This window comes from Glycine soja, chromosome 3, assembly GCF_004193775.1.
Source record: "Glycine soja cultivar W05 chromosome 3, ASM419377v2, whole genome shotgun sequence".
In the NCBI taxonomy this organism is placed as follows: Eukaryota; Viridiplantae; Streptophyta; class Magnoliopsida; order Fabales; family Fabaceae; genus Glycine; species Glycine soja.
In genome coordinates, this window is record NC_041004.1 from 10,296,717 (window position 1) to 10,368,805 (window position 72,089).

At 38.0% G+C, this 72,089-nt stretch overlaps 5 protein-coding genes and 2 long non-coding RNA genes across 7 annotated transcripts; 3 read left to right on the forward strand and 4 right to left on the reverse strand.

Annotated features, from left to right (window-relative positions):
* Nucleotides 1-379: 379 nt before the first annotated feature.
* On the reverse strand, nt 380-1,531 carry LOC114404940. Its single transcript, XM_028367657.1, has one exon. It carries the CDS (start codon nt 1,529-1,531, stop codon nt 380-382), a length of 1,152 nt encoding a protein of 383 aa, XP_028223458.1.
* A 19,179-nt stretch (nt 1,532-20,710) lies between these two features.
* LOC114404941 (E3 ubiquitin-protein ligase PUB23-like) lies at nt 20,711-21,238 on the reverse strand. The gene has a single exon (XM_028367658.1). The coding sequence runs from the start codon at nt 21,236-21,238 to the stop codon at nt 20,711-20,713; it is 528 nt and encodes a 175-aa protein (XP_028223459.1).
* A 1,096-nt stretch (nt 21,239-22,334) lies between these two features.
* Nucleotides 22,335-23,248, forward strand: LOC114405417. Its single transcript, XR_003665206.1, has 3 exons — nt 22,335-22,501; nt 22,657-22,758; nt 23,179-23,248. It is a non-coding gene; the product is annotated as an uncharacterized LOC114405417 (long non-coding RNA).
* An 8,320-nt stretch (nt 23,249-31,568) lies between these two features.
* LOC114405589 lies at nt 31,569-33,398 on the reverse strand. The gene is made up of 3 exons (XR_003665274.1): nt 33,352-33,398; nt 32,931-33,013; nt 31,569-31,617 (listed from the first exon to the last, which is right to left on the reverse strand). It is a non-coding gene; the product is annotated as an uncharacterized LOC114405589 (long non-coding RNA).
* Nucleotides 33,399-38,223: 4,825 nt separating this feature from the next.
* On the reverse strand, nt 38,224-42,915 carry LOC114406163. The gene is made up of 6 exons (XM_028368761.1): nt 42,593-42,915; nt 41,682-41,730; nt 41,435-41,595; nt 40,995-41,349; nt 40,022-40,599; nt 38,224-38,783 (listed from the first exon to the last, which is right to left on the reverse strand). Exons 1-6 carry the CDS (start codon nt 42,803-42,805, stop codon nt 38,556-38,558), a joined length of 1,584 nt encoding a protein of 527 aa, XP_028224562.1. The 5' UTR covers nt 42,806-42,915; the 3' UTR covers nt 38,224-38,555.
* A 5,766-nt stretch (nt 42,916-48,681) lies between these two features.
* On the forward strand, nt 48,682-50,560 carry LOC114404943 (pumilio homolog 24-like). The gene is made up of 7 exons (XM_028367659.1): nt 48,682-48,870; nt 49,032-49,085; nt 49,206-49,267; nt 49,389-49,449; nt 49,532-49,642; nt 50,135-50,200; nt 50,525-50,560. Exons 1-7 carry the CDS (start codon nt 48,682-48,684, stop codon nt 50,558-50,560), a joined length of 579 nt encoding a protein of 192 aa, XP_028223460.1.
* A 472-nt stretch (nt 50,561-51,032) lies between these two features.
* On the forward strand, nt 51,033-53,130 carry LOC114404944 (probable trehalose-phosphate phosphatase J). The gene is made up of 9 exons (XM_028367660.1): nt 51,033-51,240; nt 51,335-51,408; nt 51,527-51,592; nt 51,686-51,751; nt 51,875-51,976; nt 52,104-52,251; nt 52,383-52,451; nt 52,588-52,675; nt 53,085-53,130. The coding sequence occupies exons 1-9, from the start codon at nt 51,033-51,035 to the stop codon at nt 53,128-53,130; spliced, it is 867 nt and encodes a 288-aa protein (XP_028223461.1).
* Nucleotides 53,131-72,089: the final 18,959 nt, after the last annotated feature.

A 72,089-nucleotide genomic window follows, 5' to 3' on the forward strand; every position in this document is an offset into this window, starting at 1 on the left:
ACCAATAGTTGTAGGGTTGGGCAAAGCCTTTCTCCAGCTGTCTTCTCCGCAAATTCCCTTTAGTTGGGATTCTATCTTTGATCAATCGCCAAGCAAATGTTGTTGGTTTTAAAGGGATTTTGAGCTGTCATAGGTCCTCTAAAGCCTCACCCACAGTCTGATCTGCTGCTCCTTCTAGTAGCATATAGTATGCGCTCCTTGTAGAAAACTGGCCATTAGGTTCTGGTTTCCAAACCCAGCAGTCTGATGTCCAACGATCAATATGACCCTGCGAGATATCATCCAAGAAACTGGCTGCCGCTTGCACCTCATTGTCAAAAAGGTGTCTTCTCCATTCAAGCTTCCATTCCCAAACATTTGCAGAGTGACATCCCATATCCTAAATAAGCTTCTGCTGTTGACAGGATATGTTATACAATCTGGGATATTTCACCCTTAAAGGTTCCTGTTCCATGAGCCAGCAGTCCTCCCAAAACCTGATTTGGTCCCCACACCCCACTTTCCAATCTATTGCAGATTGAAACAGACCATGCACAGCTTGTTCATGGATTACTGACCTTAAATCCTGCCACCATATGGATTCATTGGTGACTGATGTTCCCTCCTCTAGAGCCCTCCAACCTCCATACTTCGAGATGAGAATCTTAACCCAAAGATCATCATGCTGCTGCATCAGGTTCCATCTCCATTTACCCAACAGAGCTCTATTAAAAGTTCTGATATCCTTTATCCCCAGGCCACCCTTATCCTTTGGAAGGCAGATAGTATCCCATTTAACCCATGCAATTTTCTTCTGATCAAGGCCACCACCCCATAGGAACCTCCTCTGGATTTGGGTTAGTTTTTCCGCTACCCTGTTAGGAATTATGAAAAAAGAGAGATAGAAAATAGGAATAGAGGTTAGAGTTGCTTTTATGAGGGTCACTCTTCCCCCATAAGATAGATGTCTCTGCTTCCACCTATACAATTTAGATTCAGTCTTTCTTAGGATTGGATCCCATAACCCATAACGCCTTGGATTAGCCCCGATTGGTATTCCCAAATAAGAGAAAGGAAGAGGCATGATTCTGCAATTCAGATAACTGGCAGCCTGCAATTTCCATTGTTCAGATTGGCCCAACACCCCAAAGCTGCTCTTCCCAGAATTTATTTTAAGTCCTGATGACAATTCAAAAGCCCTCAAAATCGATTTGATAGTCTTGACATTTTTCATAGTAGCCTCCCCAAAGAACATAGTTTCTTGAAAAGAGGTGCCATTTAAAATTGATCTGTTGCTCATAGTTTCTTGAAATCTCTGCTGGAAAAAGCTACAAACTTCCTCTTTTACTCTAGATGGATTATCAACCCAGGATCCATTAATATTAACACCATTTAGAGCATTAGACCTTTGATGGGAGTTAATCACCAGGTGAAAATATTGAGAATTGCAGTCCCCCTCCTTAATCCAACGCGATCTCGCCTTCTGCCTCATTAAAGACTCGTGAGCTTGGGCTGCTAACCAAAGATCTTGCTGCAGCTTCTTCCTTTTCATATTTTCTTGGGAAGTCAGCTGCCTATGTTCAGCTTAAGATTCAAGCTTGTTAAGCTCAGCTTTTAACTTCTGGACCCTTTTAACAGTGCATCGCTTCGTGTGCATCTTCAACTCACACAGAAACACACACACACACACACATACACAGCCACACAGCAACACACACACACATCCACACACACACACACACACACACACACACACACACACACAGACACAGACACAGACACACACCCACACACACATAGACACACACAGACACAGAAACACACACACACACACAGAAACACACACACACATAGAAACACACAAACACACAGAAACACACACACACACACACAGAAACACACAGACACACACACACACACACACACACACACACACACACACACACACACACACACACACACACAAAAACACACAGACACACACACACACACACACACACACACACACACGCACACACACACACACATAGAAACACACACACACACAGAAACACACACAGACACACACACACACAGAAACACACACACACCCACACTGGGTTTCTGTGTGATAGAAGCATTAGAAATTAACTCCTCGTGATAGAAGCATTACAATCAACTCCTCATGATAGAAGCATTACAAATTAGAGATCACATTACTCGTACATAACTAAATATTATAAACTGCTCAATTTAAGCTTTGATAGGAACCCAAGAAACAATTCTGGAAATCGAGTGTTATTCCACTATGAGGAGCTCATACCTCTTACAAGGAAAAAAGCTGACACCAGTCCTGAGCCTAGCTCTCTATACACACTCAACAATTTTCTGCCTACTCTCCACACTAGTCTCAATATTAGAGCTCACAAATCTATCAGATCTTCAGTGCTCAAAGAGAAAGTACAAAACTGATAGAAACTGTATCAGAATTACAGAAAGAAAAATGATTACCATGCAGAACTTCGAGGATCTGCATCTCCCAATGCCCTAAGGCCACATTCCTTTAACAAATGATGAGATGATTTGTCTCTTCCCTTCCCTCTTATTTATAGGCAACATGCTTTATTTCTCTAAATCATCCCAACCCCCAACTAACTAACTACTCACTCTTTAATCATTCTACTAACTAACTAAGGGAGTTACTTATAAAAAATTTGTACAAACATGATAATCACCCAACCATTGTATTTAGAGACCAGAATCCTGTTCCAGAGTTGATTAGATTGGTGGAACAACATCCATTTCCATTTGAATAAAAGGGCCTTATTGAGGGTTTGAATGTCTTTAATCCCCAGGCCTCCCTTATCTTTAGGAGTGCAGCAAAGACTCCAACATATCCAAGCAATCTTCCTCCCTTCTGGTTTACCTCCCCAAAGGAATTGCCTTTGGATGGCAGAGATCCTATTAATGACAGCTGAGGGGACCCTGAAAAAAGACATATAAAATAAAGGTAATGCTGTTAAAACAACATTAATAAGAGTGGTTCTACCAGCCATGGAGATATTTCTCTGGTTCCATTTGCTTAGCTTAGCCTCAAACTTGCTTATAATTGGATCCCAGACCACCCTTCTTCTTGGATTAACACCAATTGGAATTCCTAAGTAACAGAAAGGAAGCTGTAACAGTGCACAGTTAAGGTAGACAACAGCAGAATTGCACCATTCCTCAGGTTGACCTATAGCGCCAAACTGACTCTTTGCAAAATTAATTCTTAATCCAGAGACCATCTCAAAGCTTCTGAGAATGACCTTCACAACTCTGAAATTCTCCATGGAAGCTTCTCCAAAGAACACAACATCATCAGCATACTGCAGAACATCCACAGGAACCTTGTTCTTCCCCACCAGGAGGCTTCTGAAGCAGTTTTGAGATACTGCTTCCCTTATTAGCCCTGTCAGTCCTTCAGCCACTAAGTCAAAGATTAATGGAGCCAAAGGGTCTCCTTGTCTCAACCCTCATGATACACACAGACCCTCATGATACACACACACACATATACCCAACTACAATAATAAAGCATAAGCACCCTTGAAACCCAACATTTGAAATTAGTTACATAAACAACTGCTAATGTCTATATTTGTCTGTAATTGAATTTGACCTTTTGTATGTGATCAGTTTAATTTGCTATATAAACAACTGTTGTTCATGGTGAGTGAACCTTAGATTCCCGTTTGAGACTGAATGCAATGATTCTTGCGGACAGTTTGCATTAGTCATTGTATTTAGTCTTGAATTGTCCGTTTGGATAGTTTGGGGAGACTAGTATTTTTATGTTACATTCATTCGTGATGGTTATTATTATTTTCATTAATTTGATTAAATTTCGGTTCAATGCATTTCAAGTTGTTCTCCGAGTGCATACTTGATTATCGGGAAATTCATTTGACCGATGTCATGTCGTGTACTTGGAGACCAATGCGAAATGCTGCCGAAATTTAGTCAAATTTTTGTAAATAATGGTAACCCTGACATTTGAAGCTAACATAAAAAGACAGTTTTTTTAAATGGGATAGGGCCACACCTATAAATAAAAAAGTGAGATTTTCATGCATGGAATTGCTTAGATGGATCGAAGTTGGATGAATGAAAGTCGCATGAGCCCAAAATATGAGGATGGCGTCGAACAGTTCTTGCAATTTGCGTCAGAAAGAGGTCGACCAAATGAAGAAGGAAAATATTATTGTCCTTGCATCAACTATTTGAATGGAAGACAGCAATTACTCGATGACATACGGGACCATCTATTGTGTGAAGGGATTAAGAAGAATTACATGACGTGGATATGGCATGGTGAAGTCACAGACACTTTGAGTGGGTCCCAATCTGAATCGTTTGATGTAGAAATGGGAGATCGGTTAGAGAACATGATTCGTGACCTTGGACAAGAGTCTTTCCAGCAAGCACACGCCCCTGCGTATGAAGGATTGCAGAGTGATTCTAAGAAGACTTTGTATGCAGGGTGCAAGAATTCCTTAACCCTGTTGTCTGCTGTGTTAAGTCTGGTTAATGTAAAGGCCATGTATGGGTGGAGTGACAAAAGTTTCACCTCACTGCTTGAGGTAGTGCACAATCTGCTTCCAGAGGACAACACATTGCCTAAAAGTTACTATAAGGCAAAAAAGATATTGTGTCTGATGGGTATGGAGTATCAGAAGATTCATGCTTGCCCCAATGATTGCATACTGTACAGGCATGAATTCCAAGAAATGTCGAAATGCCCTATCTGTGGGACTTCACGGTACAAAGTGAAGGATGAAGAAGAAAACATTTCTGATGAAAACTCGAACAAGGGCCCCCCAGCGAAGGTTTTGTGGTATCTTCCAATCATTCCAAGGTTTAAGCGTCCTTTTTCTAATGAGGATGACGCAAAAGACCTTACATGGCATGCAAATGGAAGGGTTTATGATGGAATGGTCCGTCATCCGGCTGATTGCTCGCAGTGAAGGAAGATTGATGGTTTGTATCCAAATTTTGGGAAAGAGCCAAGAAATCTTAGACTTGGACTAGCCAGTGATGGAATGAATCCATATGGCCCTTTAAGCACTCAACACAGTTCATGGCCAGTTCTGCTTGTAATTTACAATTTGCCTCCTTGGTTATGCATGAAGCGAAAATACATGATGTTGTCTATGATGATATCGGGCCCAAGATAGCCAGGAAATGACATTGATGTTTATCTAAGTCCGTTGGTTGAAGATCTGAGAAAGTTGTGGGACGAGGGGATTGTAGTGTTTGATGCGTTTCGCAAGGAGACCTTTGAAATGCGTGCAATGCTTTTTTGTACCATTAATGACTTTCCAGCATATGGGAATCTCAGCGGTTACAGTGTTAAGGGTCATCATGCATGCCCCATCTGTGAAGAAAACACAAGTTACATACAACTTAAACATGGCAGAAAAATAGTCTACAGTAGGCATCCCCACTTTCTAACACCCAATCATCCTTACAGATGACTGAAAAAAGCTTTTAATGGAAGTCAAGAGCATGATATTGCGCCGATACCATTGACTGGTGAGCAGGTATATCAGCGGGTTCGACATCTGAATACTGTATTTGGGAAGACCCAAAAGAAGGATAAAAGTCAGAGTTGCATATGGAAGAAGAGGTCCATTTTCTTTGATCTTCCGTACTGGTGTGATCTTGACGTTAGACATTGTATTGATGTTATGCATGTGGAGAAAAATGTTTGTGACAGTGTGATTGGGACACTCCTTAACATTCAAGGCAAGACGAAGGATGGCTTGAATACCCGTCAAGATCTAGCTGATAAGGGTATACGATCACAGTTGCATCCAAGGTTTGATGGGAAGAAAATTTACCTGCCCCCAGCCTGCCATACTTTGTCCAAGAAGGAGAAGATAAGTTTTTGTCAGTGTCTTCGTCGGGTGAAGGTTCCACAAGGATACTCTTCAAATATTAAGAGCCTTGTGCAGTTGAAGGAGCTTAAGCTGGTAGGGTTAAAGTCTCACGATTGTCACGTGCTCATGCAACAATTGTTAGGCGTGGCTGTACGAGACATCTTGCCAAACAAAGTCAGGTTAGCAATAACTCGCCTGTGCTTTTTCTTCCATGCTATATGTAGAAAAGTCATTGATCCAGTCAAGTTTGATGAGTTGGAAAATGAGGCCGCAATTATACTGTGCCAGTTGGAGATGTATTTTCCCCCTGCTTTCTTTGACATCATGATTCACTTGATTGTGCTTCTGGTTAGAGAAATCAAATGTTGTGGTCCTATTTATCTACGGTGGATGTACCCGATTGAGCGATACATGAAGATCTTAAAAGGGTATACAAAGAATCTATATCGTCCAAAAGCATCTATTGTTGAGAGGTACATTGCAGAAGAAGCCATTGAATTTTGTTCAGAATACTTAGAGAAGGCTAAACCTGTTGGGCTTCCTGAGTCTCGGCATGATGACAGAGTGGGTGGTAAGGGTTCAAGAGGACTTCATGTGATCACTCCAAGTGTAGAAGATTTGTTACAAGCTCACTTGTATGTCTTGAACAACAGTAATGAAGTTTTGCCATACATAGTTATGCATGAAGCTTTAGTCAAATAGAATAATCCGAAAATGTCAAAGAATTGGGTGTTGAAAAAGCATAACAAGACTTTCTGTGATTGGTTTAAAGATACAATCTTTGCAGATGAGAATGCTTCAGAAACATTAAGAAAGCTAGCAGATGGGCCTAAAAGAAATGTTATAACCTGGCAAGGATACGACATAAACAGGTATTCATTTTACACAAAAGCACAAGATGACAAAAGTACAATGCAGAACAGCGGGGTCACCCTAAGGGCTAAATCTCAACAATTTGCAAATGTCAATGACGCCAATCCCTGTGTAGCTTTCATCCCTTACTTTGGGTTCATTGATGAAATTTGGGAGCTTAACTATGTGAAATTTACGGTATGTGTTTTCAAATGTAAATGGATTGACAGCAACACCAGTGTGCGCATTGACACTCTCCACCCTCTTTGAATTTTCCAGTGATCACCAAAGGCTTCTGCATCAGCATTGACATTCTCCACCCTCTTTGGTTTATGCTTCTGTGCTGCATTTCGTGCTTCCTCCTTATAAATCTCAGATTTATTAGAGGTTGCACTAGAACGATCAACACCAATTTGTGCTTTTTTTCCTCGTCTACCAGCTCAATATCTTTCCTTTCAACTTTTATTTTGTAAATTACAGTGTAGTTTACAAAAGTAAAGGTGAAACGAAAGATATTGAGCTGGTAGAGGTGGAACATGCACGGATTGGTGCTGATCCTTCTAGTGAGACCTCCAATAAATCTGAGAATTATAAGGAGGAAGCACGGAATGCAACACAGAAGCATAAACCAAAGAAGGTAGAGAGTGTCAACGCTAATGCAGAAGCCTTTGGTGATCACTGGAAAATTTCGATTGCTCTATGCATTCTAAAGCTGAACCACTAGAACATACGAAGAAAAGAGATACAGGCCATCAAAGTGTGTCATTGGAGAATAAGACAGGAGATTCAACTGTGCTGAAGATAGGAAATTCGGGTAAAGTTGTGAAAAAACAAGACATGAAGGGAAGAACGCATAAATATGGGTTTAACAACAACAAACGTGAGAAGGTAGAGAAGAAAAATGTGGTGGATGATGAAACAGGTAACAAACATCAGCTGGATGAAGTCCTAAGGATGCCATGTACATGTGTATTTCTGAAGATATAGTATTTATATTCCATCAAGCATACCGTAGGTGACTGTTCATTACATGTAATAGACTTTTTATAACATGGTTGTCCCAAATCACAATTAAAAAGCACAACTACCAATCTTTCGGAGTCCTTTGGTTAATTTGTCTTGTCTCCTTCTGTGGTAGGGTTTTGTTTAATAATATTATACTTTTGCCTTCCAAAAAAAACTTATGACTGATCCTCTTTTCATTAATCCTATTTTGTATGTTGTTGTATGTTATTGTATAAAAGATCATGGGTTCTCCACCTGCCTCCACTCCTCCTCCTCCTCCTCCTCCTCCTCCTCCTCCTCCTTCTCCTCTTTCTCCTCCTCCTCCTTCGGATGCATCGGCTTCGCCGTCTGCCGTGAAGCGGACACACAAAGCCTCACGTCTACGATCGTTGTCCACTAGACCACCTGGTGCTGAGAGACCAGTGGTGCATGTTGATCCTGCTATCGGGAAGGCCGACGGTCCCCACAGGAAGAAATTAAGAACATATTTGGGGATTGTGGCGCGTGATAAGGTGGACGTCACCTACGAGAACTGGAAGGAGGTCCCTACTGCTCAGAAGGACCTGATTTGGGAGGATATTCAAGTATTTCTCTTTTCTTATTTGATTTTGTTTAATTAATAGCCAAAAAATACATTATTGTAACAAATAAACTTTATTTGATGTTGTCAGGCGGAATTTCATATCCCAGAGGCTTTTGACAGTAGGACGAAAAGGAAGTTACTACAGACCATGGGGGAGAGATGGAGGCAGTTTAAATCAGACCTCACGAGGAAATGGGTCCTTGCAGGTGATCAGGACGGTGTCAAGGACACTGTCTGTGAGAAATACGGCATCTGCAAGGAAAAGTGGGCCCAGTTTTGCCAGACTCGCAGAGACCCTTCTTGGGAGGTATGTTCCTTGCCATTTAAGTTGTTTTTCATATTAAACATGATGTTGTTATACTTCATTCTACCCATTTCAAACATTATTGTTTAATTTTTTCAGGATGTGTGCAAAAAGGCACAGGCCATCCAGAAGCAGAATACTGCCCCTCACGTTTTGTCTCGTGGGGGTTATGATTATTTGGAGCAGAAGCTCCTGGCTGAGAAGACGAAGAAAAAGCTGGAGGAAGCTGCATAGTCAGGAAGCGTTGATGGCGTCATCGACCCTCCATCCCTGGTCAGACGCCACGTGAAGTGGAAGATGGCCCGCACGAAGAAAACAGGGGAGATGACGACTGAGGCCGCAAAGGAAATCGTTGAGAAGATTGTAAGTCATTTTCAACTAACCATTACAATTATGTTTCAATATTTTGAGAATGCCATGTACCACTGTGTGTTTTCTGTGCAGGATTCATTTGAGGAGCAGGCCACACAGGGATCGTTCGTCCCCCATGGACGTCAGGATGTTCTCGCCGTTGCTATTGGATGTCCAGAGCACCCTGGACGTGTCCGTGCTGCTGGAGCTGGTGTCACCATCAAGCAATACTTTGGATCGGCTCCACGGATGTCCCGTAATGCTTCCTCCCTACCTCCTGACAAATTACAGCAGCTGACCCAGTAGATCAGGGACCAGCTAGAGGAGTCCATCACAGAGAAAGTGACGAGGCAGGTCATGGCATCCTTTAGCCACATGTAGTCCCAGCTTTAGTCGCAGATACAATCTCAGGGAATTGTAGTGCCTCCTGAGCCTCTGGTTTGTCCCTCCGGTCCTCGAGTGAGCACAAAGGGGAGTTGTGTTGATCCCTCAGGAAACGATCTTGAGATCGGTGACTCTGACAGGTACGACTTGTACCTAGAAGCAGATCCTGCCCGCTTGGTTGCCATGGGGAGAGTTTATGAGGGATCCATTGTTGTTCATAACACTCCTTTGATGCCTGGCCAAGTAAAGGTGAGTGTGGAGGAGGTTACAGATGCAGATGCTCCAATTCCTGTATCCACTGATGAGGTTTCCTTTGTGGGGCAGGCACTTCACACCTTCCTTGCTTGGCCGACACATCTGGTCAACTCTTTATCACAGCAGGTACTTATTGTCCTTACTATATGTTTCTTCTTTTTAAATTAATTCATTAAGTGTGCCTCAAATTAGGCTATTTAACTTTGTTTCATGAACAGGTAGTTGTGTCTCCGGCAAAACCACCTCCAAAGCCCGATCCGGAGGTCGATGATCTGTTTTATCTGATGACATTGACCATCCCAGAGCTTTTCTTGAGGCCTTATCAGGTTAGATGGGATGCCACCGTGTTCGGGGTCTTTAATCCAGATTTCCCCCTCTACATAAAGCACGAAGACCTCTCCGAAATCGCACACAGTGGTCAATGTCTCAGCATATCAGTGTTACAGTTGTGGATTTTGTAAGTCATTTTATATTACTTTTAATTACCTAAGTTATTGCTTTCAATTCATAAATATTTAACTTTGACTTAACATAAACAGACATCTCACTGAAACATGTATGCGAATGGGGAATTCTGATATCTATGGATTCCTCGAGCCACAGTCCATTCAGAGGTCTGGGCAATCGCAATTTGAGTCTGAAAGTTACATAAAGAGTTGGATGCAGAGTTCACAACGTGATGTCTATCTTGGAGCCTACCTAGATGGGTAAGTCACAAAATAACTAAATTTAATTAATGTTTACTAATGTACTAACCCATTTTAGGTTCCACTGCAGCGGACACTGGCAGATGGTGGTCATCCTGCCCAAGGAACACCTAGTTGTCTGGTTTTGTTCATTGCATAACATGTCAGACAACTACCTTAAGGGGATTATTAATAGGTTAGTGTTCTTTTCAATACATTTGCATTGTAATACCTCATCGTAAAACACCAGTTGTTAATTGTTACTCATCTGGAACAGTGCGTTAAAAGGTCTTGACGATGCTCCACGGCCTAAATCAAAGGCTTCTGCTAGGTGGATTGTCGTCAAGGTACGTCATTTACATAAAAATTCCACTTATATATATATTTCTTTATGTGTCTGTACACTAGTTGTTTAATTAATATCCAAATTTCATTATGTATTTAGTGTAATAGACAAAAAAGAAGTACTAAGTGCGGCTACTATGTGATGCACTGGATGTCCACCATCATTTTAAGAACTTTTAGGAATAATTGGGAAGCGGTAAGTTTATTTCAAACAAAATCGATTTATTTATAATTTGTATTACATTATTAACTTATTATGAACTATGTGATGCATGATAAAATAAATGATAATAAGTTATTAAAAGTAATATAAAATGACTTACAAAATCCACAACTGTAACACTGATATGCTGAGACATTGACCACCGTGTGCGATTTCGGAGAGGTCTTCATGCTTTATGTAGAGGGGGAAATCTGGATTAAAGACCCCGAACACGGTGGCATCCCATCTAACCTGATAAGGCCTCAAGAAAAGCTCTGGGATGGTCAATGTCATCAAATAAAACGGATCATCGACCTCCAGATCGGGCTTTGGAGGTGGTTTTGCCGGAGACACAACTACCTGTTCATGAAACAAAGTTAAATAGCCTAATTTGAGGCACGCTTAATGAATTAATTTAAAAATAAGAAACATATAGTAAGGACAATAAGTACCTGCTGTGATAAAGAGTTGACCAGATGTGTCGGCCAAGCAAGGAAGGTGTGAAGTGCCTGCCCCACAAAGGAAACCTCATCAGTGGATACAGGAACTGGAGCATCTACATCTGTAACCTCCTCCATACTCACCTTTACTTGGCCATACAACAAAGGGGTGTTATGAACAACAGTGGATCCCTCATAAACTCTCCCTATGGCAACCAAGCGGGCAGGATCTGCTTCTAGGTACAAGCCGCACCTGTCAGAGTCACCGATCTCAAGATCGTTTCCTGAGGGATCAACACAACTCCCCTTTGTGCTCACTCGAGGACTGGAGGGACAAACCAGAGGCTCAGGAGGCACTACAAGTCCCTGAGATTGCATCTGCGACTGAAGCTGGGACTACATGTGGCTGAAGGATGCCATGACCTGCCTCGTCACTTTCTCTGTGATGGACTCCTCTAGCTGGTCCCTGATCTACTGGGTCAGCTGCTGTAATTTGTCAGGAGGCAGGGAGGAAGCATTGCGGGACATCCGTGGAGCCGATCCAAAGTATTGCTTGATGGTGACACCGGCTCCAGCAGCACGGACACGTCCAGGGTGCTCTGGACGTCCAATAGCAACGGCGAGAACATCCTGACGTCCATGGGGGACGAACGATCCCTGTGTGGCCTGCTCCTCAAATGAATCCTACACAGAAAACACACAGTAGTACATGGCATTCACAAAATATTGAAATATAATTGTAATGGTTAGTTGAAAATGACTTACAATATTCTCAACGATTTCCTTTGCGGCCTCAGTCGTCATCTCCCCTGTCTTCTTCGTGCGGGCCATCTTCCACTTCACGTGGCGTCTGACCGGGGATGGAAGGTCGATGATGCCATCAACGCTTCCTAACTGTGCAGCTTCCTCTAGCTTCTTCTTTGTCTTCTCAGCCAGGAGCTTCTGCTCCAAATAATCATAACCCCCACGAGACAAAATGTGGGGGGCAGTATTCTGCTTCTGGATGGCAAGGAACATCATGTTATTTGAAAAACAACTTAAATGACAAGGAACATACCTCCCAAGAAAGGTCTCTGCGAGTCTGGCAAAACTGGGCCCACTTTTCCTTGCTGATGTCATATTTCTCACAGACAGTGTCCTCGACACCGTCCTGATCGGCTGCAAGGGCCCATTTCCTCGTGAGGTCTGATTGAAACTGCCTCTATGTCTCCCCCACGGTCTGTAGTAACTTCCTTTTCGTCCTACTGTCAGAAGCCTCTGGGATATCAAATTCCGCCTGACAACATGAAATAAATTTTATTTGTTACAATAATGTATTTTTTGGCTATGAATTAATCAAAATCAAATAAGCAAAGAAAAATACCTGAATATCCTCCCAAATCAGGTACTTCTGAGCAGTAGGGACCTCCTTCCAGTTCTCGTAGGTGACGTCCACCTTATCACGCGCCACAATCCCCAAATATGTTCTTAATTTCTTCCTGTGGGGATTGTTGGCCTTCCCGGTAGCAGGATCTACATGCACCACTGGTCTCTTAGCACCAGGTGGTCTAGTGGACAGGAGGAGGAGGAGGAGGAGGAGGAGGAGGAGGAGGAGTGGAGGCAGGTGGAGAGCCCATGATCTTTTATACAATAACATACAACAACATACAAAATAGGATTAATGAAAAGAGGATCAGTCATAAGTTTTTTTTTTGTAAGGCAAAAGTATAATATTATTAATAAAACATACAAGACACCCAAGGTGCCACCTTCCAAAAACAAAAAACCCAACAAAAGGGGTGCCCTGAAAGTGATTTATTTGTGCTTTTTAATTGTGATTTGGGGCAACCATGTTAATAAAAGTGTATTACATGTAATGAACAACCAATGTGTGCTTGATGAAATGTAAATACTATATCTTAAGAAATACACATGTACATGGCATCCTTAGGACGTCATCCAGCTGATGTTTGTCGCCAGTTTCATCATCCACACGGTAGACGAGGAAGAAGCACAGATTGGTGCTGATCGTTCTAGTGCAACCTCTAATAAATCTGAGATTTATAAGGAGGAAGCACGGAATGCAGCACAGAAGCATAAACCAAAGAGGGTGGAGAGTGTCAATGCTGATGCAGAAGCCTTTGGTGATCACTGGAAAATTCAGATTGCCTTATGCATTCTGAAGCTGAAGCGCTAGAACATACGAAGAAAAGAGATACAAGACATCAAAGTGTGTCATTGGAGAATAAGACAGGAGATTCAACTGTGTTGAAGATAGGAGATTCGGCTAAAGTTATGATAAAACAAGAAATGAAGGGAATAAAGCATAAATATGGGTTTAACAACAATAAACGAGAGAAGACAGAGAAGAAAAGGGTGGTGGATGATGAAACTAGCGACAAACATGAGCTGTATGAAAACCTAAGGATACCATCTAAAAGAAAATATCGATGCCTCAATCAGAGAAAAAAGTAGCTGTGACTTACTTGCTTTGGTGACCTCTGTCTCTGCAGAAAATTACATTAGACGATGTTAATCAATTCTCCTTCATCATGATCATTTCGATTAGCATGAACGTCGTCAGCTTCTTCTTCTCCGACAATGTTAGGAGTGATTTAAGCTGTCAAAGGACTGACATAGGTGTCCATGTATGAATCATCATCTTCTACATTAACACCAATTGTTTTGCCCTGCAGAACCACGCACCACCTTTCATCACAATGGTGTTGCACTTAAAATACCTGTCTAGCTTTTTCTGCCATGATGAAAGGGTCATTGTGGTAACCAAGTTTCTTTAGGTCTACCAACGTAAATCCTATATCATCGGTGCACACACTGATGTTGCTGTCAACCCATTTACATTTGAAAACACATACCGTAAATTTCACATAGTTAAGCTCCCAAATTTCATCAATGAACCCAAAGTAAGGGATGGAAGCTACACAGGGATTGGCGTCATTGACACTTGCAAAGTGTTGAGATTCAGCCCTTAGGGTGACCCCGCTGTTCTGCATTGTACTTTTGTCATCTTGTGCTTTTGTGTAAAATGAATACCTGTTTATGTCGTATCCTTGCCAGGTTATAACATTTCTTTTAGGCCCATCTGCTAGCTTTCTTAATGTTTCTGAAGCATTCTCATATGCAAAGATTGTATCTTTAAACCAATCTCAAAAAGTCTTGTTATGCTTTTTCAACACCCAATTCTTTGACATTTTCGGATTATTCTGTTTGACTAAAGCTTCATGCATAACTATGTATGGCAAAACTTCATTACTGTTGTTTAAGACATACAAGTGAGCTTGTAACAAATTTTCTACACTTGGAGTGATCACATGAAGTCCTCTTGAACCCTTACCACCCACTCTGTCATCATGCCTAGACTCAGGAAGCCCAATAGGTTTAGCCATCTCTAAGTATTCTAAACAAAATTCAATGGCTTCTTCTGCAATGTACCTCTCAACAATAGATGCTTCTGGACGATATAGATTCTTTGTATACCCTTTTAAGATCTTCATGTATCGCTCAACCGGGTACATCCACCGTAGATAAACAGGACCACGGCATTTGATTTCTCTGACCAGATGCACAATCAAGTGAATCATGATGTCAAAGAAAGCGGGGGGAAAATACATCTCCAACTGGCACAGTATAATTGCGGCTTCATTTTCCAACTCATCAAACTTGACTGGATCAATGACTTTGCTACATATAGCATGGAAGAAAAAGCACAGGCGAGTTATCGCTAATCGGACTTTGTTTGGCAAGATATCTCGTATAGCCACGACTAACAATTGTTGCATGAGCACGTGACAATCGTGAGACTTTAACCCTACAAGCTTAAGCTCCTTCAACTGCACAAGGCTCTTAATATTTGAAGAGCATCCTTGTGGAACCTTCACCCGACGAAGACACTGAAAAAAACTTATCTTCTCCTTCTTGGACAAAGTATGGCAGGCTGGGGGCAAGTAAATTTTCTTCCCATCAGACCTTGGATGCAACTGTGATCGTATACCCATATCAGCTAGATCTTGATGGGTATTCAAGCCATCCTTCGTCTTGCCTTGAATGTTAAGGAGCGTCCCAATAACACTGTCACAAACATTTTTCTCCACATGCATAACATCAATACAATGTCTAACGTCAAGATCACACCAGTACGGAAGATCAAAGAAAATGAACCTCTTATTCCATATGCAACTCTGACTTTTATCCTTCTTTTAGGTCTTCCCAAATACAGTATTCAGGTGTTGAACCCCCTGATATACCTGCTCACTAGTCAATGGTATCAGCGCAATATCATGCTCTTGACTTCCATTAAAAGCTTTTTTCAGTCGTCTGTAAGGATGATTGGGTGTTAGAAAGTGGTGATGCCTACTGTACACAGTTTTTCTCCCATGTTTAAGTTGTTTGTAACTTGTATTTTCTTCACAGATGGGGCATGCATGATGTCCCTTAACACTGTAACCGCTGAGATTCCCATATGCTGGAAAGTCATTAATGGTACAAAAAAGCATTGCACGCATTTCAAAGGTCTCCTTGCGAAACGCATCAAACACTACAACCCCCTTGTCCCACAACTTTCTCAGATCTTCAACCAACGGACTTAGATAAACATCAATGTCATTTCCTGGCTGTCTTGGGCCCGATATCATCATATTCAATGTCATGTGTTTTCGCTTCATGCACAACCAAGGAGGCAAATTGTAAATTACTAGCAGAGCTGGCCATGAACTGTGTTGAGTGCTTAAGGTGCCATATGGATTCATTCCATCACTGCTAGACCAAGTCTAAGATTTCTTGGCTCTTTCCCGAAATTTGGATACAAACCATCAATCTTCTTCCACTGTGAGCAATCAGCCGGATGACGGACTAGTCCATCAGAAAGCCTTCCATTTGCATGCCATGTAAGGTCTTTTGCATCGTCCTCGTTAGCAAAAAGACGCTTAAACCTTGGAATGATAGGCAGATACCACAAAACCTTTGCTGGCGGGCCCTTCTGTGACTTTTCATCATAATTGCTTTCCTCGTCATCCTTCACTTTGTACCGTGAAGTCCCACACATAGGGCATTTGGACATTTCTTGGAATTCATGCATGTAGAGTATGCAATCATTGGGGCAAGCATGAATCTTCTGATACTCTATACCCATGGGACACAGTATCTTCTTCATCTTATAGTAACTTTTAGGCAGCGTGTTGTCCTCTGGAAGCAGATTGTGCACTACCTCAAGCAGTGAGGTGAAACTTTTGTCACTCCACCCATACCTGGCCTTCACATTAACCAGACTTAACACCGCAGACAACAAGGTTAAGGAATTCTTGCACCCCGTATACAAAGGCTTCTTTGAATCACTCTGCAATCCTTTATACACAGGGGCGTGTACTTCTTGAAAAGACTCTTGTCCAAGGTCATGAATCATGTCCTCCAAGCGATCTCCCATTTCTACATCAAACGGTTCAGATTGGGACCCACTCTACATGTCAGTCACTTCACCATGCCATATCCATGTCATGTAATTCTTCTTCATCCCATCACACAATAGATGGTCCCGTATGTCGTCAAGTAGTTTTCGTCTTCCATTCAAACAGTTGGTGCAAGGACAATAATATTTTCCTTCTCCATTCGGTTGACCTCTTTCTAAAGCAAATTGCAAAAACTGCTCGGCACCATCCTCATATTCTGGGCTCATGCGACTTTGATTGATCCAACTTCGATCCATCTAAGCAAATCCATGCATGCAAATCTCACTTTTTATTTATAGGTGTGGCCCTATCCCATTTAGGAAGACTGTCTTTTATGTTAGCCTCAAACATCATGGTTAGCATTATTTTGAACAATTTGAGTAAATTTCGGCAGTATTTCGCATTGGTCTCCAAGTACACGACATGACATCGGTGAAACGAATTTCACGATAATCAAGTATGCACTCAGAGAACAACTTGAAATGCATTCAACCGAAATTTCATCAAATTAATCAAAATAATAATAACCTGACCGAATGAGTCTAACATAAAAATACTAGTCTCCCCAAACTGTCCAAACGGACAATTCAAGACTAAATACAATGACTAATGCAAACTATCCACAAGAATCATTGCATTCAGTCTCAAACGGGAATCTACGGTTCACTCAGCATGAACAACAATTATTTATATAGCAAATTACATTCAGCACGTATAACAACATTCATGACATACAAGAACATTCATGACGTACAAGAACATACAAGGACATCAACAGTTGTGTGTGTGTGTGTGTGTGTTTGTGTTTGTCTCTTTATCTCTGTGTGTGTGTGTGTGTGTTTGTCTCTTTATGTGTGTGTGTGTGTGTGTCTATCTATGTGTGTGAGTGTGTTTGTGTATGTGTGTGTCTGTGACTCAGTGTGTGTGTCTTTGTGTGTGTGTGTCTGTGGCTCAGTGTGTTTGTGTGTTTGTGTTTGTCTCTTTATTTGTGTGTGTGTGTCTGTTTGTCTCTTTAGGTGTGTGTGTGTGTGTGTCTGTCTATGTGTGTAAGTGTGTTTGTGTATGTGTGTCAGTGTGTGTGTCTTTGTGTATGTGTCTGTGGCTCAATGTGTTTGTGTGTTTGTCTGTCTCTTTATGTGTGTGTGACTGTGTGTGTGTGTGTGTGTGTATCTTTGTGTGTGTGTGTGTGTGTGTTTGTGTTTGTGTTTGTGTGTGTGTGTGTTTGTGTTTGTGTTTGTGTCTGCGTGTGTTTGTCTCTATGTGTGTGTGAGTGTTTGTGTTTGTGTTTGTGTCTGCGTGTGTTTGTCTCTATGTGTGTGTGTTTGTGTATCTGTGTGTGTCTCATTGCAGGGTAGCAAAGGATCATTAAATTGTAAACATCATCAGCCACATGATGAGGGAAGCAGTATGAAATCAATGCTTTACAAGCTTTTTGGTGGGGAGCAATAAGGTGCCTGTGGATGTTCTTCAATACGCTGATGATACCATATTCTTTGGAGAAGCATCTATGGAAAATGTCAAAACTGTGAAGGTTACTCTTAGGAGTTTTGAGCTGGTTTCTGGATTGAGAATTAATTTTGCTAAGAGCAAATTTGGAGCTGTTGGTCAATCTGAGGAGTGGTGTCTTCATGCTGCAAACTACCTCAATTGTGCTTTGCTCCAATTTCCTTTATGCTATTTAGGTATTCCGATTGGTGTCAATCCCAAAAGAAAGGTGGTGTGGGATCCTATAATTAGGAAATTTGAGGATAGGCTGAACAGGTGGAAGATGGGTAGGGGTGACCAAATCCTGTTCTGGGAAGATGCTTGGGCTGAGGATGGAATTCCCCTGAAAGACCAATTTCCAGAAAGGCAGAAATTGATGGTTTCTGGGTGGAAAATCCTAATTTGGTTAAGGCAGAAATTCTGCAGCATTTGCAGAGCAGATTCAAATTAATTGAAGTTATGTACAAGCACTGCAGCTTTTACAAAAATAAGCACTGCAGCTTATTTAAGGCAGAAATTCTGCAGCATCTGCAGTATGTGGGTGGAAAAATAAGCACTGCAGCTTTTAAAATTAAATTAATTGAACTTATGTACAAGCACAAGTTCAAATTAATAAGGTTTGACAGAAGGTTTTCTCTTTTTTAAAAAATTTTCACTGCAGCTTTTAGAGAAGTTAAAATGGAAGCATCTTTATTAATTACAATAGAAGTATATAAGTTGGTTTTAACATATAGGAGATAAGGTTTAATTACAACAGGGAGTGGTTATTCAAAATAACATTGATGAAGGTGGGGGATGGAGAGAAAAATAGATTCTAAGGTTTATTGCAGAATTTCATGTGAATGCTTCATTTCCTAACAGACTCAATTCCTCATTCATTGAAACCAGTATGCAACATTTTACATGAAACACCAGTATATAACATTTTAAAGCAAACACCACTATATAATATTTTAAATGAAACAACAGTATATACATACTAGTTCCTACGTACGTACCTGGAGTTGCTATAACCCGAACGACCTTCAACAACAATGTCAATTAAAAGTAGTCCATGATAACCTGAAAAAAAAAAAACCAATGGTCATGGACATGGCTGACACATTTGGAGAAGGATTTTGGTATTCATTTCAACCAATGGTCATCCAATATCAGAGCAGGATTTAATCCTTTAAAAGAAATGGAAGCCATTAAACCAAAGTCAATACTCATGAATGCTAGAACATCCATCAAGAATCATAACAAAGCAGTAATTAAAATTAAATTCATGTCAGTTTTTCTATTTTATGATCACTCCCGATTCAAGACAAAATCAATTACTAATTATCATGTATTCTTTTCCAAAATGGCCTCAGGTTTGAAGATCAATTTTGCCAAAAGCCAAATTGGGGTTGTGGGGGTTCAGGCCAGTTGGATTCAGGAAGTAGCCCAATTATTTATTTGTTTGTTTGTTTGTTCTTGATACGTGGTTGAGGGTGTGAAGATTAGTATTTAGTACGTTTGGTAAAAGGAACGAAAAGGAAGACCTACACTATACTATACAACAATGTGAGACTGAGATTAAGAAATATCGGAATCTGTGGTTGGTGTCTGCCAATACTGTCACAAGAAAATTGTCTCCTTTGTGAGGCAAGGTTATTAATCCTATTATTGAATCTTTTTAAAAATGTTATCCACTAGTATATAGACATAGCAGAAAAGGTTCAAGTTGAGGAAGACACACATGTGGAGGACGGCCAAAGAGGTAGGTAAGAGGCTTTTAGAAGTTAGGACAGCCTCCCACGAGTACCTAAGCACATGACAAACTCGTGTTGTTGTGCTGGCTGTCACCACACACTACAGAAACAAAACAATCATGTAAATGCAAATCGTACGCCAGACACTCACTCTCTGCATAATGTAATGTATATATTTTCCTTTCAATTTTTCATCTTTGTTTGATTTTCTTCCCATCCCATGTGGTGTGCAGCAAGAGTGAACCCCTTAGGTTGCTCCTCCTTTTTGGGTTAGCTAAGAAGCTCATTATAGGCTGATCTTGTGTAATAATTACACCCAACTGATAGTGACCATGACTACTGATGCTCAATTTATTGATGTGCACTGTTTCGCGCCTTCCTCCATCATTTATTATTATTGCTAGTACTAACACTTTAGTATTATATGCACATTGCATCTTTTGGGTACCCTACGAATTAGAGTTAGGTACTGTTGTTACCTCACCCAATAAAATATCATACAATGATGAATGCAATTATATGCTCATGATCTTAGCTGAGTTGTTCATTCTCTTTAAAAACACAGAGGATCATTTTCTTTTGCACATTAAAAACAGTGCGTCAAATTTTGGTTTAGAAGCAAAATGCAGTTATAATGAGATGTTTTCACTAATTAAAAAAAAGAGGTTTCAAGTGTGGTAACGTAACTCAACTCATGTCATTATGTGCCATTGTTTAACATACATAACTGGTGGAGGATTTGGTCTAGAATTGCAAGTACGGTCAGAAAAGAGTGAAAAGGTGGGTGAAATACTCGCAAATAATTACGCCCATGTGGACTGAATCTTTTCCCCACAATATTGGTGCTGATATATTCATTGTTGTGGCCAAGAATTCTATTACTCCAACAGACTCTAAACATGTTTTGTTCCTTTGGCCTTCAAAGGCAACGGATCGAAGCCTTGTGAGGCACTTGAGTTGCTTCTCTGGGAACCCTTTTGCTTCTGTGAGGAGTTTCACAATCTCAGTTTTGCCTATTGGTGACTTTGGAGTAGGAATGCGTTCAACTCCAAGTGAGGCATTGAGGGTGCACCAGGATTGGATCAGCCTGCGTAGAGTGTGGTTTGGAGTGAGACCATGGTCTAATAGGCACTGCTTAGTAACGGGGCATGTGTTGTTCTTGCATGAAAATAACCATCTTTCTATGTTTTCTCTATCATAAGTGATTCCTGTGCAAACTGTGACAAGGTCCCTCATGAGTTGAAGGGAAATAGGGCAGAGGAAATGGGCAAGGATTTCAATTTCGTCCATGTTTGAAAGGATTGGATTCTCCTAAAAACAATGCAATGGCTTGATGAAAAGAAGGATGAGATGAGTATTGGCTTGAAATGTGAAGAGTGTAGAGAGTTGAATGAGGATGAGTATTAAGAAGTCAAATTTGTGAATTGTTGAGTAGTAGCTGCTTCTGGTTGTGGCACATTTTGTTGTGTCATGAAATTTGTGGTAGAGAAGATACGAATTGTAATACAAGTTGTTATAAATGATAAAGTCAGGGTGGGGATAAAATTCATTGTGGGGATTCTCATTGGTGCAAATAATACTCGCAGAATGGAAAAGTTCATTGTGGGGATTCTCATTGGTGGAGGGACCTTAGGAAGATATATCAGCACAATGACTTCAAGATTATTCATCAAAACATGGCTTGGAAGGCAGGTTGTGGGGATAAAATTCGATTTTGGAAAGACAACTGGCTGGGGGAGGACTGCAACTAGGAACAGAAATATCCTCAGCTCTTCATTATTAGTAAACAGCAGAATGATCTCATTTCAAACATGGGTAGCTTCTACCAGAACAATTGGAGATGGGATTTGAAATGGAGGAGACACTTATTCGAGCATGAGGAGGGAGTAGCTGTGGCTTTCATGGAAGAGATCAATGCTTATCCTATTCAGTGTCATTTGAAAGATAACTTACTGTGGAAAGTTGATCCTACTGGGATGTACTCTACTAGATCAGCTTATAAACTTCTGTCAAATCTAAATAGTTTTGCCCCAGATGGGAGGAAATTTCAGCTTATTTGGAAATTAAAAATCCCCCCAAAGGTTGCCATTTTCACTTGGAGGCTTATAAAGGATAGGCTCCCTACTAGAGCTAATCTTCACAGAAGAAATGTGGGGACTTGTGGAGGCCTTTGGTTAATCTGGGGTGTTTTTGTCTGTTGGTGGGGACTTGTGATGGGTTTATATGTGTTTTTTGGGAGGCTAGCAGCATAGCTGCTGTTGTAAAATTGCACTTAAGTACCTCTGGTACTATTGCTCTTATTGATAATACTATATATTTTCTTCCTTCCAAAAAAAAAAATTTGAGGGATCGGAGAATCTGCCACCTCCAGATACTCCTGTTGTGTATGTTTCAAATCATCAGAGTTTTCTAGACATATATACTCTTCTTACTTTAGGAAGAAGCTTTAAGTTCATAAGCAAGACTGGGATATTCCTCTTTCCAATAATTGGGTGGGCGATGTTTCTTTTGGGCATAATTCCTTTGAAGCGCATGGACAGCCGAAGTCAGCTGGTATTCCTTCACTATTATTATTATTACAATTAATTTTAACTAGTTCTTCTTAATAAGAAGTCAATGTTTTTTGTGAAATTATTTTCCCCGGCCCTTTGGATTAAATGATACCAATAACCTTGAAGTCATGGTTTTGTTTGCTTCTTAACATATAGGACTGCCTTAAACGATGCATGGATCTTATCAAGAAAGGAGCCTCTGTTTTTTTCTTTCCAGAGGGAACACGCAGTAAAGATGGAAGAATAGGCACATTCAAGGTGAGTTTGTGTACAAAATTTTGTAATCATTATCATCTTTATATATAATTATGATTTAAGAAGCAAACTGATGGACACATAGATCCAAGTTAGATAGGAAAGGATCCCGAATTGGAGGCTGTTGATTATTAGGAGTGTATGTGATAAAAAAATAATTGATTTTGTATTAGCAATGTTGTATTAGAAAGTAGTTTTGTATTATAAAATGAATGTATAATAGCTTTGGTAATAGCTTGAGTAATTAGGAAGTGTGTAGTTAGTTACCGCATATGGAGTGAGAATGCTCTTTGTAGGACACTTTTGTCTCTAGGACTGCGAGTGTATTTTTGTATTGTGTGTAATTTGTGTGTTCAATATTATATTTTATTCATTTATCAATTGGTGTTCTATCATTTTGGTCCGACCTGCTGAATCGAAAAGAGGAGGTTCTGTGGCCAGTGAATTCATCATTTCGGCTCAACTAAGGTGATCAAGAGTATGTATTTGTTTGAGGAAAAACTTGAAGACTGGAAGCTAAAATTGATGCTAGCAGGGAAGAAAAGATAGGACATTAAGGAAATTTCCATTATTGAGAGGCTGTTGAGTCACTGTAAGAATGTTTCTCTGGTTAGTACTGTGAATTCCTTTAGCTTGTGCTCCCACAAAAGTTGAAGCACCCTTCGATCTGTGTGGCATTGCCCTTCACCAATTTGAGAACAACTAAACACTTTATAATTTCTACTGTCACAGACAAGGCCAAAATGTAACGACCCGCCTCGTCGCTACGGTATCCACACTCTAATATTCGATAATTTCAATTTTTATAAAAAGAACTCCCTTAATTTTTTTATTATGAAAATAGAAGTGATTTTGTCACAACATAAATTCATCCAACAACACGCCATTACTTAAGTGATTATGCATAATTACATAGAAACAATAATTCGGTACATGTCATACACATAACAAAAATTAAATATGTTCATATATATATATATATATAATTAAAATTCCAGTTTCACATCTTTAACTCAACAAAATAAAACTTAAAAACCAACTACGGAGGAGTTGATTACAAAACTCAACTCTCTCCCAAAATAACGCCAACGTCATCACGTCGGCTTGGCGGCTCCTCACCAAAATCTTACTCCCTACACCCTGCCACTGTCATTCTGCTCCCACGAACAAGGTTCGTGATCATCACAGGTATCAACCACACGATACAAAATTGCAAGGGTGAGTTTATTATAAAAGAACCAATACCAATTCCAAATAACCACAATTAGCAAGGAACATAGGCAAACATGATAAGCATACACAACAATCATTATTCAACACTCATATCCAACAAATATTCATCATTCACATCCAACAATTACTCATCATCCATCCATGGACCCAATCAAGACTGCACAGAATGATGCATGCATCTAACTCAACACTCAGATGCAATGTGGTACGTACCAACAACAACCAAATATCAGGAAATAGCCTAAGCGTGTCTACACGACACTCTCACTTAGGGAACTGTGCTGAGTTTGTCAAGACCACCCGGTTGTGCACGTAACAGCCTCCCTCCCATAGGTGATCAGCCTGGGAGCCCAAAGGTGTTCCCTACCAGGTGACAGCCCCCTAGTACAAAGTACACTTGGCCATAGTTACTTTATTTCCTGTGTCGTATGAGCTATGATCACGACCAAAGGTAAATGCCAAAGACCATGGACCAATTAAAGCACCTAAGCATCCCCTCAGGAATGCTTAGATTCTCTAACCACGCTAGTTACCCACGTCTGGGCCATCCGACAAGGTCAGTGCACTCTACCCCCCCATGACATACACTTCATACGACGTATGATCGTGGCCAAAAGCTAGTGCCAAAGACCCTGGAAGGTCAGTGCACAGTGCCCCCCACGATCATACACAACATCCAACGTATGAACGTGGCCAAAAGCTAGTGCCAAAGACCCTGAAAGGTCAGTGCACAGTGCCCCCCACGAACATACACAACATGCACATGCCAATGCATTTCCAACATCAATCAACAAATCGTATTTCCATGTCATTCACAACATAAATATCATCTCATCTCAATGACGTTATCAACAACAACAACAACCTCATTTCATATTCACATATTCATCAATAATAACAATTCATGTTGACATGGTCTTTATTAACAATGTCATCTCAAATCAATATCATCATAATCATCATTATCATCAGATATCAATTAAAATCCTCAATAGCAACATCAACAACAATTCAAACAAACACAACAATATCATTTCCACACGCACAATCTTCAAACAGCCAAAACAATATCATTCATCACAATACATATATATATCACATCCCATTAGTTAAAACGTAATTTTCTTTGAAGAAAAATCAGCATGCAACAGGGACAGGCAGATATCCTCATAGCTAGGTTCCCTGACCCTAACTATGGTGTTAAAATGGTAAATTTTATAATAAACTCCCCTTACCTATAGTGAGCTACCCCACGGATTCCTCGTCGCGTCACTTGAAGATTCCTTTTTGTCCTTGCTTGTCGATTCCACCCAAGCCTCTACCATGCCAAAACGAAGGAGACTTAGTATGAATTTAAGAAAACAAAGCTAGTAACAGTGCTCTGGATCAAACACCCACATCACTACATGAAAGAGCTGAGAGTATTTCGGGTTTTACAAAGGAACGTAATTTGGAAATTCCGACCACGCCAATGTGACCGGGGTTCAGTGTAGGTTACTTAAATAACATGTATTTCATGAAAGGATAACGTTTACAAAGTCTCTTTCTCTAAGGTTTTTCAAAGGAAGCATAAGACATGCAATGGCGGTTGCAAAGTTAGAAAATATGCAAAGACAAGATGGAACTAACAAGAAACAAGCATAGAACCATGGTTACCTCGAAAGAAAATGAAAGATCAGATTAGGGTTTTCGTTCTCTACCGAAACCGCAAGCCAAGTTGTAAATTCTGCTTCGGTTGAAGGGTTCCTCTCGGTGTGGGTTTTCAATGAAGAACAATGATGGTTTGCGGTGGCTAATGGTGGATGTGGGTGATGGAGAAAGTACTTGGAACTTTAGAAATGGATTTGGAAGAAAGAAAGAAGAAGAAATGGCATTTTTCCTAAGCTACAAGAAAGCAAAGGCTGAAATGCTTAAATAAGAGATGCTCTCGGGAATGGAAGCTTCTAGCACACTCCAGATACTTTCTCAAAGATCCCAACGGTTAAATCATGGTAAATTGTCTTGTGAAGTTGCAAACCAAATTTCGAGAAGATCCAACGGTTAACGAAGGCTGGGCAGCGTTTATACCGAGGCAGCTTCATGTAGTTTTCTGTAGAAGCTTCATTAAGAGGCTTCCTCCAGAAGCTTCCTTGTGGCTTCTTTGAGAAGCTTTCTCAACAAGCTTCTTTGAGAAGCTAGATCCTTATCTATCCACACCCCTCTATTAACTAAATTAACTTCCTTAAAAATAATTACGGATGAAAATAACGCAACAAATAATCAAACATCAAACATAATTACTAATAATATATATATATATATATATATTAGGGTGTTACAACTCTCCCACCCTTTTAGAAATTTCGTCCTCGAAATTTACCTTTCTCAAACAAGGATGGGTGAGCTTCTCGCATATGACTTTCTAATTCCCACGTGGCATCTTCTCCTGATGCACCTCCCCAGATCACCTTGACCAACGGAATCTCTTTCCCTCTTAGGTGTTTTGTTCGCCTATCCTCGATCCTCAAAGGCAATGTTTCATATGTCAAATTCTCCTTCACTTGTACATCATCCAATTCAATCACATGGGATGGATCACTGATATACTTACGGAGTTGAGACACATGAAAGACATTGTGAAGATTAGAAAGAGACGGGGGTAGTGCAATTTGGTATGCCACAGGGCCAACTTTCTTAAGAATTTGGAAAGGACCAATAAAGCGAGGTGTGAGTTTTCGGGATTTCAATGCTCGACCAACCCCAGTCCATGGAGTGACTCTCAAGAATACATGATCACCAACCTCGAATTCCAGATCTTTCCTCCTCTTATCATGATAACTTTCCTGCCTACTCTGAGCAGTTCTCATCCTTTCCTGAATTAACTTAACTTTCTCAGTGATTTGTTGTACCACTTCTGGTCCTAAGGTGAGGCCTTCTCCGGGCTCTAACCAACATAGGGGTGTTCTACACCTTCTACCATACAAAGCTTCATAGGGAGCCATGCCAATGGTAGAATGAAAACTGTTGTTATAAGTGAACTCTATCAATGGAAGAAAACTCTCCCAGCTTCCCTTCTGCTCTAAGACACATGCTCTTAAAAGGTCCTCCAATGACTGAATGGTCCATTTAGTTTGGCCATCAGTCTGAGGATGGTAGGCTGAACTCAGTCAAAGCTTGGTTCCCAACGCTCTGTTTAAGCTCTCCCAAAATCTAGAGGTAAATCTAGGATCTCTATCAGATACTATGCTAGATGGCACACCATGTAACCTGACAACCTCACTTATATACAAGGTGGTCAACTTCTCCAAGGAAAATATGATATTAATGGAAATGAAGTGAGCAAACTTAGTCAATCTGTCAACAATAACCCAGGTAGAATCTAAACCTCTAGGGGTTCTAGGTAGTCCTACCACAAAATCCATGGAAATACTGTCCCACTTCCACTGGGGTATCTCTAAGGGTTGTAACTTCCCTGAAGGTCTCTAATGTTCTATCTTAGCCTTCTGACAGACTAGGCATGCATACACAAACTCACTAACCTCTCTCTTCATGTTGGGCCACCAAAACATCGTCTTTAAATCATGATACATCTTGGTAGCACCAGGATGGATGCTCAAATTACTCCTATGTCCTTCCTCTAAGATCATCTTCCTAAGTTCAGGCACATTCGGAACACAAATCCTATCTCGAAGTTTCAAAACTCCATCTGATCCAACATTGAAACTACTGTCCCTTCCTGACTCTATAGCCTCTAACTGAGTCCTTAGAAAAGGATCAATCTTCTGACCTTCCCTGATATCTCTTAGTAACTCACTAGTGATCCTCAAAGTTCCTAATCTTACACTATTAGGAGTAACCTCACATGCAAGACTAAGGTCTCTAAACTGTTCCAGGAGATCCATCTCTCTAACCATCAAGGAAGACATATGTAGATATTTCCTACTCAAGGCATCAGCCACTACATTGGCTTTACCGGGATGGTAGCTAAGCTCAAAATCATAATCCTTAAGAAACTCTAACCATCTCCTTTGTCTCATGTTCAGCTCCTTCTGACTAAACAAGTATTTAAGGCTCTTATGATCACTAAACTCCTCGAACTTAGAGCCAAACAGATAATGTCTCCAAATATTAAGGGCAAAAACTACAGCAGCCAACTCTAGATCATGGGTGGGATAATTCCTCTCATGAGTCTTAAGTTGTCTAGAAGCATATGCCACCACTTGGCCATTTTGCATCAACACTCCGCCTAAACCCATCTTTGATGCATCACAATACACCTCAAAGGGTTCTCTCGGGTTAGGCAAAACTAGCATTGGAGCGGTCGTCAATCTTTCCTTAAGGATCTGGAAACTATGCTCACATTGGGTATCCCACACAAAAGCTTGACCCTTACGAGTTAGTTTAGTTAAAGGTAGAGCCAACTTGGAAAAACCTTCTATGAATCTCCGGTAATATCCTGCTAAGCCCAGAAAACTCTTAATCTCAAAAACAGACTTAGGACTCTCCCACTTAAGAACAGATTCTATCTTAGAGGGATCCACAGCTATACCCCCTTGAGATATCACATGCCCTAGGAAACTAACTTTCTCCAACAAGAACTCACACTTGGACAACTTGGCATAGAGTTGTTGGTCCTTAAGGGTATGCAATACAATCCTCAGATGTTCTTCATGTTCCTCTCTAGTCTTGGAGTATACCAAAATATCATCTATGAATACTACCACAAAACTATCAAGGTAAGGGTGAAAAACTCTATTCATGTAGTCCATAAACACTCCTGGAGCATTAGTCACACCAAAGGGCATGACCAGATACTCATAGTGACCGTAACGGGTCCTAAAAGCAGTCTTTGGTATATCCTCAGACTTCACTCGGATCTGATGATAACCCGACCTAAGGTCTATCTTACTAAACACACAAGCTCCTACCAACTGGTCCATAAGGTCATCTATTCTAGGCAAAGGGTACTTATTCTTAATCGTTACCTTATTCAACTGGCGGTAATCCACACACAACCTCATGGTTCCATCTTTCTTCTTCACTAGCAACACTGGGGCTCCCCACGGAGATACACTAGGCCTAATAAACTGCTTATCCAACAACTTCTCTAACTGTTTCTTAAGCTCAGCTAACTCTATAGGAGACATCCTATAAGGAGCTATGGATATGGGTCCAGCACCAGGTACTAAGTCTATGGAAAACTCTATCTCTCTCTCAGGTGGCAGACCGGATATATCCTCAGGAAACACTTCCGGAAATTCTCTAACAACAGGGAGGTCACACGTAGAAACCTTTGTCTCTACTTCTAGGCTAGACAAGATCATGTATACTTGAGCATCTTCCTTTAAAGATGTCACAACTTGGTTGGCAGAGATAAACATCATATCCTTACTCACTCTAGAATCATCAAACACCACACTTTTATCAAAACAGTTCAACAAGACATGGTTGGAAGATAACCAGTCCATACCAAGAATAACATCAATCTGGCTCAAAGGCAAACAAATTAAATCAATCAAGAATATCCTACCAGAAATCTCCACAGAACAATTCAAACACACATCAGAAGTTAACACAGAACCACTAGTAGGGGTCTCTACTACTAGATCTTTATTTAAAGAAGACACAGAAAGCTTAAGTTTTTCTACACACAAACAAGATATAAAGGAATGGGTGGCACCAGAATCAAACAACACAAGCAAAGGAATCCCATTTATGAAACATCTACCTTGGATTAGATCTTTGGATTTCGAAGCTTCAGCACCATTAAGGGTAAAGACTCTTCCCGTGGTCTTTGGATGTCTAGTTTGGTCATTCGGGCCTCCACCATTTTGCTCTTTCTTGGGTCGTGAACAATCTCTCTGAGTGTGTCCGTTTTTTTCCACAATTAAAACATGTTACGCCTATATCGGGACAATTCGAGGAGATGTGCCCTGGCTTACCACACTTGTAACAAATGATATGAGTGGAGAACGTATTGGGTTTGCTACCGCTACCACCTGCAAATCCCCTAGCAACAGTCCCCTGATTGTCATGGCGGTTACCATATTGCTTAGGAGGAATCGAATATGGTTTTCCTCGATGTTGAGGCCCATTCTTTTTGTTCCTCATTGGACCTGTACTCCTATAGTAGGCCGCCCTGTCTCGGGAGTCTTCATCCCAAATTCGGCACATATTAACCAAAAGTGAGAACTGACGAACACCTTGGTAATTCACAGCTTGCTTCACTTCAGGTCGTAAGCCATTCAGAAAAACTTTACACACTTGGAAATCTCACCATCTCTCCCTTGATAATGGGGAAAGTACCTCACCAGCTCCTCAAACTTGGCCGCATATTCAGCCACAGTCATACTTCCTTGCTTAAGCTCCAAGAACTCCATCTCCTTCTTGTTCCTAACATCCTCAGGAAAGTATTTCTCCAAAAACACTCTCTTGAAGACATCCCAGGTCACATCTTGACCTTCAGCCTCTACGCATTGGCGAGTATTCTCCCACCAATACTCAGCCTCTTCCACTAGAGTATATGTACCAAAAGCAACCTTTTGCCTCTCCGGACATGCCATAACTCGAAAAATTTTCTCAATTTCCCTTATCCAGTTCTGAGCACCATCAGGGTTGTATCCTCCATTAAAAGAAGGAGGGTTGTTTCGTTGGAAGTGATCCAACCCCTGGTACTCAACAGCTCCACCAACTTCTCCTCTATTCGGATTCCCTATGGCCTGAGCTAAGGCTTGAAGGGCATCTGCTATCGCACGATCATTCCATCCAGCCATCACTCCCTATACACACCAGGGAGCTAGACATGGAAGGAATACACACAAACAAAGAACCACACAACAATCACAACCATCACAAATTCCTACTTAGTTACTCTTGAGAGTTGACAACTCAAGACATTAACACCCACTTTCCATCATTTGCATTTTCTGATCGCTTGCCATAGCATTCCATTGCCCTTCACAAATTATATAGGTGGCCAGTCTGATAATTCGTGACCCGGCATTGAAATTCATGGTATAGCAGACATCAGAAAAACAAATTCAATACGACTACAACAATCAAATCTCTATAGCTCATTAAAACACAACTAGTGAGTAAGTGCTAATAGAAAACAATGAACATCAAACATCAGCAAACAACCAACACCAAGCACTCAACAAAACAACTAGAGAATGCACAGAAAAACATAGCAGACTCACAACTCACTGACCGAAAGGTTCGACCTGCTCTAATACCACTAAATGTAACGACCCGCCTCGTCGCTACGGTATCCACACTCTAATATTCGATAATTTCAATTTTTATAAAAAGAACTCCCTTAATTTTTTTATTATGAAAATAGAAGTGATTTTGTCACAACATAAATTCATCCAACAACACGCCATTACTTAAGTGATTATGCATAATTACATAGAAAAAATAATTCGGTACATGTCATACACATAACAAAAATTAAATATGTTCATATATATATATATATAATTAAAATTCCAGTTTCACATCTTTAACTCAACAAAATAAAACTTAAAAACCAACTACGGAGGAGTTGATTACAAAACACAACTCTCTCCCAAAATAACGCCAACGTCATCACGTCGGCTCGGCGGCTCCTCACCAGAATCTTACTCCCTACACCCTGCCACTGTCATTCTGCTCCCACGAACAAGGTTCGTGATCATCACAGGTATCAACCACACGATACAAAATTGCAAGGGTGAGTTTATTATAAAAGAACCAATACCAATTCCAAATAACCACAATTAGCAAGGAACATAGGCAAACATGATAAGCATACACAACAATCATTATTCAACACTCATATCCAACAAATATTCATCATTCACATCCAACAATTACTCATCATCCATCCATGGACCCAATCAAGACTGCACAGAATGATGCATGCATCTAACTCAACACTCAGATGCAATGTGGTACGTACCAACAACAACCAAATATCAGGAAATAGCCTAAGCGTGTCTACACGACACTCTCACTTAGGGAACTGTGCTGAGTTTGTCGAGACCACCCGGTTGTGCACGTAACAGCCCCCCTCCCATAGGTGATCAGCCTGGGAGCCCAAAGGTGTTCCCTACCAGGTGACAGCCCCTTAGTACAAAGTACACTTGGCCATAGTTACTCTATTTCCTGTGTCGTATGAGCTATGATCACGACCAAAGGTAAATGCCAAAGACCATGGACCAATTAAAGCACCTAAGCATCCCCTCAGGAATGCTTAGATTCTCTAACCACGCTAGTTACCCACGTCTGGGCCATCCGACAAGGTCAGTGCACTCTACCCCCCATGACATACACTTCATACGACGTATGATCGTGGCCAAAAGCTAGTGCCAAAGACCCTGGAAGGTCAGTGCACAGTGCCCCCCACGATCATACACAACATCCAACGTATGAACGTGGCCAAAAGCTAGTGCCAAAGACCCTGAAAGGTCAGTGCACAGTGCCCCCCACGAACATACACAACATGCACATGCCAATGCATTTCCAACATCAATCAACAAATCGTATTTCCATGTCATTCACAACATAAATATCATCTCATCTCAATGACGTTATCAACAACAACAACAACCTCATTTCATATTCACATATTCATCAATAATAACAATTCATGTTGACATGGTCTTTATTAACAATGTCATCTCAAATCAATATCATCATAATCATCATTATCATCACATATCAATTAAAATCCTCAATAGCAACATCAACAACAATTCAAACAAACACAACAATATCATTTCCACACGCACAGTCTTCAAACAGCCAAAACAATATCATTCATCACAATACATATATATATCACATCCCATTAGTTAAAACGTAATTTTCTTTGAAGAAAAATCAGCATGCAACAGGGACAGGCAGATATCCTCATAGCTAGGTTCCCTGACCCTAACTATGGTGTTAAAATGGTAAATTTTATAATAAACTCCCCTTACCTATAGTGAGCTACCCCACGGATTCCTCGTCGCGTCACTTGAAGATTCCTTTTTGTCCTTGCTTGTCGATTCCACACAAGCCTCTACCATGCCAAAACGAAGGAGACTTAGTATGGATTTAAGAAAACAAAGCTAGTAACAGTGCTCTGGATCAAACACCCACATCACTACATGAAAGAGCTGAGAGTATTTCGGGTTTTACAAAGGAACGTAATTTGGAAATTCCGACCACGCGAATGTGACCGGGGTTCAGTGTAGGTTACGAAAATAACATGTATTTCATGAAAGGATAACGTTTACAAAGTCTCTTTCTCTAAGGTTTTTCAAAGGAAGCATAAGACATGCAATGGCGGTTGCAAAGTTAGAAAAGATGCAAAGACAAGATGGAACTAACAAGAAACAAGCATAGAACCATGGTTACCTCGAAAGAAAACGAAAGATCAGATTAGGGTTTTCGTTCTCTACCGAAACCGCAAGCCAAGTTGGAAATTCTGCTTCGGTTGAAGGGTTCCTCTCGGTGTGGGTTTTCAATGAAGAACAATGATGGTTTGCGGTGGCTAATGGTGGATGTGGGTGATGGAGAAAGTACTTGGAACTTTAGAAATGGATTTGGAAGAAAGAAAGAAGAAGAAATGGCATTTTTCCTAAGCTACAAGAAAGCAAAGGCTGAAATGCTTAAATAAGAGATGCTCTCGGGAATGGAAGCTTCTAGCACATTCCAGATACTTTCTCAAAGATCCCAACGGTTAAATCATGGTAAATTGTCTTGTGAAGTTGCAAACCAAATTTTGAGAAGATCCAACGGTTAACGAAGGCTGGGCAGCGTTTCTATCGAGGCAGCTTCATGTAGTTTTCTCTAGAAGCTTCATTAAGAGGCTTCCTCCAGAAGCTTCCTCGTGGCTTCTTTGAGAAGCTTTCTCAACAAGCTTCTTTGAGAAGCTAGATCCTTATCTATCCACACCCCTCTATTAACTAAATTAACTTCCTTAAAAATAATTACGGATGAAAATAACGCAACAAATAATCAAACATCAAACATAATTACTAATAATATATAGATATATATATATCAGGGTGTTACACAAAATGGAAGGGAGTCTCAAAATAAAAGCAGCAAAAAAAAAAGTAGAAGCAATGACATGGCATATGCAATTTCAGCAACACAGAGAGAGAGAGAGAGATGGACAGGCCATGTAGAAGCAAACTTTGGTTGTGCTTTTTTTATTATTATAATTATAATATTATAATATTATAATATTTAAAGGGCAAAGTTGTATGCTTAGTAATTTAGCCAATTTCTTTTCATTCTCTTTTTACTCTAACCAAACAATTAAAAAGAAATTATTTTTTTCCTTTTGTAATTCCATAAATCCAAACAATACATAAGAGTAACTGAGGCACCTTTGGCTTAGGACAATTTTAAGGTAGCCTTGTTGCAAGGTTTGGAGGGAGAAATGTTGAAAATTCTTATGTAAAGATGAAAGATTTGAAGCAAACAGGGACTGTTGATGACTGTATAGAAGCTTTTATATTCTTGTCTTCCTAATAGGAAATTGCTAGAGGACCAATACTTGGGTTATTTTGTAGAAGACTTGTTACAACTTAACATTAAACGGAAACTACAGAGTGGCAGAGATAAAGCTTGGCATTCCCATTGGTGGAAGGACCTTAGAAGACTTTATAATCAGCCTGATTTCCACAATATCCACCAGAATATGGTATGGAAGGTTGATTATGGGGGCAAAATCAAATTTTGGCAAGATTCTTGGCTGAGTGAGGGCTGTAAGCATTTCAAAAAACGATTCTTGGTAATATGGAAGGAAGGTTAGTTTATTAATAATATTCATATTTTTTCCTTCCAAAAAAAAAAGAATGTAGTCTTTAAGCATTTCAAAGAAAGACTCTCAGAGCAGAACCCTTGCAGACCAACCCTGGATGGGATTCAGTTTTCTTCTCTTGGCCAAGGGCAGAAGGAAAGCCTTGTTGCTAGATTCTCTGAAGTGGAAATCAAGTCTGCAGTTGGGGCTTGTGATGGAGATAAAAGCCCTGGCCCAGATGGTTTGAACTTCAACTTTATCAAGCAGTTTTGGGAAATTCTAAAACCTGATTTCATCAGGTTCTTCGATGAGTTCTTCATTAATGGCATATTCCCCAAAGGAAGCAATGCATCCTTCATAGCCCTTATCCCCAAGATCATTAACCCTCAATCTCTTAATGATTATAGACCTTATTTTTTGGAACTACAACTATAGCTAATGTTAGAGTCTTCAATCTATCCTGAGAATTTTTTAGTTGGCTTTAGGGCTCAAGATCAACTATGCTAAAAGTCAATTTGGGTGCTAGGATAAATCTGTGGCTTGGTGCAGGGAAGCAACTAACTTTCCTAATTGTGGCCAGCTGGATTTTCCTTTTTCTTACCTTGGAATTCCAGTGGGGTCGACCTCTAAAAGCTGGAATGTTTGGCAGCCTCTCATCAGCAAGTTTGAAACTAAACTAGCAAAATGGAAGCAGAGATGCCTATCTATGGGAGGTAGGATATCCCTCATCAATTCTGTCTTAACAACCCTTCCTATTTACCTATTGTCTTTCTTTAAAATTCCTAAAAAGTGGTGCATAAGGTAGTATCTATCCAGAGGAAGTTTTTATGGGGAGGAGACTCTGAGGCAGCCAAGATTGCCTGGGTTAATTGGGACTCTGTGTGTCTTTCCAAGAACAAAGGAGGGCTCGGGATTAAAGACCTATCCAACTTTAATGAAGCCTTGCTTGCTAAATGGGGGTGGGAATTGGCAAACAATCAGAATCAGCTCTGGGCTAGAGTCTTGATATCCAAATATGGAGGGTGGAATGCACTATGTTAAGGCAGGGATAGTGCACATTTCTCTCATTGGGCTATATTTTTGTAGTTGGGTTTGGCAGAATCTGCCTTTGTAATTATCTATTATTTTCAGTACACCTAGTACTGAAGCTTTATTAATACTATCTGATTTTTGCAGTGCAAAAAAAAACACTAACTAAAAAATGGATTAAAGAGGGGGACAACAACAGCTTCTATTTCCATAAACTAATCAATTACAGCAGGAGGACAAGGGGTTATGGACTGGTGGTTGAAGGACAAGGGGTTCCAGCAACTAGTGGAGCAGCAATGGGGCAACTAGTGGACCACAATTTTGCCTTGTATTTTTTTAATCCTCTCTTCATTACACCTAGTATTATATTATATATAATACTACTGATTTTTGCTGTGCAAAAAAAAAAAAAAAACCATACAAGAACAAAAAATGCTATTCAAGAAATTGAGGCAGCTACCAGATTTTTAGAACATACAACAAAGATTCATATTCATCCATATTCAGTACATTGCTGGAAATGGAGAGCAGAACCTAATGGATACACAACAAGAAGCGCATACATTTTGATGCAAGTAGAAGCAACTGAGGAAAATAGTGAGCAGAACCTAATGGATACACAGCTTTCCAAGCAACACTACTTGCATTCCAAACCTTAGCTAGTAGTAGTAACTAATTAATAAACTAACTAGCAATCTATAAGAACAAAGAGCACAAACACCATGTACGCGGAAGCACAAACTTACAATGAAGACATGAAGCTTACCTCGAACACAACATCGACAATGCCAGCGAGATTGTACCTCAGGTGAAATGTACCTCAGCTGACCACAAACACCACATACTACTAGTCAAATGTACCTTAGGTGACAACCAATTCGCCAATCCTTGCACCAGAAACCAAAAAAGGTCCTTAGCTTAACCACGAGTTCCAGAAATAGACCTAGCATGGTCACGCTCTTCAATTCAATAGAACAACACAGGTAGATGAAGCGTACCTGTCACGGTCTTCAGTGCAATGGAGAACAACAACCTTCGATGTTAACAGTGCAATGGAGAAGAGAGCACGAAAGGGTTCACAGAGAAGAAGAAAGCGCGAGAGGGTAAACGGAGAAGAAGGGAGCGCGAGCGAAATAGGTCGCGTCAAATACAATTTAAAATGTAAGTTTAACATCGATTTTCAATAAAACACCGATGTTAACAAATTGATGTCAACGTTAACATTGGTTTTATTCAAAAAACCAATGTTAAGTGATTATATGTTAACATCGGTTTTCTGAAAATCGATGTTAACGAATCGACTATAACATCGGTTTTTTTATCAAAATCGATGTTAACGAAGCGACGTTAACATCGATTTTATGAAAACCGATGTTAACGTCGCTTCGTTAACATCGGTTTTCTTGAAAATCGATGTTAGAGTCACTTCGTTAACATCGATTTTCATAAAACCGATGTTAAGAAATACACATTATTTACAATTATGCCACCACATTTACGTTAACATCGGTTGACAAAACCGATGTTAATCCGTCGATGTTAAATCAGCATTTTCTAGTAGTGAGAGCTGCTATGTAGCACGAATACCACCGTTGAGGCAGCATGTTACCCAGCTCTTCTCTTTGCCGAATATATATATATGCGTGAGTATGATCTACCTATAATGATTATCTACACCCAACCCATATGCCTTTGGTAAGTTTGGTATAGTTACAGAATAAAAAGATGCATACTTTATGAGAATTCAAGATGAAGTAATACTAATTTTCTCAGAAAAATTCTATTCTTCTGAGAAATGTTAAGAATAAATCTTCTAAGATGCCTTTTTAAGTAAACATTATATTAGTCAAAATCTTATGAGTTTTATATTTTGTTTAATGAATCTCTTATGTTTTTTTTATTAATTTTAATTAATAATATAAGCATATTAAAAAAATACTTTTAAAGAGGTGTTTTATTAATTCTCTTTTTATTTATAATTTTTATAACTTTTCCTTGTAGTATGAGGAATATAAGAAAATATTATAAGAATGTATTTGGAAGATGTGAAAACAAAAAGAAAATGAAAAAGTAAAAAAATATGTTTCATTCTTCTATTTATGTTTAAAACATCGAAAAAAAACTTAAAATTTATGTGAGATATTTTTTTTTTGTTCTCACTTTCCTTAAACCAAATACATGAAAAATAAAAATAATTATAAAAATACATTGTAACAATAAATTAATTATTTTCTAACCTCCACCAATGCCATACTCTATTGTCATAGAATAAAATGTGGTTGGCATATGTAGGTCAAGAATTGAGAAATCTGAGCATCCAAATCCAAGTGAAGACGAATTCAAAGTGGTTTCCTAGACTACTACATTAAATTAGCAATTAGCGCACACAATTCTATGCACATAATAACATCTACAATTTCCCATAATTTTAAACCATAAGAACGAAATAGGAAAAAGATAGAAATTAGAAGCATTTCATAGAACTTATTACAACAGATACATGTTACAAATCACTATCACTATGATATGATATACAGCAGATGCGCTATCTATCGCCCATGAAACTCCTAGTACTATACAGATTACAGAAGTGGCCAAAACTGAAAGAATTATTCCAATGTAAGTACATGGCAGCATAGCATACACTCAACAACCATCATCACATAACATGCCATATTTACCAGGAAAATCAAAATTTTGGCAAATGGATCAGAATGATCACAAAACTCATGACCAGTTTCAATGAAGTTTTCTTCCCTTGGTTCTTTAAAGTTTGCCATCAAAAGAATCCAAGTTTTGTTAGAAACTTGTTTACCGTGTCTTGGCCCCATTTGATGTCATTTTGCACGGTATTGTCATCATCTGGCTCGTAGTTTGGCCAGTCTTCCATTTCTGGGGACAAATGAGACTCTTCATGTTGTTTATTGTAAAGCAGCTCTGGTCCATTATTGATGGTTGCATTTATCTCTTGGGGTATGGCATCATCAGTTTCTTCCTCCTTACTGAACTGAACATTTTCAGTTTAAGCACAACATTAAAGAGTTATCAAACTACTTAACAGCTGCATGATTTAAAGAATGCAAAATCATCACCAACCCTACTCTCATTATATGGATTCAACTACAAGAGTCAAACAATGCCATAATATTCTACTGTAAATATGGACAAAATACGAATTTTTAGACCCTTTTCAATGTTTTTGACTATGATTTTAATTGGTTTCTCTTAATAGAAAAGTGAGAAGAGATGAAAATAAATGTGGCCACACATCATACAGCTTAAAGAAGAGGAGAGAAGTACCAATAAAGTAACTCATTATATTTGATTAAAATGATAAACGCACATTGACTATAGATAAGTGCTCTATATATAGATATTATTTCTGACAAGCAAATATTACTCTTAATATCTCTCTACCTCTAGAAATTAGTATATCTGTCTTCTCCACACATGCTCAAACTACCCAAGGCAAGTTTCTATACACCGGCTTAAAAATGGCAAAAACTGCCCATCCCTATGAAGCTCAACATTTATCAGAAATTTATTGCAAAACAACTGTCAGATGCCTGTAGTCAAGGGCAAGGAGTTATTCTATTTATATAATGGGGAAACTTTATTGGAAATTTATTGCAAAACACGTGTCAGTTGCTTGTAGTCAAGGGTAAGTAAGGAGTTACTGTATTTTGTATAATGGGGAAACTTGTATTATAAGATGTGAATATAATTTATGGCAAAGCTAGATGGAATGTTGGATTAGTCTTTCTAACCAGTTCCAGACTCTGAATAAATTTTGACAATTATTGGTTTCTGTAATTCAAACAACCAAAAACAAATTGCAAAATGTTAAACATTTTACCATATAATTGTAAAAGCACTTCATCAATGGTCAAGATTCATTTAATTAATGGTAACAATAAGAATAGAAACAGTTTTTCTTCTTTCCCTTAGCCTTTAGATGCTTTCATTATGTATGAGAAACAAGCTGATGCACCATGGAGATGGAAAAAATTCCCTTCGTTGATAAACATAGATGATGGTACAAACAGAACAGGATACTACTGTTTATTATTTATTCACCTATCCTCAAACAGGATTTCAATGTTCAAACCCTAAGCTCAAAATAACTTGTTCTTCAAAAGAAACAGAATCAAACAATTCTCTGCCAAAGGTAGTTGTGGACAAGTAAAGTAGGGAAAAGGTTAGAAGGGAAGGAGAAAGGGAAGGACACACTCATCAAGTGTTTACCTTAGCTATGTTCTGATCCTGAGTTTCAAAAGCTTCAACTGAAGTGTCCTTTTTAGTCGTTTCTTGAACTTCACCTTGGTCTGCTTCATCAGTTGGCTCAGTTGGTGGTATTGGTAAGCCAGGTACAAGAACAGGACCTTCTTCAAGATCAAATAAGCTGCTTTCCACAATTGTCTTTTCCTGGTTCTCCAGTGATGCAGGATTTCCATTTTGACCAAGATCATGTATTATATCATCATTTCCTGGACTATCTGCAGATTCTTCACTTGGTTGAAGTATACTCTTTTTATTACTTTTGTGGCTTATACTGCTGATGAGATCCCCCGAAGAACTTATGTTTTCTACAACAATAGACATTGGCTTTTCCATTGAGGAAGAAATACTATTACCAGTGATTTGTTGCCGGACTGTTTCAGCAAGTGGTTCCTCCACAGCATGAATTTGGGTATCTTCTACAGATGATATTTCCAATGCTTTGGAATCCAGTTCTTCTTGAGGATTATTAAGAAATTCAGCTAAAGTTGGCACTTCAAAGTCAACTTGGGGTTCCTCATTTGGCTCGGCAAGTTGATCTTCCTCTGTTATAAATAAACCAATTACTTTTGGAGACAATAAAAATTTAAGATAGATAGATTTATATATAATTTTTATTATTTTTTTAAAGTTTTAAATTTAATTTTTCAAAATAATAGAACATATTTATTCCCACTTTCAAAACCGTTGCTTCCTTCTAATCTGAATTATGTCCTCAAACAAGACTTAATGTCCAAATATATTGTCATTGATTGAATAAATTATATTACTTAATGTCCGAATATCATTTCCTGGACTATCTGCAGATTCTTCACTTGGTTGAAGTATACTCTTTTTATTACTTTTGTGGCTTATACTGCTGATGAGATCCCCCGAAGAACTTATGTTTTCTACAACAATAGACATTGGCTTTTTTCCATTGAGGAAGAAATACTATTACCAGTGATTTGTTGCCGAACTGTTTCAGCAAGTGGTTCCTCCACAGACTGAATTTGGGTATCTTCTACAGACGATATTTCCGATGCTTTGGAATCCAGTTCTTCTTGAGGATTATTAAGAAATTCAGCTAAAGTTGGCACTTCAAAGTCAACCTGGGGTTCCTCATTTGGCTCGGCAAGTTGATCTTCCTCTGTTATTTTCTGAAGTTCTACATTCTCCCAATCTTCGAGAACAACTATTCTATTCTTAGTTTCCCAAGTGTGGATCAATCGATCCGACCCTGGCTGCCAAATAATATCCCCCCCTTCTCCTTCCAGTATGAACTTATACTGGAATGTTTGTCCAGCAGGCATATCCTGATTACACAAAGGAAGCATATACAACATTTATAAAAGTTTTTGATCCAACAATATTTTCAAATTCTGAACAGATTTTACTCACCAGCTCCACAGCCCATACATGTCCTTCAGACCATGTCATGGGTAATGCCTCTAAAGGGTCCCATGAACCAAGCACAGGATCACCTCCAACTATAAGAAACTGTTCACCAAAATTACAACTCTTTTCTAACTGGAACGATACATGAACAAACTTTGATTCATCTGCACAACAAATTACAATGTTGGGATTTTGAGTTCCACGGCATATATATGTAGTAGAAAAAATACAAAAGGTCATTAGAACCCACTTGTTTGTTCACTTTGTTGAGCCTGAGGCTCCACAGTCTCCAAGTCCACCTGCAACATTTTATTCGGGCCAAGAGACTGTCTCATCAAACATGCCAAAATCTTGTACGTTCTCAATTTATTTAATGTAAATACAACAACTAGACAACCATTTCTTAACGAATTTCCCCACATAACAGAAAAGCCAATTAGTTTGGGAACAAAACATGGATTTAGTTCTTTAAATACTTTTAGTGTTGTTCTGCAATCAGAATTTGACTCCAATTGAAAAACAGTACTAAAAGTATTAAGAAATTGCATCTAAGTTTTGTCTTTCATTTGGCTCATATCCTCTTGAATTATACAAAATCATTGAAATAAATTCTCAAGACAGTAAAGAGGCTCCACCAGTAACACCAAAGCAACTGAGAAAACTTCAAACCCGAAATATGCTGGAAAGAATCGTACCAAGCTATAAAAAACAAAGTAAATTGTTGAAGTCGCCAAACATTTCAAGAAATAACCATTCCCATAAAAGGGAAACAAAAAAAGAAAGTGTCAATGGAATCAGAACCCAGAAGTCTAGCATAGCAGTAATACGAAATGTTTCGTAACAAGTTTTGGATCTACGCATACTCATACAAAAGGGAGAATATTTAGCGTATAAAAAGAAACCAAAAGGTGAGAAGAAACTGGGCAAGCTACTAGCAAACACGAAATTTCAGAAAAAGGAAAGAAAAAAAAAAGCAAGAAAAGAAAAAGAAGCATCTTTTGAAAACCCAACAAGAATCACCCCCACTTGAAAGCAAACATGTTCCTAACATGCAAACAAGAAACACCCCAAAAAGACCAAGAACAAACAAAAGAATCATGATAGTTCCAACAAAGAAAAACAAAAATGTGAAACTAAGCATAGAAAAAAAAAGAAGCAAACCTGGTCCTTTGGTGGCACTGCATGAACAGGGTAAAGATCATTGTTTCGAACCAGTTTCAGGAGCAATAAATTCCATCCCTTTTTCTCATTTTTGGAACGAAGGGTGAAGCAGAATTCGGGTCTATCAGAAACACAAAGGGGAACTCTGGGAGAGAAGGGTCCTAGAGTCTCGACCATGGCCTTAGAACAAGAGCTTGTGAGGGCTTTCATCATTGGTGAAGTTTGTTGTGCCACACAACAATGAGTTTCTGGGGTGAGAGTGAGACACTGGCTTGGTTTTTAGTTCCCTTCTTCGATCGCTTTAGTAGTTGAGAATCTTGAATCTATCTGTGGTGCTGACGGCGAGGGTCGTTTTATATAGTGGTGGGGTTTAAGCAGTTTGTTTATCCACGTGTATGTGTCATGTGGACAGGAAGTGGCATCACTCGAATTGGTTCACGTTTTTTTAAGTGAAATTTAGTGCTATATTTTTTATTTTTCTAAATATTTTAACATTTTAGTTTTATAAAATTTCAAACTTCTATTTTATATTTTAATAAAAGAGAAAATAGTATTAAAAATATAAAATATATTCACACTGCAATTCAATTACGCTTTATAAATGATTATGTTTCATAAATTTTTTTACTTTTAGAATAAATATTTTAGAAGTGATATGTAAATCTATTTTACACCGAAAATACATAATCAGTAAATTCTCAATAATAAAAATATGTTATTTTCATGTAATTTTTATAAAAAATAAACTATATTTTGAGAAATTTTGGGGAAATAAAAATATATTTACATTATTTTTACACTATTATTTTTTATAAAAATGGAAATAAAATGAGATTGATCTTTTTACTTTTTTAACATAAAAGATAAATATGATAATAATAAAAAATGACAACAAGTGTTTGAAAAATCATATTGACTCAGAAAATAAAAGTAACATGTTTTTGGTATAAGTATATATTTAGAATAGTGACAATTTTACATGAGTATGAGTCCTTGTTTAACATGAATCTACGCAGGTTTAATTTGACAAGGAATTATAGTGAAAGACTAAAATGACCACATAAAAGAACAACGACCAAAGATTTAGATGAGGTTAATGAGTAATTTTGAATTTACATTACTTTATTATTTGGATAGAAGATAAAAATAATAAATATAATAGATAATATAGAACGGTTGAAATATATATGCACAGGTGAACCATTTTTTCCTTAGATTCTGCAATAGTTTAGTGTTTATTTTGTTGCGTAAATGACATCAAATATACATATTGGACTGGCATATAAGCACTTGCTAATCCTACATTTATTCTCAACAAATTAAACTTTTATTGATCCAAAATTAATCATTTTTCCAATACCCCTCAAGGCTCAAGTTTCTCGACAACTTTTTCTTCGACATTAACCTTATAACGGTAACGTTTAACACTAAACAAGATATAGACAAGATTAATCAAAGCTAACCCAACTATCAGGAAGTAATAGTAGTCCAATCTTCCAGCAATGATGTCATCATTCAATCAATCAATTCCACCATGCTTTCGAGTCAATTGGTGCACAACATTAACCACCAAGGTTCCAACATAAATTGAAAATGCCACCACAAGATATTGCAAAGAGTTTCCTATGCTTTTCATTTTATCTGGTGACTCAGTGTTGTAGAACTGAATGTGTCCAACAAGTGTAAACATCTCACACAATCCCAAAAACACAAATTGTGGTGCCAACCACATTGCATTCATGAGTGCACCATGTGAAATAGCCACACCCCTATTAACAATAATCAGCTGTTGGATGACAATCATGCAGAAAAAGGAAACAAAGAGCCGTTGGAAACAAATCCCTATGATTATGCTACTGATAATGGAAAGCTATTGAAAGACTAATCTGCTTTAAGTGGCACAAATCAATCTGACAAATAAACCTGATTGCAGCTAACCATATTTAGGAAACTTATTCTATATTTAGAATTTCCTAATCTGCAATCAATTCACATTTAATTACTTTATGCAGAATCATTATACACTATGCTATATAATTATCTCTTGTCTCTCTTGTATTGTAGCTGTGTGTTCACTTTTATAATAAAAGTTATACCATTTATCAATTTTCTTCTTGGTATCTAGAGGCTTTGCGAACACCTTGCTACACCATGACTTCTTCCTTCTCTCTAAATATTTGCAATTTCATCACTCTCAGACTCACCCTTACAAACTACCCACTATGGCGTGAACAAGCCTTAGCCTTAGCAGAAAGTCAAGACTTGGTTGGTTACCTTACGAATGATGATCCAGCCCCCCCCCCCCCCCCCTCAATAAACCACACCAAATTCCAATGACACAACAAACACAGAAAATTTTGTTCCAAAATTAACTAATGAATTCATTGCTTGGCACAAGATAGATTGTCTTCTTCGAGGGTGGATAATTGGAACACTCTTTGAGGAAGCACTTTGACTCATTGTTGGCTTAGACACTGCCCATGTTGTTTGGACTACACTTAAAGATTCATATGTGGAAGACTTGTAAGAACGTGAATTCACACTCCGTCAACAAATCACATACCTCTGTAAGGAAGAAGATCAAAGTATTGGTGAACACATCCGCACTTTCAAAGGTTTATGTGACAACCTTGCTGCAATTGGGAAACCTGTCCCAGAAAAAGAGAAAGTTTTCTATCTCCTCACAAGCCTCGGGCACGAGTGTGAAACATTCACAACAACCATGCTAAAACCTCCAAGGCCATCATACTCTGAGTTAATCTCACAACTCCAAAGTCATGATCAATGTCGCAATTGGTTCTCTATTCATTCCAATACGCATAACTCTTCCACTCCTCAAGTGGCTTTCTATGGTGAACAACAATGATCTCATAAGTTTTCCTCTCAACATCAAAGGAATTTTCAAACCTTCACGTCAACTGGGAGAGGATTTCAGGTTCAACAACCCAGGAACCAAACTAAAAGCCAAACCCTTATGAGCACACAACAGAGACGTCCTCCACCACTGGGACAACGTCGTATGACTCTTGCAGAACGAGAATAGTATCGGAATGAAAAATGTCAATACTATGATAAAATGGGCCATATAGCAAAGATATGTTGGTGGGTGTCCAAGAAACCAACTCAATTTGATGATATACCTCAAAATAATATTACTCTACCTCTTCATGATGTCTTACTTGTCCCTGATTTAACAAAAAAATTGTTTTCTATAAGCCAACTAACAAAACAATTTCCTGTTAACTGTGAGTTTTCTAATGCTGATTTTTGTGTTAAGGAATGAGAAACAAGGAAATAGATTATCACCGAGAGGCGCAAGGGTGACTTATATGTTCTCTCCCCTATGTTGAAATCATATTTTTCTAATCGTTTCAAATCAGGATCAACAGACATTTGGCATCAACGTCTAGGACATCCTCAAATAAAGGCTTTACTATTACTAAAAAACAAAGGATTAATTGATGTAGTTGGAACCTTGAAATCTAAACATCTTTGTGATAGTTGTCAATTGAGAAAACTTACTAAATTGCCTTTCTCTTCTTCTGAACATTCTAGTTCTTCTATCTTTGAAAAAATACATCGTGATTTATGGGGACCTGCTTTTGTCTTATCTAATAGTAAATTGAAATATTATGCATGCTTGGTTGATGATTTTTCTAAATACACATGGATCATTCCCTTACAACATAAATCTGACTTTGTTAATTCTTATCTATCTTTTGAACAATATGTTAAAAAGCAATTTAACAAAGAAATCAAAGTTTTTCATTAGGATGGAAGAAGTGAATTCATCAACTCCAAACTTTCAACTCATTTTCATTTAACAGGTGTTATACATCAAGTTTCTTGCCCATATACACCGGAACAAACAGGTATGGTTGAAAGGAGACATAGAGTAATACGCGAATTAGGTGTGACAATGCTATTTCATAGTGGTGCACCTTTATGTCTATGAGTTAAAGCTTTCACTATAGTTGTCTTTCTTATTAATAGACTTCTGTCGTCTTCTCTTAATTTTGAAGCTCCTTACTTTGTCTTACATGGCACACACCCTAACTATTTATCGCTACGTATCTTTGGTTCTAAATGTTTTCCTTACACTTGGGATACACAACGTAAGAAATTCGACCCTAAAACCCTTCCTTGTGTGTTTGTTGGATATAGTGATATACATAAAGGATATAAATGCTTTCATCTTTCTAGTAAGAAATTTTTTTATCTCACGACATGTTGTTTTTGACGAGTTATTCTTTCCATATAAGACTAATCGTCATCATACGATTTCCTCTCTTACATAGCATGTAGTTAGCATATTTGATTCTTGGCTACCTCATACTAACTCCAATTCTTGTGCAGACCTAACAGCAGTAACAACAGCTTCTGCTTCCGCTCCATCATGCTTAAATCCTTTAATGCAATCTCTTGCCTTACAACTTCCTATTGCATCTTTTGGTCAACCAGAACAACCCTTATTGCTTGAACATGAGAGCCTTGAGTCACAACACTCACAAATTGAGTCAGACCTTGAGCTTGGGCCTCCTTCCTCAATACAACCACTTGAATCTGCCTCTTCTACCCAGACTCAACTTCCACATGTTGTACCTACTCATCCCATGGTTACTCGCTCACAACACGGAATTACAAAGCCTAATCCTAAGTATGCCTTAATCACTATGTCATCTCCATACATTCCACGCAACCCATATAATATTCGCTCTGCATTAGCTCATCCTGGATCGAAGGATACCATGTGTGAAGAACTTGAGGCTTTACATAAAAATAAAACTTGGGAACTCGTTCCTCGCACCCGTGACTTGCATGTTATTGGCTCTAAATGGGTTTTCAAATCAAAACTCAAACCTAATGAGTCCCTAGATCGGCTCAAAGCTCATCTTGTAGCAAAGGGATATCATCAGGTTAACACTACAAGAAATTTTTCATGTAGCTACACGCATTTTTACCTACGAACATAATTTAGTGTAGGTAGAACTCAAATAAACTTATACCTACATGTGTTTACTGTAGGTAAAAGCAAAATGACTTATACTTATCCAAGTTTGATGTAGGTAAAAAAAAAAAAAAACTTATACTTATGGATGTTTAGTATAGGTAAAATCTCTAAAAACTTATACCTACAGACACTTTTACTTATGAATATAATCAACTGTATATTAAATATATATAATTTATTATTTTAAAAAATTATATTTTTTTATTGATGTAAATATGTTTTGATTTTAATTTTAATATGCATAAATAATTATTAAGATTATTTATTTAATTTTTTATTTTATAGAAAAATATAAAATTTGTAACTTAGTTATAATATTTTATTTATTTAAATAATTTAGTTTAATAATTTTTTTCCATAAAAACATTTTCAAAATTATATGCTAACTAGCCCTATAACTATAGTCTCCTTTCATATTTTATATTTTATTTATTATATGAAAATGAAAAAAAAGAACAGGCACACTTTCTTTATTCTCTCAAAAACCAAAATCATTCTAACCCTTTCTTAGGATGATGCTCTCTCTTCCTAATCCCTAACGAGGCATTTCATCTAAAATCTTTCCATGATCGTGAGTTCGTTTCTCCTTTTCTCTCTTTTAGTGTTCAAATGTTTCTTGTGATTTATCTTCATTTGATAGGAATTTACTTGGTTAGGGCAACAGACATCCTGGTTTCGATTTCACCGCATTGCCTTTTGCTACTACTAGGTTTGTTTTCTTCATTCATGGTTTCTAGTTCTAAAATTGATTTAATGGTTTCGTTTCAGCATTATGAAGTGAATGCATGTTTTTAGTGTTATCATGCGCTATTTGTTTGTGATGATTTTAGAGGTTTTGCTACTTGAATTTTCTGCTCAATTGGATCTATAATTGATTCTGTCGCAGTGGTCGAGGCTAGGTCTTGAGAGGGTTGAACTCGGGATGGGGAAGCCTCTGCATGTGGGGGGGTCCACGGTAGAAAGTGCCTTAGTATAAAGTATAAACCCTAGTAATTGTTTTTCTTGGAGTTAGACAGAGAGGGTTCCCTTTCCAGTGACAGGCGATAGCTGTAAGCAACTCAACCTCAGAGCTTAAGCAATGGCGGCGAAGAAGCATGACGTCGGAGACACCAAAAAGAGAAAGAGACTCAATACTAAAACTCAAAAAGATCCCAAGGCTTCAAAGCTCGTTGCCTCAAAGAAGCACAAACTAGACTCCGTTGCTAAAGACAACAAGAACAAGAAGACGACTCCTCTTACCGGCCAAGAACGTCGTCTTCATTCCAAGGTTTCTCTCCTTAATAATTAGAATATCTACGATTTCGCTTTGGATTGTTCCAGGATTTTTGCAATTTCTTTTTTTGTTTTATGCCAATTAATTAATTGTTGAGGCATTTGGAGATTATTTGTTTTGATTGATTAGATGAGATAATGATTATTTCGTATCAGGAACTAGCAGATGCTAGAAAAAAGAAGAGAAAGCGACATTTCACTCTTGAGCAAGTGAGACATTATTTTTTATTTATTGTTTGTTCTTTCATCAGTTGAATAGAGTGTTGTAACCTTGATGGTTGGGAATTCACCAGGTGGTATTTAATTTTAATTTAATTTAATTTTGAATAGGAGCTTGCGCGTCTATGGGAAAAGATGAGACGTCATGAGATTGCTAAAGAGGACAGAGCTAAGTATGTTCCTACAACAAGACATTAAGGGCTGATATTTCTTTGTTTATGGCGTGCTAATCCTTTTTATTTTTCATTTAATTCTTTATACTATGTCTTACTTGGTACTTTTATATAATTGAAGGCTAGTGACTGAAGCTTTGCAAAAGATGAAGGGGAAGATTCCAGAGATTGCAAAAAGGAATGTGTGAATTTGTAATACATTTGCTAGTTATATTTAGCCTTATCTCAAGATCTTAAAGTGATACCGTTGTCTTCATTCTGCAGAAAATGGTTACAACCATCCCAAGGATCATCATTGTTTGTCAGTATTCTCTTGGGTCAGTGTGGTCAGTGTTTGTAGAAACAACGACCTTGCTGCATCTAGGGCTGGCAATGGTTTTGTTCGATTATGGTAAATTGAAAGTGATATCAAAGACATTAAGTCTCTTTATAATGTGCCATTGGTAAGTGAAAGGAATGGCAGCTAAACTCTAGTTAACTTTTCCTAGATTAATTTTTCTTTTAGATTTTGATTATAGCTTCTATTGAAAAGGCTATTGTTGTTCTTGTTTCTGTTGAATGTAGCTTCTTCTGTAAATCACTAAATCCCTTGTTATTTATTGAATAACTCTCCCCTTTTTTTCAAACCTTACTTTTTTGTGCCATGTGATGTTTTAACATAAGCTTGCGCAGAATAGAGATTGTATACCTGTAAATTTGTACATAGATTTGTAGTTTTATGTAAAAAATCAAGTTTTAGTTTTGAAGTCAAAAAGTAATTTCCAAACATGCAATTCCTCATCTTTCTAGTGTTGGATTTACATTTGTACTGAGTTTTATTGCAGTTGAAAAATCCATTGCCATTTAATTTATCCTTTTGCATAACAGGATGGGTTTGTGAATTCCTTGGCTTTTGCAAAATCAGGAGAAGTCTTAGTTGCTGGAGTTGGACAGGTGAAAATTTTCTCAAACCGTGTCCTGCTTGTATGCTTTTTTTTTTTGGTATACTATTTACTAAAATTTCACTGGAAACACTGCCATGGATAGAAAAGCTATCTGAACATTTCAACTTTCTTGTTTGAAAGGTGGACTTTTAGTATGATAATAAGGAAATCGATACCAGGTTATCTTATTTATGACTCATTCACACTAATAGGTGAATTTATTATGTTCTCTTAATGTTTGTGTTCTTTGTTTCTTCCTCCCCCCTAAAGCTCTCTCATTTCCAACATATTTTTTATGAAGGTAGTTGTCTCTCTGGCAAATTTCTATTTTCAGCTTGTGATTGTGAGACTTCTCGTGTTAAGTGATTAGAATTACATAATTTATAAGATTAAAGATTTATCAGGTCCAAATTTTGCTGCGCTCAGTTAGGTGTCAATCTTTCCACAGGTGTGTAAGCCTGTAACCCAATATGAGTGTAACCACATTAGCAAATGGACCTTTAATAATGATTGTCCATGGAGACAAATTTTATTGTTTTTCTCTCCTGGTGTTGGATAAGTATATGAAATTGACTAGTTTTATCTAGTAAATAGATTACTACCAACTTTGAACTTGAAGAGATTAGAATTGTTGAAAGAAAACATTACTGATGCCTTTAATTCTATTGAAACACCACTTACATCATTGGATACTATTTACCCTTCATTTCAGGTCTACTTGAAAATTGAAATATACGTTGTTATTTGTTAGTGTCACCTTTTTTTCTAATTGGTCCTTCTCCATTTTTAGCTTCCAAGAAACAACTAGAAGGCTTTATCTCCACTCTCGTTGGACATGTTGCATGGTTTATGATTCTCTGTGTGGTTATGCTCATCACTTGACTCTGCTTCTATTTCACCATTCTTTGCACCTTTATCACCCTTCAGCTCTGAACACCTTTGAACAAATAGTATATAGTGCCAAAGGAAAGCAAATTGTAGTTTTTCTTGACTACGATGGAACTCTCTCTCCAATTGTTGCAGATCCAGATAAGGCTTTCATGACTAGAAAGGATTTCCTTTTGTTCCCATTTTTCCTTTATACTCATATCCATTGAATAAAGCTTATGTTTGTGATTAATCCGAGACTTTGTTTCCTCAAATTAGATGAGAGCAACACTAAAGGGTATATCAAGACATTTTCCCATAGCAATCGTGACTGGAAGGTGCAGAGACAAGGTACATTTTCTTCAAAGAAAAATAAGTACAAAAAGTGACATGGAAGTGATTAAATGATTCTTTATTTTTCTTCTCTTGAGAGATTTAATTGGAGTTCTTTCTGATTTATTTTTTTCAGGTATATAACTTTGTAAAATTGGCAGAACTTGGCATGGACATCACTGGTCCAACAAAAAGTCCAAAAGCAAGTGAGAGAGAGTTTCTGAAACTAATCAGTGTGTTGAAGATTCTATCTTTTTGTTTCTTTCTGGTTTTGCCATTTGTTGCTTTCTTTCAGGGTAATAATAATAATAAAGCAGTGTTGTTCCAATCCACGAGTCAATTCCTGCCAATGATCGATGAGGTTCATTTTCTTTTTTTTTCTTTTATCTAAATGCAAACCTCTAATTCATTTCCTCCCAAATTGGCCTGTGGCAGCACATCAGATATTAACAGCGTCGTACGTTATCAAAAAATAAAATTTCAGGTGTACAAGATCTTGTTAGAAAAAACGAAGACTATCCCAAGGGCTAAGGTTGAGAACAATAAGTTTTTTTTGTCCTTGCACTTTCGTTGTGTTGACAAAAAGGTACCAGTCAACTTACCATGTAATTGCTGAATCAATAGAATTACCAAACCCACACACACGCCAAAAAACTTAAATTGTTCGGTAACAATTTTTTTTTTTTAAAAAATATACTCTATTTTTTCCTTAGAGTTGGGCAGCGTTGGCGGAGAAAGTTAGATTGGTGCTCAATGAGTATCCACAACTCAGACTAACCCAAGGGAGAAAAGTGCTAGAGATCCGTCCAACCATCAAATGGGACAAGGGCAAGGCTCTTGAATTTTTGTTAGAATCATTAGGTGAGTAGATGACTATATATATTAATTCATGCAAAAATAGCCTTACTTTGATATCTCACCTACCTATGCTACATATATAAGTCATATATTTGTTCTGATTCATTATAATAATACTATTTGCATATTTCTAGGGTACAAGAATTTGAATGATGTATTTCCAATCTATATTGGTGATGATCGAACTGATGAGGATGCTTTTAGGGTAACAAATGCTGCCACACCTAGCTTGCTAGTTAGTTAGTTAAAAGTATATATATTGCTATTCTATATATTTCATTTTCACCTGCATATGTTTATTAATTGACTTGTTAACATTATGGATATAATATAATTAACAAGTTTTGCGCAGTAGGGGTCAAGGAATTGGGATTCTTGTTTCTAGAGTTGCAAAAGAAACAAATGCTTCCTATTCCTTGCAATGCAGGTCAAATTCCTTTCTCTGATGAATATTTTTCTGTTTTATATTTAATTATAAAATATTACTTTACTTTTTATTTTATTTTATTTTGTATTTTTAAATTTTTTATAGGAAGCAGAGACAACTAAAAACAATAAAATTTATTTTTAGTGTTTTCCATAAAATAATGTCTTTTATAGGAAGCAGAGACAACAAATGTAAAAAATCATAGTAATGTCAAGAAAAAATTATAGTTTGTGGTTGGGCTTCAAAGACTACTTTGGGTAACAGCTAAGAGCATGTTTGGAACTACATCAAAAACTCCAAATATGTTCTCTGGATGTGTGTTTCCAAACACGTATTTAGTATAACTTTCCCTTTGTGGAATTTGTGTGATAGTACTTATCATTCATTGTTTTCTTTTTGTCTTGTCTAGGTTGCAAGTTGGAGGAGTGCAACTTTTGATACTGGACCTCCTGTAATAAAGTGGGCTACTAGAAGTCTTATGTTTGCTACAGGATCATCTGAGTTGTCATTCTGGGTTCCTGATTTGTCTAAGTTGGGATCCTATGTTATTATTATTATTATTATTATTATATGGTTTTTACCTACAGCTAAAGATAATAGGTACAAATTAAAGACTTTTACCTACACTTAGGAGATGTAGGTAGAAGTTAATGACTTTTACCTACACACTATAAATAGTAGGTAAAACCTATAGTGACAGACAATTAGCCGTCATTATACGCCCCTCAAAGTTGACGGAAGAAATGCCTGTAGGACAAAGTCTATCATACATTTACCTACGGATTTTTTATTTATAGTGAAAATTTTTGTCTGTAGGTAAATGTCATTTTTCTTGTAGTAATGGAGTAGATTATACTGAAACATTCTCTCCTATAATCAAGTCAGGCACCATCCGATTAATCATCACTATAGCCCTTGTTAAGAAATGGCCTATTCGACAATGACGTAAAAAATGCATTTATGCATGGTTTGCTTTTTGAGAACATATACATGGAGCAACCTCCTGGCATGGCTGACCCTCAATTCTCCAACCATGTTTGCAAGCTTCAAAAGGCTCTTTATGGCCTTAAACAAGCACCTCGCACCTGGTTTGATCGTTTCAGTTCTTTTCTTCTTAAATATGGTTTCTTTTGTAGTAAGGCTGATCCATCCTTATTTATTTGGCACTCAAATATTGGATCATTGATTCTTCTTCTTTATGTAGATGATATACTCCTCACGGGATCCATTACCACTCTAGTTTCTGACTTCATTAAACTTCTACAATCCGAATTTTCCATGAAGGACTTGGGTCCTCTCCATCACTTCCTTGGCATTGAAATACTCAAAACAACTGATGGCTTTCATCTATCCCATTCACACTATGCCCTTACCATTCTCGAACGAGCTAACATGGTTGATTGTAAACCAAAGAGCACACCACTTGAAGCTAAGATGATGATGACGTCCAATAACACTCCCCTTGATGATCCAAGTTACTTTCGTGGGGTTGTTGGATCTTTACAATACCTCACCCTTACTCGCCCTGATATTTCATACAATGTTAATTTTGTGTCCCAATTTATGCATTCTCCTACCATTATGCATTTACAAATGGCTCGTCGTATATTATGATATGTCAAGGGAACTATTGATGTAGGTCTCCACTTTACTTCAAATACCACACTTGATCTTTTTGCTTTTTCTGATGCAGATTGGGCAGGTTGTCCCACCACTCGATGCTCCACCACCGGTTATTGTATCTATCTTGGAAGAAATCTTATCTCATGGTGTGCTAAGAAACAACCGACAGTTTCTTGCTCCAGTACGGAAGTTGAATATAGGGCCATGCAAACACTGCCGCTGAACTCACATGGCTTACCTTTCTCTTGCAAGACCTTCACATTTCACTTGCATCCCTTCCAATGTTATACTATGATAATCTCAGTGCTCTTCACATGACCATCAATCTAGTATTTCTTGCCCGCAACAAGCACATTGAATTGGATTATCACTATGTCCGTGAACGGATTGCTCTTGGCCATCTTGTTACTCACCATATTCCTACCAATAACCAAGTTGCTGATTTGTTCACTGATCGAGGTCGTACCCAAATCAAATAAACATTAAAAATGCAGTATCTAGGAAGTGATCCTAGGTCGCCTCCTAACGAGCAATGGTCAACCAAACGTTCATAACAGATAGTAATAAAATAGTAACGAATTGGGGGGGGGGGTTGTTTATTTTTGTAATTTAAATAGCGAGTAAAATTGAATTAGAAAATATCGGAATTAAAACACGTTGTTTCCCCTTGATTCACAAGCAAGTCTCTTATCCGAGGTTACGAGAATTTATCCTTTATCAGTTCAACCACTTAATCCAACCCTAAATTAAATTACTAAGCGAAATTTAACATAAGGCATTCATTATGTGATTAAGCAACACATACACCAATTAATCATGAACGATTATTAAGCATGAACATAAATTAAGCGCAGAGACAATTAATCAAGCACTGAGCATGCATGGATTAATAGCAACAAATACAGAGTAATTGGTGAAGAGGAAAAACTTATCAGAATTTAATAGTAATAATAGAACCTCAAAGAGAGTTGTACTTGATCCTCAAGAGAAAAAAACGCTGGAGATTTAGCCTTCCATTAATCAGTAAAGAACGAAATTGCTGATTAAAGCAGAAAATGAAATTTTATTGCTACGTGAATAGTAAAAATTAGAATCGCAAAACTTAAATTTATTCCTTCTGAACAAAATGAAAAGTAACTAAAACGAAAAGAGAGAGAAGCCTAAAACTAAAAACGAAAAAGGAGAGAGAAAGCCTAAAACTATAACTTTGGTGCTGTTATATAGTTCTCAGCCCCAAAGCTTACAAATCTGTTTTAAGTCCAAGCCTATAAATAAAATAAAATCTAGATGAGATAAAATCTGGATAAGATAAGATAAGATCTAGATGAAATAATATCTAGATGAGATCAAATCTAGATATGATAAGATAAAATCTAGATGAAATAATATCTAGATGAGATAAAATCTAGATAAGATAAGATTTGGTAGAATAAAATTGTCTGTTGTCTTCAAGTCCAAGCCCAATTCCGGATTCAAGCCCAATTGCTTATAATTCTCCTGAAATTAAATTAAAAACATAAAATTAGTCCAATAGGCCTGATTGATAAAACTGCATAATTAAATTGACAGTTAAGGCTAATCAGTAATTAAAATGGTGACAAAAAGGGTTAAGAAATAGGAGAAAAATGATGACACATCAAATCCCCTCACACTTAGCCTTTTGCACTCCTAGGCAAAATAAAAAAGCAAAGCAAGGGACAGATCCAGAGATATTAAAGAGAAACAAACAGACACAACAACAATTACATAATTCTAATTGAATCTCAAGGAATGAAAAGAATGGGTAACATCCAACACGTAAAGAGTTAAAGAATCAAGGCCATCATGAAAATCATCCAAGCATCTCCAACATGGCAAGATAGTCAATCAGCTCAAGAATGAAAAGTGATAAAGCCTCACAAGATATGCATTCCATCTCTCAAGTGTCCAGGCTACTGTTTACTCTCAGAGCACCCATGAAAACAAACACCACATAGACTTGGCAAGACTCTAAAATTGACAACCACATCACAAACACATGTACATGAGGATCAAAAGGTCTTTTAAGGTTGTAATGGGGCCAAGGACAAGGTAGATGAAAGTATGGGATAGTAGCTAAAACCCAAAGGAATAGAGGAGCAATGGGGAATAAGTGGGAAATAAGAAAAAGTAGTAAACCCCAAAACCAAAATTAAAAAGTAAACCCAAAACAAAATCAACCAAGTCCTTAAACCTATCCAAGTCTTCAAACCAAGACCTCATTTATTCAACTTCATTTTTTTTATTTTTTTTTCTTTTTCTTCCTTTTTTTTATTTTTTTTTTGAACGTGAACAGTAGTAATTGAAAGCATTTGAAAAACAAAGTAACAATTAGGCTATATATATATATATATATATATATATATATATATATATATATATATATATATATATATATATATATATATACACACACACACACATCAAGCATGGGCAAAATACATCATCAAGCATGGCCAACAAAAACATATCATTCAATGAAACATACCCCCCCCCCCCCCCCCTCCACACACACACACTTATTCCCAAAACAATTCCAAAGCTCCAAAATTTCTTAAGGGTAGGGTGAAATCATGGTTTTTCACTTAAGGCTTGTAATGAGCTTCAAAAAAAAAAGAGAGGAACATAGGCTCAAAGGGGCTATCAAAGGAATTAATTCAAGGTAGGCGCATTTGGCTAAAGGCTTATAAGAACAAGCATGTGAAGCAAGAAGTATCAACAAGAGTCAAGCCAAGGCTATTGTGCAAGCAATCAATGGGGGCAAAACACACCGAATAAAATAGATGGTGATGGCTCAAATTCTCACCAAGGGTAAATCTATCACCTTCAATTTGAACTTTCAAAACTAACTTGACATGTAGAGAAAAAACAAGGATTTCAATTCACAAAATGCCAAGAAACTCCTATTTCAAAAACAATTACCCATTACCTGTACATAACCCAAAATTCAAAGAGAAACATGCAATGTTGTACACAAAACATAAAACCAAAATAACAAAATTAACCTAGAACCTAACAAACTTAAACTAGAAAACCTAATAAAATTAAACTAGAATACCCAACAAAATTAAAGAACAATCTTCTCCCCCCCCCCCTTCACACTTAAACAACACATTGTCCTTAATGTAGCACAATCATAAGATCATGAACAATCAAAGCAATCAATATATTTGGACAAGTACAATAAAAGTAAAGAAGAAGACAAAAGAAAGAAAACTCCCTAAGTCATGGCGGAAGAGAAGTAGGGTGAAGTAAGGAGGTCTCCTCCACCACTACATCCACTAAGGAGGGATTTGTGAGGAATGTGATGGAAGCTTGCTTGTGGAGCTTCTATGGAGGCTGGATCTTTGAGCTTCAATGAGGTCCTTCAATGGTGATTTTTCACCATGGAGATGCAGCGGAAGGCAAAGGAGAAGAGGATAGGGGAGGCACCATCCACTAGGGAATAAGCCAAGGAAGAAGGAGCTTCACCACCAAGAATTGCCTTGGATAAGAAGCTTGAAGAGGATGCTTTAATGGAGGAAAAGAAAGAGAGAAGGGGGGAGCACGAAATTGAAGGAATAAAAGAGGGAAAGAAGTAGAACTTTGAAGTGTATCTCATAAGACTTTCATTCATCAAAGTTACCACAAGTGTTACACATGCTTCTATTTATAGACTAGGTAGCTTCCTTGAGAAGATTTCTTGAGAAAACTTCCTTGAGAAGCTTCTTTGAGAAAACTTCCTTGAGAAGCTAGAGCTTAGCTACACACACCCCTCTCATAACTAAGCTCACCTCCTTGAGAAGCTTCCTTAAGAAGATTCCTAAAGAAGCTAGAGCTTAGCTACACATACCTCTCTAATAGCTAAGCTCACCTCCTTGAGATGAGAAGCTAGAACTTAGCTACACACCCCCTATAATAGCTAAGCTCACCCCCATGACGAAAAACATGAAAATACAAAAAAAGGTCCTTACTACAAAGACTACTCAAAATGCCCAGAAATACAAGGCTAAAACCCTATACTACTAGAATGGCCAAAATACAAGGCCCAAACAAAGGAAAAACCTATTCTAATATTTACAAAGATAAGCGGGCTCATACTTAGCCCATGGGCTCGAAATCTACCCTAAGACTCATAAGAACCCTAGGGCCTACCCTTGGATCTCTAGCCCAATCTACTTGGAGTCTTCTACTCAATGCCCTTGCGGGATAGGATTGCATCATTCCCTCCACCTTGGAAAGGATTTGACCTCAAATCCCGAGGTTCTTCATACTCTGGGCTCCTTCCCTCAACACTTGTAAAAAGAACAAAAACATATGTATTAGTGGTGTTTGGTATATTGAAGTAAGGTAAGGTCTGAAAACCCATTTCGTGGGCATCTTCCCCTGAAGGAACATGGTTTCTCACCAACTCAATGAGTGGTGCTACAAGTATAGAAAAATATGGGACAAACCTTTTGTAAAAGTTTGTTAAGTCATGGAAGCCCCAAATTTTTCTCATACTTGGTGGAGTGGGCCACTCAAGAATGACCTTTATTCTCTTAGGGTTCATGGGAACCCCTTGATCACTATTTGAAAAATTAAGAAGAGTAACGCAATAAAACATACCTTTTTCTGTATTTTCATATTGATTATTCCTACCAAAAAGTATGACAAACCTAAGGTGTCCCATATGAGTACCTAAGTTTGTATTGAAACTAAAAATAAGAACAAACCTACCTAATGGGTCCCTATGTACACACACCATGAAGATGTTAGGTGTACGAGTGATTTTACAAAAGAGGGTTGCACCACTCAAAACATTCATCATACCACCTATTTTAGGGACTCGGTGCCTAATAATACCTATTTTGGGCACCAACAAAGCACAAGGATTTAAGCTCTTGCAAACCAAACCCTCATCCAACAACTTATTTACTTGAGGAATAAACTCAAGCCCAAGAGGTGTGGCAATGCTAGCAAGTGCCTTTTTACAAAAGAGAAAATGTGGAGGTTGTCTAAGAGGGAAAGTTTCTTTAATGTTTGTCTTTATTGTAAAATGAGTTTCCTTCTTAGCTAAACTCTTGGAGGAGACACTTACCTCCTTACACTTCTCTTTAACCACTAATGGTTGTCCTTCTTCTTGGGGGTAGATTTCTTCCCCTTTTGCTTTTTCACTTTCACTAGAGGAAGGTGAAGTAGTAGCTTCATCTTGGCTACTATAAATGTCTTGGCCCCTCATAATCATGGTTTTTGTGGTGGGGCATTGAGAAGTAATGTGTCCTCTTCCAAGACATTTAAAGCACTTTATAGAGCTAGTTTTCTCTTGCATACTAGCCTTAGGGGCTTGCTTTTCTATTGTCTTCCCCTTATCATCTTTGGGCTTAGAAGGTGTCACCCCTAAGATGCCTTGACCTTGGTCTTTCTTTGGATAAGAGAAAGAGCCATAAGATTTTGAAGTAGACTTCTTTTTAAGTTGTTGCTCTACCCTTATTTCCCAATCTAAGTTAGCCTCTACATTGTCCTTCCCATGGAAGTATGAGAGTTTAATGTTAGCCTCTTGAGGCTTTCTTTCCTTTTCTCTTCTATGGGAGTGAGGTCTAAGATGTGACCTATGCCTTCCTTCGTAATAGTCACGAAGTTCTTCACTTAGGCTTTTGCAAGAGTTATGACTACTATAGGAGGCATGTTTTTCTCTTTTCATTTCTTTCATTATTTTTCTTCTTTCTTCCTCTCTTATTTTCTTTCTTTCATCTTGACTTATTTCTTCCACTCTTTTTTTTCCTTTTTCTTTTCTCTCTTGTTTTTCTTTCCATAACTTGAGGGAACTCAACTCATCTAAGATTCTAGATAAAGGGTCTTTATGACTAGTACCCTTGCCATTAACACTAGATGAATGATGACTCATGTTGTTTCCTAAGTTGTGGTTCTTTCTTGTTGGAGGTTTGAAAACAAAAGGTAAATGAAACTATGGTTGAAACTAGCCAAATAAACACTAAAAGAGGTGTGAAAGATAAGGTAAAGGAAATAAGCTATGAAAGTAAGCAAGAAATGTAAACTAGGCGAATCCTAAGAGTGTTTGGATGACCACATTCAAGGTTCCCAACAAAACACTCACTATCCTAAGGAAAAATTGCCTAAAATTATTACACACAAATGGAAGTTTGGTAACCTATTGGAGGCTCCCAACACACTTCCAATGAAAGGCCTTTTTGTTACAAAACTTGAAAGCAATGAAGGTAAGTAAATTGCAAATTACAAAATTACAAAACGGTCCTCAATTTTAGTGGTTGTTCTCTCTTTGGTGATTCACTCAATTTGGAGTGCTTCTTAGTCCAATAGCTCTTAAGGTGGTTGGCCCCTTGCTTCTGGACTCAAATTCTTCAAGGGATGGCACCAATCCTCCTTCCAACTTCCTATATGGCAACCCACAAACAAGGAAACAAAGAGACAAGCAATAACCAAAGACCAAAAAAAATGAAATGAAAGCTAAACCAATGGAGTTTTAACAAGACAATTTTTCAAGGATTATTCAACAATTAAAGCAATGAAAAGGACATAGAAGCAAGTTAGTACTCAAAGAGAAACATAGAATGGCTCTAGAGTAGAGTAAAAAAAACTGAAAAAAAGACTCAACAAAACTCTAGCTTTGGCACTTGTCTTCACACTAATTTTGAATTGAAATTTCCAATTATAGAATAAATTTTGAGTCCAGATGTCTAGAAAATTCAGTAAAAATTTCAGCTCAAAATTCGAAGTAACCAATTCTCAGTAATTTTTAAAAGTTTGTATGTCCAAGCTGCCAGCACCAGCGATTTGATTCTTTAAGCATGGTATGTTGATTGCCTTGGGCTTACTTTCAACCTTCCTATGTATGTTGAACTCACTAGGATTGTTTAACACTGTTTTAGGAGTTCAATATTCACTTAGGATCAACATTTCAGCCAGCAATTCAATCACCAAAACTCAAATTCACAATAGACACAATCATAAGGAAACCTAAAAGTTCAAGAAAAGGTTCACAATCAAAGACTCTCTAAGAATTTTGCATGAACATGTTAAGCACTAATTAACATGAAAGATTTGACTCAAATCAAATAATAGGCTAAAAGAATTTCATACACTCATGAACAAATGAGTTAGACAAAGAAACAAGAAAATAAAATTCAGCACAACATAAGAAATCTTTTGTGACAAGTTTCATGACTAGACATGACTTCTATGACAAAACTACAATAGGTGAACAAGTCACTCTAGATTTTTGAGGTTTTCTTCTACTTTAATATTTTTGTAAGAATTTTATGGTTTAGGTTTCAGCCACAAAAAATAACAAGACAAAACTCAAAGGAACCTAAACTCAACACAATTCATGGTTCAAGAACAAGAACAAGAAATTTGAACCATAGAAAATCAAATCTAGTTTCTATAGCAAGTTTAATCGGTAGAAACTTCTAAAGAATCATGTTAACAACATTTAGAACAAGACATGTGAGGAGATACATGGAGAAAAATGAAGAAACAACAATGGAAGAGAAGGTAAAGAAAAAAAATTAATGGAGGTTTAAGGAGCACCTACTTGAAGCTCTTGTGCTCTGATTACCACTTGATGGAAGCTTGCTTGTGGAGCTTCTATGGAGGCTGGATCTTTGAGCTTCAATGAGGTCCTTCAATGGTGATTTTTCACCATGGAGATGCAGCGGAAGGCAAAGGAGAAGAGGATAGGGGAGGCACCATCCACTAGGGAATAAGCCAAGGAAGAAGGAGCTTCACCACCAAGAATTGCCTTGGATAAGAAGCTTGAAGAGGATGCTTTAATGGAGGAAAAGAAAGAGAGAAGGGGGGAGCACGAAATTGAAGGAATAAAAGAGGGAAAGAAGTAGAACTTTGAAGTGTATCTCATAAGACTTTCATTCATCAAAGTTACCACAAGTGTTACACATGCTTCTATTTATAGACTAGGTAGCTTCCTTGAGAAGATTTCTTGAGAAAACTTCCTTGAGAAGCTTCTTTGAGAAAACTTCCTTGAGAAGCTAGAGCTTAGCTACACACACCCCTCTCATAACTAAGCTCACCTCCTTGAGAAGCTTCCTTAAGAAGATTCCTAAAGAAGCTAGAGCTTAGCTAGACATACCTCTCTAATAGCTAAGCTCACCTCCTTGAGATGAAAAGCTAGAACTTAGCTACACACCCCCTATAATAGCTAAGCTCACCCCCATGACAAAAAACATGAAAATACAAAAAAAGGTCCTTACTACAAAGACTACTCAAAATGCCCAGAAATACAAGGCTAAAACCCTATACTACTAGAATGGCCAAAATACAAGGCCCAAACAAAGGAAAAACCTATTCTAATATTTACAAAGATAAGCGGGCTCATACTTAGCCCATGGGCTCGAAATCTACCCTAAGGCTCATAAGAACCCTAGGGCCTACCCTTGGATCTCTAGCCCAATCTACTTGGAGTCTTCTACCCAATGCCCTTGCGGGATTGGATTGCATCAGAATGGTTTCAGTCGGTGTCCATTGACCTTGAGGCTTGTATCTGTGGATTCACTTTTGATCTCAACTGTACCATAAGGAAAAACATTAGTCACCATAAAAGGACCAATCCACTTTGACCTTAACTTACCACTCATGAGTCCGAGCCTAGAGTTATACAATAAAACTTTTTGTCTAACCACAAAGTCCTTCTTAGCTATCAAGCTGTCATGGAACTTCTTGGTCTTCTCCTCATAGAATTTGGAATTCTCATAGGCTTCTAAACGGATCTCATCTAGCTCACTTAGTTGCAACTTCCTTTCCTCTCCAGCCTGGTCCATAGAGAAGTTGCAAGTCTTTACAGCTCAATAGGCTTTGTGCTCTATCTCTATAGGAAGATGGCATGCCTTGCCAAAGACAACCCGATAAGGAGACATTCCTATGGGTGCTTTCTAGGCAGTCCTATGTGCCCAAAGAGCATCATCTAGCATGGTCCTCCAATCCTTTCTGTTCGGCTACACAATCTTCTCCAAGATCCTTTTTATCTCCCTGTTTGAAATCTCAGCCTACCCATTAGTTTGGGGGTGGTATGGTGTGGAAATTCTATGCACGACCCCATACTTTTTGAGCAAGGCATACATGGATCTATTACAAAAATGGGTGCCTTGATCACTAACGATGGCCCAAGGGACTCCAAACCGGCAAAAAAAAAAATGACCTAACAAAATCCACAATAACCTTAGCATCGTTAGTTCTGGTGGGTTTGGCTTCCACCCATTTTGAAACATAATCAACAACAAGGAGAATATAAACAAAACCAAAAGAGATAGGGAAAGGCCCCATAAAATCTATACCCCAGACATCAAACACCTCACAGAATAACAAGGGTTGTTGAGGCATTTGTTGTCTCCATGAAGGTGAGTCGCCTGCTCTCTGAAAAGGCTCACAAGTGCTACAAATTCTCCACGCATCTTTGAAGATTGTGGGCCAATAGAAACCACAGTCAAGCACCTTGTGAGTTGTCCTCTGTATGCCAAGATGGCCACCCGGTGTCGAAGAATGACAGAATTGCAAGATCGAGTCGATCTCATGGTCTAGAATGCATCTCTTAATAACCTGGTCACTGCACAACTTCCACAAATAGGGGTCATCCCAAATATAATGCTTAGCATCACTCTTAATTTTATCATTTTGAGCTTTAGATGCTAAGGGAGGAAAAACAGAAGCAACCAAATAATTCATAATATTAGCAAACCAAGGAGTGGGGAAGGAATCATAAATACTATACAGAATGTACAAATGATCATCTGGAAAATCATCCCGAATGGGTGAGTCCTCAGACGCACGCTCAATCCTATTCATGGTCAGCCACGAGTTCAGTGCACCACTTCGATCACGGATCTCCAAATCAAACTCTTGGAGCCAAAGCATCCACCAGATCAATCTAGGCTTTGATTTAGCCTTCTTCAATAGGTACTTTAGAGATGCATGGTCAGTATAAACAATAACACGAGTACCAAGCAAATATGAACGAAATTTTTCAAGAGCAAAAACTATCGCTAACAGCTCATTCTCTGTGGTAGTGTAATTTGCTTGAGCAACATCCAATCTTCTGGAGGCGTAGTAGATCACCCGAGGTAGCTTGTCAATCTTTTGAGCAAGGACAGTTCCCAATGCGTAATTGGATGCGTCACACATTAGCTCAAATGAGGCTGTCCAATCAGGTGCCTATATGATAAGGGTGGTAGTCAGCGCATGCTTGAGGCAATCAAAAGCCTCTTTGCACCAGTCATCAAAATCAAACTCCACCTCATTTTGTAGCAGATTGAATAGTGGAAGGGCCACCATGCTAAAATCCTTGATAAAACGCCTATAAAACCCTGTATGACCAAGAAAAGAACGAACCTCTTGCATGTAAGAGGGGTAAGGCAATTGTGAAATAACATTTATTTTTGCAGGGTCTACCTCTATGCCCCTACTGGAAATGATATGCCCTAAAAATATACCTTGTTCTACCAAGAAGTGACATTTTTCAAAATTCAGCACAAGGTTAGTTTCAATGCATCTACTAAGAACTCTATCCAGAATATCCAAACATGTATCAAAAGAGGATCCATAAACAGTAAAATCATCCATAAACACCTTTATGCAACTCTCTAAAAACTCACTGAAAATGCTAAGCATACACCGCTGGAAGTTACCAGGGGTGTTGCATAGGCCAAAGGGCATCTTCCTATAGGCAAAAGTGCCAAAGGGACAGGTGAATGCAGTCTTTTCTTGATCCTCAGGAGCAACATGAATTTGTAGATAACCAGAAAAACCATCAAGAAAACAATAATCGTACTTACCTGCCAAGCGCTCAAGCATTTGATCAATGAAAGGCAAGGGAAAATGATTTTTTCTGGTTACCTGGTTCAACCTCCTATAATCAATGCAGACTCGCCAGCTGTTCTGCACTCTTGTGGGGATAAGCTCATCCTTTTCATTCTTGACCACTATGAGGCCTGTCTTCTTAGGAACCACTTGGACTGAACTCACCCACTGGCTGTCAGAAATGGGGTAGATGATTCTAGCTTGCAAGAGCTTGGTCACTTCCTTTTTCACCACATCTAGAATGACGGGGTTGAGTCGCCGCTGTGGCTTAGCTCCATCCTCTAAAAGTATCCTATGCATGCATATAGATGGGCTAATACCAGGAATATCTGCTAAAGTCCATCCAATGGCTTTCTTGTGCTTCTTGAGAACTAACAACAACTTTTCCTCTTGCTTAGCATCAAGGGAGGCAGAGATGATCACTGGAAATTTTTCCTTGTCCTCCAAGTAAGCATATTTGAGGTTTGCTGGTAAGGGCTTCAATTCTAGTGTGGGTGGTGGCTGAACAGTGGAAGGAACCAGGGTAGGAGAAGAAGAAGAAGAAGGTTCCTCAACCTGTATCTCATAAAGCAAGTCAGAAGTATATGTACTTCATGCAACATGGTTAGTGCATTATGACTCTAAAGAATCAACATCAAGAGGTACAACACCTAGAAAATAAGAACCAGACTCAAATTCAGATTCATTCTCAGCATAAAAATCAGACACAGGATCAAATTCAAACTCTGATTCAGATTCAATGCATAAGGAATGACAAGTATGCAGATCAGATAAAAATGGATGTTTCCTACCATAAAGAATAGAATCAAAATCAAACATATAATTATCAACAATCTGATCAATTATCTCAGCACAAAAAACAAAAGGATCCTCAGATGGTTTCATGGCATCAAGAATGTTAAAATGAACAACAATATCACCAAATTCCATAGACGATGTGCCAGCATAAACATCTATCTTGGTTCGGGCTGTTTTCATAAATGGCCTGCCTAAAATAATTGGAACTGAAACATGGGAAAATCCCTCTTCCATATTAAGAACATAAAAATCAACAGGAAAAATAAGTTCACCAACCCGAACCAACACATCCTCTATGAAACCTGTGGGGTAAGCAACACTTCTATTTGCCAAATGAATCACCACATCTGTAGATTGCAAAGATCCAAGAGATAAAGAATTGAGAATGGACAGAGGCATGACACTAACTGATGCTCCTAGATCTAGCATGGCATTCTCAAATTTACTATTTCTAATAATGCAAGGTATACAAAAAGTATCTAGGTCCTTACATTTCTCAGGAATGTGAGGAATAGATTTACCTATCAATGCTGACACATTTCTGCCCATGCTAATCCTTTCATTGCCCTTGAACTTCCTTTTGTAGGTGCACAACTCCTTTAGAAACTTAGCATATCTTGGAATCTGCTTGATGGCATCTAATAGAGGTATGTTCACCTCTACTTTTCTGAAGGTCTCCAAGATCTCCTTTTCCGCTTCTTCCATTTTTTTTTTTGGAATTGCTCTAGGTGGGAATGGAAGAGGGATAGGAGGCTGTGGTAAGTCAGAATCACTAGAGGAAGGTCCACCTGCATGAAAATTTTTGTTAGGAAGCTTTCTCGTTTGTGCAATTATCTCATCCTCTTTTTCAGGTGTAGAATGAAGTTTGACAGGTTCAGGTGCAGGTGCTGCTACTGGTGGAGGCACTTGAATTTGGTTGCCAGACCTCAAGGTTATGACACTCACATTTTTTGGATTCTGCACAGTTTGTGAAGGCAATTTGTCAGAATTTTGGGACTGAGCTTGATTAATATGAGTAGTCATCTGCCCCATCTGATTTGTCAGACTCTGAATGGAAGCTTCTGTCTCTTACTAAAATTGCATATTCTAGATGGTCATTTGCCTCACTAACTCTTCTAAGGAAGGTTGAGGAGGAGCCTCAGTTGCTGGTTGTCTTTGTTGTGATTGTTGTTGTTGTATTGGAGGAGGAACATATGGCTTGCTGGGACTAGCAGCATTCTAAAAAGGAGGGACAAGCTATTGTTGTTATGGAGGACTTGTCCATCTCAAATTTGGATGATTCCTCCCACCTGAATTGTATCTATTGCTTGAAAGGTCATAATTATTCAGCTGTTGTTGGTTTTGCTGCTATAAATGTTTGCAGCATAAGCTTTAGGTTGCTCATTGACTCCAGATTGCTGCAAAGAAGGACAAAGATCTGAATGGTGATCTGCAGAAGAATATAGACCACATACTCTTCCAACAGGTGTAGATTTTTGATTCATGGCAAGCTGGGTTACTAGGTTGACTAAGGCATCAAATTTTCCTTCAAGCTTTTTATTTTCAGTAGATGAAGATGAATCCGTGGCCACCTCATGGACTCCTCTAAGAATAATAGCATCATTTCTTGCACTGAATTGTTAGGAGTTGGAAGCCATCTTCTCAATCAAATTCCTAACCTCAGCAGGGGTCATATCACCAAGAACTCCACCACTGACAGCATCAATCATACTCCTCTCCATGTTGCTAAGTCCCTCATAGAAATATTGAAGAAGTTCCTCAGAAATATGGTGGTGAGGGCAGCTTGCACACAATTTCTTGAATTTTTCCCAGTACTCATACAAGGTTTCTCCACTAAGTTTCCTGATGCCTGAGATGTCTTTTTCGATGGCAGTGGTCCTAGATGCAGGGAAGAATTTCTCCAAGAACACCCTCTTAAGGTCATCCTAGCTGAAAATGGACCTGGGAGCAAGGTAGTATAGCCAATCTTTTGCCACTCCCTCCAGAGAATGAGGAAAAGCCTTTAGAAAGATATGATCTTCCTGGACATCAGGGAGCTTCATGGTGGAACAAACAATATGGAACTCCTTAAGATGCTTAAGAGGATATTCACCTGCAAGACCATGAAACTTGGGCAGCAAATGTATTAGTCCAGTCTTGAGAACATATGGAACACCCTCATCAGGATATTGAATGCACAAGCTTTCATAAGTGAAATTAGGTGCAACCATCTCCCTAAGAGTCCTCTCACTAGGTGGAGGTTGAGCCATGTTCTTAATATAAAAATTAGTAGTGGAATGCTCAAAATCAGAATATTCAGAATCAGCCTCAACAGAATGCTCAGAATGCACAGAATGACCAGGATGCACACTAAGCCTAACTAATCTATGAAAGGTTCTATCTATTTCAGGATTAAAGGGTTGTAAATCACCTGGATTGCCCCTAGTCATGCACTATATGCAACAAATAATGTGTTTCTCAACAAGCACCTAACAAGGGGGTAAAACTACAGCTATACTCAAACGATATCAAAATGAGCTGAAATTTTGTGAGGAACACCCTAAAATCATGAAAAGATAGCACAAAAACCTTTAGACAAAAATTCAAAGTCTTACTATGGAAAATGCCTAAGGAAAGTTTAGAAAAATAGAACAATAAAACTTGAAAAAAAAAAACTAGTAAACAGGCGATTTTGGCTAGTTAGAGACCTCAAACAAGCTCTGCTAGGCTACCACAATATGGGAAATTTTTTTCTACCCCAAATACATATATAATAATAGTCATTCTGATACCCAGAGCAAAAGTTATGGCCGTTTGAAGTTTTGCTAAACACAAGTTCTCAAATTTTTTTGAATCTCTCAAATCCAGCCACACCAAGTGCTCATGGTATTTTTCACACAAAATGAGTCAAAAGAACCTACCACACAAAAATCCAGCCAAAAATAACAAACCTAACTATCAAAACAAAAATCGCCAATTAAATTGTCAACAGTCGTCGCTAATGTAATGTTGTGTGAACACTAACACAAAATCAGTCTCTAATTCCGTTTCTAAGTACTATTCACAGCAAAACATAAAACTGAAACAGGGGAGGCTCTAAACAAGGGGTACTACTAAATTGCAAAACAGAATATCAAATAAAATAGAACAACGAGCAATGGTCAAACAAACGTTCATAACAGATAGTAATAAAATAGTAACGAATTGGGGGGTTGTTTATTTTTGTAATTTAAACAGCGACTAAAATTGAATTAGAAAATATCAGAGTTAAAACACATTATTTCCCCTTGATTCACAAGCAAGTCTCTTATCCTAGGTTACGAGAATTTATCCTTTATCAGTTCAACCACTTAGTCCAACCCTAAATTAAATTACTAAGCGAAATTTAACATAAGGCATTCATTATGCGATTATGCAACACATACACCAATTAATCATGAACGATCATTAAGCATGAACGTAAATTAAGCGCAGAGACAATTAATCAAGCACTAAGCATGCATGGATTAATAACAACAAATACAGAGTAATTGGTGAAGAGGAAAAACTTATCAGCATTTAATAGTAATAATAGAACCTCAAAGAGAGTTGTGCTTGATCCTTAAGAGAAAACAACGCTGGAGATTTAGCCTTCCATTAATCATTAAAGAACGAAATTGCAGATTGAAGCAGAAAACGATATTTTATTGCTACGTGAATAGTAAAAACTGGAATCGCAAAACTTAAATTTATTCCTTCTCAACAAAACGAAAAGAGAGAGAGAAGCCTAAAACTAAAAACGAAAAAGGAGAGAGAGCCTAAAACTAGAACTTTGGTGCTGTTATATAGTTCTTAGCCCCAAAGCTTACAAATCTGTTTTAAGTCCAAGCCCATAAATAAAATTAAATCTAGATAAGATAAGATAAGATCTAGATGAAATAGTATCTAGATGAGATAAAATCTAGATAAGATCTAGATGAAATAATATCTAGATGAGATCAAATATAGATATGATAAGATAAAATCTAGATGAAATATTATCTAGATGAGATAAAATCTAGATAAGATAAGATTTGGTAGAATAAAATTGTCTGCTGTCTTCAAGTCCAAGCCCAATTCCATATTCAAGCCTAATTGCTTATAATTCTCCTGAAATTAAATTAAAAACACAAATTTAGTCTAGTAGGCCCAATTGATAAAACTGCATAATTAAATTGATAGTTAAGACTAATCAGTAATTAAAATGGTGACAAAAAGGGTTAAGAAATAGAAGAAAATGATGACACATCATTCACTAAGCCCGTGTCCAAAGCTACTCTCATGCATTTTCGGACCAAACTCTGCCTTCAACCTCGACCTCGTTTGAGGGAGGATATTAACAATAATCAACTGTTGGATGACAATCATGTAGAAAAAGGAAACAAAGAGCCGTTGGAAACAGATCCACATGATTGAGCTATTGATAATGACAATCATGTAGAAAAAGGAAACAAAGAGTCGTTGGAAACAAAGCCCTATGATTGTGCTACTGATAATGACAATCATGCAAAAAAAGGAAACAAAGAGCCGTTGGAAACATATCCCTATGATTGTGCTACTGATATTGGAAAGCTGTTGGAAGACTAATCTGCTTTAAGTTGCACAAATCAATTTGGCAAATAAACCAGATTGCAGCTAACCATATTTAGGAAACTTATTCTATATATAGAATTTCTTAATCTGCAATCAATTCACATTTAATTACTTTATACATAATCATTGTACACTATGTTATATAATTATCTCTTGTCTCTCTTGTATTGTAGTTGTGTGTTCACGTTTATAATAAAAGTTATATCATTGTACACTATGCTATATAATTATCTCTTGTCTCTCTTTGTCACTCCACCAAGCCAGCACTTATCATTGTGAGAATTGAACACACATCACCAATCACTATCTTCTGAAGACTTGTGAGGCCTTCCTTTTTTTTTGGTCACTTTCGCCAATGCTGGCTGTAGGAAGAGGTCAAAGCATGAGAGGAACATGCCTATGGCGATTAAGGACACCATGTTGTGCTATGGGAATCAAGCAGAGAATGCCTGAAGCCCAGATTGGAAGCATTTTGATCAAACATTTGACTTCTTCCAGTTGCTGAATGTTGAAAATCCTTCAGGGATTCTTCATACAATCTTCTATGTTGAGATCGTTGTCTTGTATCAGGGCAGCTTTGTTTAAACACTTGTGCCAAAATCAAAATAGCTTCTAGATTACAGTTACTAATAAGTTAATTTGTCTTTAAACAAGAAATTATTGCATGGTTTACAACTTTTATAGTCTCAACTAGTCTTTACATGATGACAGATAGTTTGAGTGTTACTACTAATTAATTAAATTTTGTGTTGTTTGCACTACTCATGCAGTCCACCTTGTATATGGTAAAAGAGGAAGGTGGAGAAACTTTTTTTCTTCTTCTTTATCTATCATAAAGGTAGGATTTGATTCCTATGAAGTGAATAATTCACCTTCAAAGATAAAGTAAATAAACTCAGTTATTAATAAGAAAACCAATTGTCATGTATATGCAAAACAATTCATAGACGTTTTGAATAATAATTATTGATTTAGGATAATTTAAATACTCTAGACCATCACCTATCTATTGTTTCGACTAATATTTATATGACATTTTTTAAAGTTTTTTTGTTTATGAGAAAACAACTAATAACACTTGATTATGTGTCACATAAAGATGGGTCGATATTATAAATTAGATAATGATGTTAAACCATCTAATAATTTCTCCAAATTTATATTTCATCTTTACTTTCAAGAATCAAATCCTTAAAAGATAAGATGTTAGGGTATTATAAGAATTAAAGGCTACCAAAGAAATATTATTCTAATTAGATGAAGGGTAAATATTGAGGCGCATTACCTAAGTTGTTTGGTTAAAGGTAACTTCAGTGGTGCTTTGTCATCCACTATGGGATCAAAGTAAACACCTTCCTCTTCTTTCATCGGAATTTTCACTACTATAAAAAAGCTTTTCTAAGAAGATCGAAAATAGGATACAATGATAGTCGTTGACCGTCGTTATATCCAACGTCGTGGAAAGTAAAACCTTTCAACAACAAGTCAAAATCCACCTTCGAAAGGGATCAACTTTCCAAGACGGTGCTTACGTAAGCACCGTCTTTGAAAGTTCGTTTTCTAAGACGATGGTGAC

What these genes read in the sequence shown, in the direction of transcription:
- LOC114404940 (XM_028367657.1), bottom strand. Translation starts at nt 1,531, where the DNA reads ATGAAAAGGAAGAAGCTGCAGCAAGATCTTTGGTTAGCAGCCCAAGCT.
- LOC114404941 (XM_028367658.1), bottom strand. Translation starts at nt 21,238, where the DNA reads ATGGACGAAATTGAAATCCTTGCCCATTTCCTCTGCCCTATTTCCCTT.
- LOC114406163 (XM_028368761.1), bottom strand. Translation starts at nt 42,805, where the DNA reads ATGATGAAAGCCCTCACAAGCTCTTGTTCTAAGGCCATGGTCGAGACT. An exon ending in TCAACAAAGTGAACAAACAA is followed by an intron (nt 41,596 to 41,681) that starts GTGGGTTCTAAT and finishes TTTGTTGTGCAG; the next exon opens with ATGAATCAAAGTTTGTTCAT. An exon ending in AGGATCAGAACATAGCTAAG is followed by an intron (nt 38,784 to 40,021) that starts GTAAACACTTGA and finishes GAAAATGTTCAG; the next exon opens with TTCAGTAAGGAGGAAGAAAC.
- LOC114404943 (XM_028367659.1), top strand. Translation starts at nt 48,682, where the DNA reads ATGGCGGCGAAGAAGCATGACGTCGGAGACACCAAAAAGAGAAAGAGA. An exon ending in GCTAAAGAGGACAGAGCTAA is followed by an intron (nt 49,268 to 49,388) that starts GTATGTTCCTAC and finishes ATATAATTGAAG; the next exon opens with GCTAGTGACTGAAGCTTTGC. An exon ending in TAGTTGCTGGAGTTGGACAG is followed by an intron (nt 50,201 to 50,524) that starts GTGAAAATTTTC and finishes TTCTATTTTCAG; the next exon opens with CTTGTGATTGTGAGACTTCT.
- LOC114404944 (XM_028367660.1), top strand. Translation starts at nt 51,033, where the DNA reads ATGGTTTATGATTCTCTGTGTGGTTATGCTCATCACTTGACTCTGCTT. An exon ending in TCCTGCCAATGATCGATGAG is followed by an intron (nt 51,752 to 51,874) that starts GTTCATTTTCTT and finishes ATAAAATTTCAG; the next exon opens with GTGTACAAGATCTTGTTAGA. An exon ending in TCCTATTCCTTGCAATGCAG is followed by an intron (nt 52,676 to 53,084) that starts GTCAAATTCCTT and finishes TGTCTTGTCTAG; the next exon opens with GTTGCAAGTTGGAGGAGTGC.